We start from the raw sequence: 72089 nt of genomic DNA on the forward strand, positions 1-72089 counted from the left end.
ACCGCAGGGTGAAAATTTCTTTCAACTTGGTATTCTATACCCAGCCAAAATATTACATACTTCAGAGGTAGAATTATTATATTTGCAGACATGCAGTGCCTCAAAAATATATCTGCAGCTTCACTCTTTCAGAAAATTACAGGAGGGCATGCTACAACAAAATGAGGGATGAAAACAAGAAAAACAAACAAACGTGGATACAGGAAAAGGAGATGTAACACAGATTCCCAGACAATGGTAAAGGTGAGTCCTAAGACAGCTCTGCACAAGACTGAAAAATACCAAATCCAGGTGGAGCAAGAGCTTGAGGGTTTCAGAAAATATATTTCTAAGAAAAACAATGGAAACTAATTGAACATTTTACATTTTCCACAGAACTGACAAATCACAAAGAATTATGAGGTTGGTACAGAGAAAGCTATGCAAAGGAAACAATACAATTATTAAATGGTTGTGAAAACAGAATTAGTACAAGAAACAAAACATAAATGTAATGCACATGTGATTCAGCTATGAATTATTGTTATAGAGCCATTACAATATAAACATTGAATATTGTATTAAAATGGCAATATTATTAAATTACAAAGAGAAAGAAAGGAAATGTATGTGGAGAGAGGTGTAGGGCTAGGGATGAAAGAGAAAGAAACAACCGTCTTTTATATTAAGAAGTCAATGAGTATATAAAGTTAAAGTCAAGAACATTGGTATAAATTTGTTATTTAAAAATATGGAAGGGATAAAAGAAGAAGCACTGAAATTATTAAAATAGTTTCCTTATGGAAATAAAAATCAGAAAATGGGGTGGGAATAGCAGGAGCCTTCTGGTTAATCTCGTATGCCTGTTAAAACAATTTGATATTTTTTGAAATATGCTTTTATAAGTGTGAAATTTAAAATGCAAAAAATAAAATAATTTTATGAGTGTGTTTGTTATCATGCTGCTTTCTGAATATGTGTCATTTTAAAAGCCATTCTGCTAATTTCCTTTTTTTACAAAGTGCATTTAATTAAATGAACTCACAAGAGAAAACTTGACTCCAATAAGATACTTATGTGAATGGATAAAGACAAAAACCAAGTCCAAAGTTGATTTATATCAATTTGTCAGGAAATTCCTTCAAGAGGTGAGGTTGTCATTCTGTTGCTATTCTGTTGTAACTAATAAAACACTTTGCCTTAGGATATGCTTGTTTCATATCCTGTATTTTATTTCCCTCCAGATGTCTTCTAAGCTGGATACATCATGTATGTAAATGTTTTGATATGTCATTCCTTACAGGACGTGTGCATGAATCTCAGAAGAATGGTGTATGAGTTCCCGAGGGCTGCTGTAACAAACGACCCCAAACTTGGTGGCTTAAAACAGAAATTTATTATCTCACAGTTGTGGAGGCCAGAAGTCCCAAATCAAGGTGTCGTCAGTGCTGAGCTTCTTCTCAGAACTCAACACGTGAAAAATTGGTAGAAGAGGAACAGGGGGAGAGTATCACTTGTTATTCACTTCAATGGCATGTCCTATGTGGACAAGCACAAAGCTGAGCTTGGGATTTTAATGCCTTGGGAAAAGGAAGAGGAAAAATTCAGGAAAATGTAACATTACAGAGAAAAATTTCATAAGCCATCCAGTGGTTCTTGTCTTTTTTTAGCTTCGCTATTAACCTCTTCCAATTTTACGCCAGCTGAAAATTTGATTGGCTTATTGTCTATTTCAAAACTATGTTTTAAAGAAAAAATCCCTGGCTTCTTGTCATTTTAAAGAGTTGACTTGTTGTTCTCAGTGACTTCATTTTCTAGATAATTGAGAGTGAATTCTTTTAAGTCTCAATAGAAATCTTCCTGGTGAGCGTTAGACATTTTTCACACATTAAAAAGAATGCCTTTAACATAATATGACAACTTCCTTTTATTTATCCCATCATCCCTCCTATTTTAAAATTTATGTCATTTATTTGTTCCATATTTATTAGGTCATCAAGGAACCTGTACAAAATTTTTTAAATAACAGCAGCCGACTCACAGTTTTTAATCCATATACACCACCCCCCTTCAATGATTCAGGTAGGGTTCTATTAGTACTTTCTTCACATTATTTTTATTTCCTTCATCAATAGATTTCTTTAAAGATTAGTCGTGGAGTGGCTGGTTAACTCAGTTGATTAGAACGTGGTGCTAATAACAGCAAGGTTGCTGGTTCGATCTCCACATGGGGCACTGTGAGCTGCTCCCTCCTTAGTGAATGAATGAATGAATGAATGAATTCTAGTGTCCAATTAGAAACAAATTAGTCTAGATGCCGTTGTCTCACCTGTCATGACATTTGATTTTAACTGCACACTTGTTTAAACACTGTTTAGAACATTTCAGTAGAATTATAGCAAGCTCCTAGATGCTGACCGTACGTGAGACAGACTTGGGTCGATAAAAGTTAAGTGTTATTATTATTTTTAAAAAATCATTATAACTGTTCAATAATGCCTTTTGCAGTGGACATGGGCCTCTGTCACTTCTTTCCTCTCCTCTTCATGAATCTCTCTACGGAATGGTCTCTTTCATTCGTAAGGTTCTATTTATACATTATTGACTCCAAAATCCCATGGCTTATTCTCAGCCTTTAGCTGATAGTTCCATGCGTTAACTGGCATCCATTATATGTTTAAACTTTCTTGTTCTTTAGCTTCCGTGACATTTTGCTCCCTCTCTGACTCCTTTGCTAGCCCTTCCTTCATCTCCTGGCCCTGAATATAGACTCTCTCAACGCTTATACTCTTGAACTTCTTTTCTCACTCAACATTCGACTTTTACCTATAATCTCCATTCCCGTGACTCTCAAATTGAGATCTCAGCTTCTAGATTTTCCCCTAGAATCAAGACCTGCATTCTAATCTGCCTGCCTATAGTCTCCATGCTGTTATTTTTCTCACCCTAAACTTACTAACCACATTATTTCCCCCTCAAATCTAGTTCTTTCTTTAACTAGGGTTTCTTCGTGGCAATAGTGTTTTTCCAGTCATGCAGATTGAAGCTGAAAAGTGATTTTTAAGATCACATTTCTAGATAAATTCTAGCTAGAACGTCCGCTATGGTCTAGGAAAGTCCTCTTCTTTGAATATACAACTATTTATATGCTCCCCATATTTGTCAGTAAGAAGGAAACGGAGCTATAGTTTCTAAGTCAGGTGAGAAAAAAAAAATCAACCCTGGAGACCATAGTCTTCATGAGAAAGGAGAGCATAGTATGACTACAATATACAAGTTATTTTTTAAAATTTATTTTTATCTGTTACTCTCAACATTCAGTGAGTTACCAAGCCATATACATTTGTCTTCTTCAGTGCTCAAAGGGAATGGACACACAGACTGACCTCTAAAGATGTTCAGCACAATGTTATTTATATTAATAATATTAGAAATTTTACATTCCCAACAATAGAACGTTGATTAAGTAGTGTTTTATATATACAATATGTCACGAATAATCTCCAGCACTTTAAATTTTGATGTAATCGTCTTTTTATTAATATAGAAAGCTATTTATATGCATTGTTGAGTTTAAAAAAAAGAAAGAAAGAAAGAGGTTGGCAGGAACAGGAATAGGATATCCCCAGGAAAAATACTAAAGACTATTATTTGCTTCAAATTGTTACCAGGGGATTTGTATATATAAATGTAATGAATGTATTTTCGTGTGCCAAGGAATGCTTGAAAAAAATATCAAAGAAGTGAAATAGATTTAGAATAGTCTAAAAAGCTTAAAAAACATTTATTTTTCAAAGAATCATAGAATTCAGACAGTATATTAAATATCAAGTCCAAACTCACTTTATGTGCCTTGTGGCGATTTGCTCTCTGTCATATATCTGGTTATGACAGATGTGGAATTTGAGGCCTCTAACACCATTCTACTAATTCCCACTATTTTCCTGTTACTGACAACATAACAAATGCATCCATTTTGGATGTTTTAAGCATGTGTGAAAATTAATGCATCCTCAAAACTTGAGAATATTCACCTTTATGGAAGCCAAATAACATTTTAAAGCAGGAATTTTTAAAAATAATTTGTATTCAAATTTCTTTTTGTCCCTTTTTTTAATGAATAACTATTAGAGTTCTCCTGAGAAACAGAACTAACAGGATAGAGCTATATCTGTATCATTAATAGCTATATGTTATGTATCTATATAACCAGATCTAGATCTCCATCTAGAGAGAGAAAGATTTAATGTAATGATTTGGCTCACATGGTTATGGAGGCTAAAAGGCTCACGATCTACCATCTGCAAGCTGGAGAACCAGGAAAGGTAGTGGTAGAGTTTCAGTCCAAGGCCAAAGGCCTGAGAATAATGGAAGGCCATAGTGTAAGTCCCATTCCAAGGTCAAAAGCTCAAAAACTAGGGTAGATGATACAGTAAGCTTTAGTCCAAGTGCCAGAGAAAACCAAAGTCTTAATTCCAAGGTCAGGCAGAGAGCGAATTCTTCCTGCTTCACCTTTTTGTTCTATTTAGACCCTCAGAGGATTGGGTGAAGCCCACCCGCACTGGGGAGGTCCATCTGCTATACTCAGTCCACTAATTCAAATGCTCATCTTGTCTGGAAACAGCCTCACAGACATGCCCAGAAATAATGCTTAGCCAGATATCTGGAACCTGGTGATTCAGTCAAGTTGATATTTAAAATTAACCATCACAATGACTTTAAACCAACTGCTTAACTTGTATGACCCTTGGGTGCTTTGTCTGCAGAATGGGGAGACTACTCTCTATTCCACAATGCTATTTTTATGGCTTAAATAAGATCAACTTAAATTAAGAGACTAACCCTATTCTTGGACAGAATGACTATTCAATCAGTGCCAGTTCCTTTCCCTCCTTCTGCTTGTATTACTTATGACAAGATCAGTTAAATCATACTATAAGTCTGTTGTTATGAGTTGAACTGTGTCTCCCAGCCAAAAACGTTCATATGTTGAAGCCCTAATCTTCTGTATCTCATACTATAGTCATTTTTAAAGATAAGGTTGTTACAGAGCTAATCAAGTTAAAATGATATCATTAGAGTGAGCCCTAATCCATTATGAATGGCTTGCTTTTCAAAAGAGGGAAAAATGGACATAGGGACAGACATGCAGACAGACACACACACACACACACACACACACACACACACACACACACAGCTCCATGTGGAGATTGGAGTTGTCACAAGCAAAGGAATTTCCAGAAGCTATGAGAGGGGCCTAGAAAAATGCTTTAATACCGTCAGAAGAAACATGGCCTGGTCAGCACCTTGAGCTCAGAGCTCTAGCCTCCAGAACTGTGAGATGAAAATTTTTTGTTGTTTAAGCCACTCACTTTGCGGCCCTTTGCTACAGACGTCCTAGGAAAGAAATGCGCCTGCATTTCTTAGATTAGCCATTACTTATAATGGCATCTCTTAGGGATAATTCTTCATCCGTCCTCACCAAGATCTGTAACGTCCTTCTTTTCCAATTTTAAGGAAAGTAGTTCCACACCTTTTTTGGCCCAACTCTTAGTTACATGCCTCTTCAAGAGTAGAGAAGGTCAGGCATCCCCCTGCTATTTGTGATTCTGGTCCCAGTTTTCAATATCTTACTAAGCCTGAGCTATTCATACAGGTCATAGGTTAACAGAACAGATAAGTACTCAGATAACGAGATGGTTGGGTGCGTAGGTGGATGGATGGATGGATGGATGGATGGATGGATGGACAGATAGATCTCTATTTCTATCACTGTACATGTATCTATATCTGTAGCTATATTATCTATATCTATTCTGCTTTTTAATAAACATAATACCACAAGCTTTTTTCCCATTTTATCAAAAACTTTCTCCATCATTTTAATAAAATTGTCGTGTCATACTCTCTCATATGTTTGTATTTACTAAGATTTGCCAGCCATTAATGTACTGTTAGGCAGTTCATGTCCCCTACCCCTTTTTGCCACATCTTTTCAAATAAACTTTTATCCACATTTCAGAGTTTTTCAGTAAGGTAGTGTACCAGAAAGCCAATTACTAGGCCAAAGGCTATAAACATTTTTAATATTCTTGATACTTATTGCTAAATTGTTTTGCAGTAAAGCTGGTCTTCTTTCGTCGTTTGGGGTTTAATCACAAGACAATTCTTTGTAGCAAGAGAAGGAAATAAGGTCACGGAGAGCATTGAGAGTTTTACTGTTCAACCACCACAAAGAGGTAATGAATATTTCTTATGAAAAAGCTCAAAGCCATGCAGAGTGCTTCCCTAACATGTAGGTAATTGAAGAAATCTCTGGCTCAATCTTTCTGGAACCCTAGCACTTAAATGCAATTTAGGAAATTAAATTGTCAGCTCATGAACTGAGCAGAAGGCATCTCTCTCGTCTCTTCTGTGGAATGTTTCTGCTGACCTGACCTGAGTGTTTAGTTCAGAGATCATTTTCAATAAACTGTTGTCACTTGAAAATAAACAGTCTGGACAATGTATGGTCCATTTGGAATATTATGAAAATAAACAACCTAGGGTGTACTTCCTTCTTGACTTTGCAGCCCTTTTAGGAATGTGTGCTACAGAGACCACTTTCTTCCTCAGAGCCGAGGGTTTTATTTAAAATAAAGCAGTTTATTTGGCACTCCTAGGCAACCTTTTTTTGAAGAACCTCAGCAATGGGTGGCTTTGGAGTCCCACTTCGAAGGAAGCAGTTCATTCTCCTGGTGTTCTTTCTTTTGCAAATTCAGAGTTTGTGTCTGGACATGGATAGCCGTCCAACCTCTGAAGTCTGTGCCACACACACGATTTCACCAGGACCCAAAGGTGAGGAAAAGTAAAGTTTTCATCTGTAATTAAGTAAGCTCTTTTCCTTCATCTCTCAACCCCATTCGAGCTCTCAATGACTTTCTCTTCTCCCCTCCCTAGTTCCTCCCACTTTCTGTCTGTTTTGGAAAATCAATGACCTGTTACTTATTTTTAAATCTCCCTTGATGTTAGGTAAGAGAACTTTAGGAGGGGGCGGAATCCTAGGGGCAGGGATGTGATGGAACTGACCGTGTGCAGGGGGAAATTTCCTCTTCCGTGCTGCTCTGGGGGAAGACATACAAACAAGACACTGGTCTCCAGGAATCCTTTCCTTTAAACATCTTGGGCTGTTTCAATCCCAACTTCTTCCTCATACTGATTTTAGTAAAGTTAGTTACTAGGCAAAATCTCAGTAAATATTAATCTTCTGTGTATCTCATCAACAAATGAGCTCCTGAGTTCCAATGCAGAGGAAAATTTTTGTCAAGGATAGGAGGTAATAGACAAATCAACATGTCTTTATTTCAAAGTGGAGTCTTCAGGGCCAAGTGCCTTCAGCTGAAGGATGATAGAATATTGCAATTTTTTTTTTTCCAAGTACACCCAAGGTCTAAATGTGCTTCCAGCAACTGGTTGATAGCAAAAGCTTCTGTTTTCCTGGTTTCAGCTCTGACCCTTTTGTTCTGAAAGTGGTCACTGCAGAGTAAATTGGTGCTCCCTCATTAGTAATTCATGCTATGTTTCTTCGGGCTATAGGGTGAAAGAATTGCAGCTGCTTAAATTTTTAAGTAGAAAAGGGGTCTTTCAAAAAAAACAAATACATCGTCCAGCTTGTCAGTTATTTAAATGTGTATTGCTTAAAGTGCATTTTTCTTAATCAGTGAATTAATTTCCTCCTAAGATTGCAAGCCAAGTTTTAACCTTTGATACCAGAAAATAAATGCAAGGAGAAGAATGAGACCTCGGGGCCTCCAAATAATTTCTTGGGTGACTAAATGAATAATATGAGGGCAAATGTTGAGAAAAGAAAGTTTCGATTAGAAGTAAAGTATTTACTTAAAACCATTACTGGACTTTCCGTAGTATAAGAAACTGTGTATTATTCCTAGGGTGTCATGGAGAATGCTGAAAATTAAAATTTTCCTTGTTCCTGCAAATGGGGGAATCCATTTGAGAATAGCACCATTAAACAATTTTTCCTGAGGAGAAACTGTGATTTTCAACTGGAAGAATGGACAAAGTGTTGTTAAAATAGTGTCCAAAATATAATGCATCCCAATTCAACAATTATATTTATTCCAATTCAGCCAGGGTGTATTGAATACCTACTAAGTGCCAAGCATTCTTTTAGGCACAACAGATGCATTAAATAATGTGTCGTGAGCAATGGAGAGAGAAATTATTTAAAAGGGAAAACAGAAAGCAATTAATATTTGTTGGATACCAGCAGAGTGTCCACTGTGAGTCTTCCTACCCTCATTTCACCACTTAACCACAAAACTCCTCCCTTCTCATTTGAAACCTTGTTAAGATTTCAAACAATGGAAATCCCTTTAACTCTCTTCCTGAGCTTGTGTAGAAATTGTAAAATGATTACAAGCCAGGAATGTGACAGAGTAAGGAAGTGAGAGACTAGGGAAGGGGTCCTCTAGGACCCTGGGCTCCAGAACAAAGTCTGTTGTAAATCTGGCATGATTTCTTCTGCCCCCAGAGCCTGGGAACTTTGCATCAAACCGTTTCTAAGTTCCCTTCTTATTAAAGAGATTCCATGATTTTGCAATGGAATGACTACCTACTAAGCCCCAAGCATCATGTGAGAGGCTCAAGTTTTCAAGCTAAGGAAGAACTCAGCCTAGAACTCGTATCTATATTTCAAGCTGGGTATTAGATTGCAAACTCTTGGGGTCAGGGCACAGTTAACTCTTTTTTTTCCTTTGCAAATTGCCTGTATGTGCGCATGGAACATCATGAGTATATGCATCACGGCCCTTCCTCTGCTCTAGGGCCTGTTCTAGATGTTGGACGTACAATGAGAAACAAGACCTAGTTTTGTTTTTATCTTCGATCGAGATATAAACTGCCACCTGTCTTACCTAATTCCTTCATGAACAAAGCAACAGCCTCTTCCCACCCCTGAACAAGGCAGATTTGTGTATTGAGTTCTACAAAATGAAAAAAAAAAATAGTAACTTGATGGCCAGTTCAACATTTTAAAGGAATGTTGCTTCTGTTCAATATATTTTTTCTAAGATCTAGTCTGCACTTTTCTCCATGACTAACCATCGCAATAGCATATTTACCAGCACTCTGATCGGATGAGAAACAGACAATACAAGAAGTTTTCTCTAAATTCATTTAGGAGACTGGGAACTAAATTGATTTTTTGGAGTTGCAGGTGGAAAACCAGTAATGCTAACCTTTCATATAATATATCGTCCAACATAGAGATGCTGTATTTCACTGCATTATTTCCCAAGCATGACTTTAATGGAAAAACACTGGATTCAATCTGTTTGATCTTCAATATGTAATCACATCTATTTATGTTTCAGTTTCTTTATTTGTAAAATAGGCCTTCATCATAGACTTGTTTTGAGAATAATATGATAATCAATATAAGCTTGAAGCTGTGTAGATATCACAAATAGGTACTTAAATTCTACTTGTGTTTCCTTCCTTTCCTTAAGTCTCTATTCAGTAACAATTTCAAGAATAAGCATTGTTCCAGTTATCAAAACTTCTTTGTTGAAAGCCATCTTTATTTTTCTTTCTATGCTTTAAACTTATTATTCTATGTTGCTTAGTAGGAAAATGTTTGTGTTTTTTTGTGTGTGAGTTTTTTTCCCCTACTTTGGTGGTTTCTTTATACAATTGATGTAAAATTCTGACCTCTAGTGGCTTTACCTGAAAACAACAATGACAAGAAATTTTAAGAAATGTTAAAAAGAATTCTAAAACCAGTAAGAAATATTTAGATGAAGCTTTACAATTTCCAAGGACCTTTGAAGTACACTGTCTTATTTAATTTCACAGTTGCCCTATGTGGTACCAATTACTTTAAACGTAAAGATAAGGAAACAGTATCAGAGAGGCCAAATGGAACGCCCAAGGTCTTTCACGTAGATACAGTACGGTCATGCACCATGAACTTCACCTCTGGCCTCCTGGCTCTGGTTCCAGTGTCATTCCATGACATCCACTCATTTCTATTAGAATCAAGTTTAAAACACAGTCCACTGACCCCTTTCTGATAAGAGGTGGATAAGGCAATGTCTGAGAACATGGAGTTCTTACAACCTCTCAGCTCAACATTGTCCTGGATACGAAAACAGACTGAAAGTGGTGACATGCCTCCTCTTTGATAATTAACTTCACTACTTTATTAGTTTGTTTGGAAATTAACGATATTTCACCCTATTGCTTATTTTGGCTTTTTCACTAGCTTTTGTTGTTGTTGTTTTAAATTTATTGGGGTGACATTGGTTAGTAAAATTATATACGTTTCAAGTGTACATCTCTACAACATATCATCTATATATTATATTGTGTGTTCACCACCCAGAGTCAGTTCTCCTTCTATCACTATATGTTTGACCCCCTGTACCCTTATCTACCACTCTCCCTCCTTACCCTTTGGTAACCACTAATCTGTTGTCTTTCAATGAGGGGTGTGTGTGTGTGTGTGTGTGTGTGTGTGTGTGTGTGTGTACGTGTGTACTAAAAGGTCCTTTACAATCCATCTTTCTTCTCCCTACTTCTCCCACGTCATTTCAAACCTCTTTTCCATTTGTAGTTTGGGCATCCTTGCTTTGTCTCTCATTCTTGAGCCAAGACCTTTGCACTTGGTGATCCTTATGTCTGGCCCAATCTTACCCCAGATCTTCCCAAGGATATTTCCTGCTCATTCAGGTTTTAGCTCAAATGCCATTTGCACAGTGAGTCCCTGCCTGACTACCCCTCACTCTGTCATAGTTCCCAAGACGTTTTATTATTTTCACAGACTTATTACTAAATGAAACTCTCTTGTGTATTTATATATTTATAGTCATCCTAGAATGCAAGTTTCATGAAAGCAGGGTCCCTGTTCTTCTTGCTGAGTGTGTTTTCCTACTGCCTGGAAGAATTCCTGACACATAGTAGGTACTCAATAAGCATTTTTGATTAAATAAATGAATCCAAATTTTTCAAGTTCCCCCATATTTTAGCTTGTTGCCCTGACCTATTAATATAGTTCCTCGGAAATACACTGCACATAGGTCCTACATTTCCCCCCAAAAAAGGACTGCTACTTTTACATGTATGCACATGCTTACAAGGGGGACTGATCTTGGGGTCACACTGTCATTGCACCAGGTCAAAGAACTTCCCCACCACTGGCCACTGATTTTCTGCAAGTACCGTGTTTCCCCGAAAATAAAACCTAGCCGGACAATCAGCTCTAATGTGTCATTTGGAGCAAATATTAATATGAGACCCGGTCTTATTTCACTATAAGACCTTAATAAGACCGGGTCTTATGTAATAACATAATATAAAATAATATAATATAATGTAATATAATATAATATAGTATAATATAATGTAATACCAGGTCTATAATATAATATAATATGGGTCTTATATTTATTTTTGCTCCAAAAGACGCATTTGAGCTGATTGTCTGGCTGTGTCTTATTTTTGGGGAAACATGGTACAAGCATGCCACAACTTCCCCAGTGCTGTGTCTCAGCCTCGCCTGGCCACTCACTCCACACTACTTCACTCAGTAAGGAAAGCTTTCCATTGCTTCTGAGGACACTGCAACTCCTGCAAGTAACCATCGTGACTCGTCCTCACAAGTGGCCTGTGATGAATTCATAGGGCCAGGAAAGTGTCTCTTCCCTTCAGCATGACTCTAAGGACAATTTCCATCGTGGTAGTCGGGGCAGTAAGACTAACACACATTGAGTAGTTGTCATTCCCTGGGCACTGTGTGAGTGCATTAGGGTTGCTTTTAAATTTAATCATGTCAATAGACTTGGAGAAAGAAAACATTATAATTATCACTTGACAGATTTAGAAACTGAGGTTCAGAACTTGTAAGGCACTAGCCTAAGGCCACACAGTTGGGAGGTGACAGGTGGGAACTCAATGCAGTTCTAGTTGGCGCCATGCTCTAATCAGCCAGAGGGGCCCCTAAGTGGTGTTGGCTGTACCACAGTATCTTATGGGGCTACATGAAATAGCTACTTCAGGTTTTGCTTGAAGCACAGATTGATGCCTGTGGAGCTCATGCATGGGTGGTCCAGGTGACACATAGGAGTGCCAGACGACATGAGGTGCACATGGCTTTGCCATGAGGGAAGCCTAATAGGGCAACCGTCTATCTTCTGGAATAATTGCTTTCTCAGCAAACACTTTAGCTCCCAGGAAATGGACTTCTAACTGGCCACGCACCATGTTATTGAACGTGGCTCTGGATCCCAGCAACTGACACAACGTGATTTATTTCCCAGGAGTCTTCAGAGCCTCCAGACAGGGCTTCTTGTGACGTCCCCCAGCAGATAGCCAGATATGCCCAGATACCTGGATCACTTTCACACGCATATTGGGAGTCTCACTTCCTGTAAAGTAACTCGCAGAGATCATTTGGTTTAACCCCAATTGTTTCCATGTTTGCGAAAACTAAAGCCCAGAGAGGTGAAATGACTTGTTCTATGTCACACAGCTGCTAATTGGTGGCAGGGGTAGAACTGGGGCTCATATTCCAGCTTCCCAAGCCAGTCATTGTACCATTCAGCCATATTATATTATTGTCCTCACGTTTTATCATTCTCATTAAGCATGGAATGATCCTTCCTTCAGTGTTACAAATTAACATTAGAAAAGTTCTGTGAGGTCAATGTATAAACATGGTACAGAATTGTTTTAACTCGGTCACCTTGATATAAATTAAGCTGCTGATTTCCTTCTAATGACTTTATCAGAGAGGTCAAGAAAGTCGGTAGTTTCCCCAAACCTATATTTTAATTGTATTAATTAACTGGATTCTTTCATTATGAGTTTTAAGACATATTTTATTCATAAGGACCGACCAAAATTTTAAGCGGCTTATCTTTTTTAACTTCATAATTCAGTGTGTGAGTGTTCCAACCTATTTTCACCCCCTCCTTTTCCCTTTGGGTAGATGCCAAGAAAACATTTCAAGGTTATGTCAGGAGGGGAAGAATAGAACTCCAGTCAGTCAAAGTGTGGGCAAGGATGAGGCAGGAAGCACTGAATGGTAATGACAAAAACAAACAGACAAAAATTAGTTTGTTTTATTTTAGTAAGGGTGCGTCCTTTACCCGTGCCACGTCTCTCTCCAGCGCTCTTACATAGTAACTTGGCTATCCATCAGTCGCCACTAGGGACCATACTACTAATATGTACTTGCATGTTGGTAAAAGATCATGGGCTTTGCGTACAGAATGTACAGTGTTGAATTTGTGCACTGCCACCTGCTACCATGTCATCTTAAGCTTCAGCGTCCTCATTTTTTAAATGGCAGTAATGATACTGCCCAATGCAAATGCTTATTTTGAAAATTAAAGAATGTTTAACGTATTGCTTAGCTAGCATTGTTTCTTTCATTAGCTTTCATCACTGTTACTCGTCCCCATGAGCTTCCTTGCTCCCCACCTCCCGAAAGAAAGGCTTATAGATTATAAAGTTGGCTCAACAAATAGAAACAGACCATGGAAATGCTACCAGCTCTGCTCCTTGGTGCAATGTCCTGCCTATTTTCAGTCCCACTGCAAAGTCAACTTTTATTCATCCGCAGCTCACAAACTGGAGACCACCCATTCTCTTCCCCATTGTTGCCTTCTTTCTGTAGTTCTCCAGATGACGGACGCTTCTCCTCAGGAAAATGGGAACAATAACTCATAAATACCCAGAGGGATATAATAGAATTAAAAGAGTTAAGGCACAAAACCAAGCCTCAGTTTTCTCATCAGTAATATGGGGTGACAATAGTGTGACTACTCCCTAGGGTTGTGATGAGGAGAAATGAATTAAGCCGCATAGAGCACCTAGCACTGTCTTTTCAAGGACTCTAAATATTCGCAAACCACATACATTAGCGAAACCCAAGGGGGAATGAGAAGTCTTTCCTGTTTTTTGTTCTTTTTCCTTCCTTTAAGGACTATTGCCCCTTAGCGACTGTATGTGCCCCAGGCAGGGTGTTCTGTGTGCCTTGGCTCGTTGACAGTTTGGGTAGACCAGACACAACTTATCTGCCTCTCATTCTTCTTATTTGTGTTTATGTAATTCAGCTTCTGGAAACTTTCTCCATTCTGCTAGTAATGGTTTCATTTGACCTCTCCACATCTTATCAGGATATTCCCACCCATAACCAGGCCGTGTGGTTTTTGCACCACACATTTGATTTGCAATACACTATAATTTCACAAAATTCTTTAAATTCTATTTTATAGCTTTCTCTGCTCTTTTGTAAAAGAGTTGTAAATATACACAGTAACAATCTGACACTCTGAAACTCAACGGAAGTAGCATCTAAATAATTTCATCGTTTTCAAATTATTTATTGTGATTGTTCTTGATTTGAGAACTCAGGAAGTATCATTTCAGGTCTCTTGTGGCCACTTGACAATAGTTGTACCTGTTAAATTCTACAAATATGAGTCTTCAGAATTTATAAAGCGTTTATCCATTATTTTGCTTTGGTTCCACTGACATACTATAGGAATTATTACCCCTATTTAAAGAGAAACTAAAGCACACTACTCTTGCATGAGATCTGACTGCACAGCTCTGAGCAAGTATTCTAAAGAGAGATCCTCTGCCCAGACGGCCTCCCTAACTATAAAAGAAGTAACCCTAATTGGCTTAGTTAATGAGATGAGCTAAGATCCCTTAAATGAGACGACGTCATCTCAGGCAAAATCGGCCCTGTCTGAATAAGATATGTCAGACATACTGATGCCAAATTCCTTGAAGAGGTAACTCTTATTTTTCGCTGCACTTCAAGAACTTCTAGATTCTGAGGGTCATCGATGTGGCATCCCCCAGGGATGAGTACATATGCAAGACATTATAGTACTGGGTGCAGTCAGCAAAGGTTTATGTGATCACGTTGTTCTGCCTGGCCTGAGATGACCAGTATCTAGAAAACTATTTTGACGTTCAGAGCCAAAAGCTGACCGAAGTATCATTTCTCTCTCATAAGACCACATGCTGAGTGACCAAATGACAGGACACCCAAAAAGGAGGAGACCTGTATGTCCACATGAGAAGGTGGGAGATGCAGTAAGGCAGCAAGTGTGACAATGTGCTCCAGAGCAAAATAAAAGTACCCAAAGAGCCCGGGAGACTTTGCTATCCCACAGAGGAAGGTCTCTGGAACTGATGATATCAAAATGATTCACCAGTGTCACCCTAGCCCTTGAAGAGCAAGGCTAGACGATGCCACCAACGATCTTGGGGCAAAGCCAGTACTAGACCATAGACACAGGCCAGATCCACGGAAACAAAGCTCACAGAGAGTGTTCAATGCAAGGGATGTGACCGGCTTCCCTAGATTGGAGTACGTCTTCAGTGATATTTCAGTTTTCAAAGTAAAATGGGCTCAAAGTTTTGATTAACTTGCATATATGTATATATATATATATATATATATGGTCTTCTCATGATCAAGAGAACCAATGCCATGTTGTTATTATTCTAATGGGGCCTGACCATACTAATACGGACTTTCTCTTGCTCCCTCTTCCTGATTCTATAATATTTTAAGTTTGAACAGATAGATGAGTGGATGCAAAACTAAAATTTCCAGCACTTACAGCTGCCAAGGTGGTCCTGCACCTTCCTGTCAGGCTTTATTAGTGGGAACTGAATTTCCCAAAGGGTATCATACCACTGCCTGTTCTGTCAGATCTATCTTCCTGTCTTACATTTTGGAATTAGAAGTATGGGAGGGGTGGGAGGTGAGGGCACAGGACTCTGCAATGTCAAGAACCATCATTCATGCAACAAAGTTATTGAGCAGTTTTGTGATCAGTAGAGACTGAGTCTTGGAGCAGGGGTGTCCCGTGAAAGAGGAGCTAAGTGTTATCCTACCTTTTTTTAGGTAAATAGGATCGATCTTTTAATCAGGTAAGAGCACAGAATGATTTTCCCTATTCTACTAGCTCCAATGGCTTCAAAGTAAGTAGAAACTCCATACACTCTGTTAATCTCTTTTTCATTGTACCTTGGGATTTCTTTTTGCTTTTCTTTTTCTCTTTTTGCTTTTCGGTTTTCATAGCTGTTTTGTAGAAGCTGTGAGATTCTATCAGGTCTGACCAGCCAAATGACAGTTTAAACAGAGGAGCCAATGGACGTTTTGGGGGAGAAGGATATAATTAGATTTGTTTTTCTGTCAGATAAATCTCTTGGCAGAGTTGAAGGTAGACTAAAGGATGTGAGAAGCTCCTGGTGGGACTTGAATTAAAAACAAGAGATGAATTTGGGCTGTTGGGATAGGGAGGGGCGTTGTGGAAGAGAAACATTTCAGAAGCAGACCTGTGTTTGAGCTGCATAGGGGCATTCAGATGGAAAAGTCTGGTGGGCAGTTGGAAGTAGGGATCATAAATATTCCTTAGGCATTTCTTTTCCACGAAAGCCACTCACACGACTCACAGTTTTTAGATGTGCCATTTGGTGACAGTCGTCCGGGAGGACACTGCCTTCTCACAGTGTTGGGGTGTCCATGGGTCGGACTGCTGGGGCGTGTAATTGCAGTGATTACTTACACTTCATAACAACACGACTCTTTTCTTTAAATTTGTTTTTACCGCACTTCATCCTGAAAGGAATTTGACACAGAATATTGTGTTACACCTATAGACTATTATAAACATTTCAATGCCAGAAGCACAAGTCTCGGGAAGCAAAACTATGCATCAGCCAGAAGTTGCCAGGTCTGCACTAAAAGAGGCATTGCCTCCCCGTGGCTTCTGCTCTTTATCGCTCCACTTCCAAGTGACGAGAAACTCTAGGTGGCCTATTGGTGTCGTCATGTGGTATTTCTAGAGTGTTCACTGCCTTCCGGTCACCCCTCGTCCCTTCATCTGCATTATCACCTGTGTTCCTCTCAACAACTCCGGGAGGGAGAGATTTCACCATGCTGCTTTTCTGATGAGGAAACCGAGGCTTAAAGGATTTAAGTGGCGTACGAAGGTGTCCCAGCCAGTGAGTGATGGAGCCAGGACTTGGACTAAGCACTTGGATCCCAGATCCCGTGCTCCTAAGCGCTGCATTGTTTTGCAGAAGCGTGCCACTCCGTCCTGATGGATGGATGTTTTCCTTGCATTTGTTTCCACTGATTTGGCTACGAATGATAGGTGACGGCAGAAGAAAACCTGCCCAACAAACCTTACTGTTGTATTTTTCATTAAGTACAATGTTAGTTGTTTTCTCTTCTTCTTCTTCCTTGTTGCTCAGACATGCAGTGACTGCAAAAGACTTGCAGGTCCCAAGTGGTAATTCTTTTTAAACCAAATAAACCTGAAGACAGAGAGTAGGTGCTTTGTAACTCAAATGGGAAAGATTGTAGGATGCTTGAAATCCTCCCTTTATTTTACTTATTTATTTATTTACTTTTTTGCTAGTTTATTCAGGGACAAGCTGAAGGGCAAATGAAGTTCGTGGGTTCATGAAGTTAATCCCAATCTATCTCCTTACAGATTGATGGGGCACAGATAAGGGATTGGTTGGCATCACAGTCATACACATTAACGACCTGGCTTGGGCCATAGTAAGCACCTGATAAATCTTAGCTGTTATCATTATTGACAGTGATATTATTGTTGGGTAAATGAATCACAGTGGAGCTCCTTACAGATTGTATTTCCTTGCATTTGTTTAGCGCATTGGTATTGAAAAAGCACTTTCATTTTATTTTCTTATTTGATATGTTATCTCGTCATTGGAGGGCAGAGCAGTATACATGAATAAAAGCCAAGGCTTTTCACCCCTATGCCATTGATCTTTCCAAAGGCTTGTTAGCCTCCTATAAAACACACAGCAATTTCCCTTTAGTAACACTCACGGCATTTTTAAGACCTTACTTGGTGCCTCCCTCCCACCAAGCTTCTAGGCTTAGATCATGTCTTGTCTGAGCTAGTGCTGTGTCTCTAGCACCTATTACAAGACTTAATAGCTAGTAGAAACTCAATAAATATTTGTTGAGGGAATGAATGAGTGAGCAAATTGTGGGGTTTTGAACAGCTCTCGAGAATCAACTGTAAAATATCTGCCCTTATCACAAGGAACTTACACTCCAACTGGTTGACATGAATACAAAAATTACATACCAATACATTTTGAAATAATACTTCAAGGTATCCATTAGAAAAGCAGTAACAAGGAACCATATGATGAATTCCCAAGTAAATAATTCTGTCCAAAAGTTCAGAGAATTTAGAATTTGACTTGAGACAAGATTCGTGGGTAGGATGTAGAAGGGGGAAAAAAGGACATAGTTCTTTTATATTATTTATGATTTATTTTTTAATTTCAAGAGTATTTCATGCTTGTTGTAACACATAGCATATGTAAATATGTACAAAATATATACAGAGACAAAGCTAATGATCTCACTTTTTACTATGACCTTCCTTTTCTGGACCCACTTCTCCCATGTAACCATCATTAATAGCTTGCTATTAATACTTATTTCTATATTTATTCTGCTTATTTATTCCTTGTTCTAAATGGGATCATATGCAGATGATTCTCCAAGAGACATTCTACATAGTATAACATGGAACTCACTTCTTATCCAAAAGTCTCTCTCTAACTCATCTCATTATTTTTAGTAGCTGCATAATGTTCCTTGTTGTATTTTCATCAGTCCCATGATGACAAACTTTCAGATTGTTTATGGCTTTTGTTTTTGCCACTACAAACATTCTCATATATACATTTGTTCTTACAGTTATTCCTGTATAATAGATTCCCTAAAATAGAATGTGTGGATTTTTTATTTTAATCATATTGACAGATTATTTTCCAGAAATATGGTAGCAATTTACATTGATAAAACCAGTGATTGAATGTTTTTTGTATGTATACGTCATCGTTGGATGCAATTAGTCTTTTAAAATTATTTCTAAATCTGATGGCAAACTATGACATAAACATTTACATATATACATATTTTTCTGATTAATAGTGAGCCTCTGGGCATTTTTTATCTATCATTTATTGTTTATATTTGTATATCATCTTTTACTTACTTTATTGTCTTTTTTGCAAAGCAATTTGCAAAAGCTCTTTGCATATTAAGAATATTAATAATTTTTATGTCTTAGCATTTGTTTTTTTCCCTTGTCTATCATATATTTGTAAACTTTATACAAAGGGTGCTAAAACAATGTATACACATTTTAAGAAAGGAAAAAACTGTGTTCAAATTGTAATACTCAATATATACCAAAACAAAAGATGAATACAAGTCACGTTTGACTTCTGCAATTATAAGAGGTGCTCAAAGTGGTTACTGTCAGTGTAATTTTAGTACAGTTTTTTCCTTTCTTAAAACGTGTACATATATTTTTTGGCACCCTCTGTATATTTACATGGCATCTTGTATCATATAAATTTTTTTTTTTAATTCCTCATATCGTCACATATATCTATCTTTTCTTTTATGACTTCTGTTTTGGATTTTTTTCCCCTCTGAGGAGATGAATTTCAAAAGGACAGAAGAGCATACACCTTTTAATGGAGGCATGAATTGAAAAGACATTTTAATGAACAATGAATAAACAAGTTGGATAGGACTAGAAGGTTATGCAGGTCAGTGTCAGAAAATAATGCCAGAAAATTCCATGGAAGCCAATCTGCGAAGGTCCAAATACTGGACTAATTAGTTTTGACTTGGTCTGTAAACATAGAAGAACTGCTGAAATGTTTCAAATGGGGCAGATTTATATGAAAATATGATTTTATAAAGATGAGTTTGCAAGATGGTATGGAAAAGTGAAGTTCAGATCCAAGGAAACCAATATTTCAGCAGTTGTTTATTGAACAAATACTATTGTAGGCACTTGGAATCACCAGTGGATAAAATACCATGAAGACCACTATGGATCACGTGCAAGGGGCAGGGTTTGGAGTATGAGGACTAGAAAAGGTAAAGGAAAGGAAGTGTGGATAGGAGGAAAAAGAAAAGATGGATGTGAGGAATAAATAAGAATGAAGATGGGAATGAGGAAGGATGAACAGCCAAAACCAATTTGGATATTGACGCTGGGAGATTAGAGCATGACAGTGATTTTGATAAACACAGGCAAATTAGAAGAGGAAATAAAAAATATGGGGTGGAGGGAGCAGTGGAGACAGAGCTTTGTGTGTGTGCTTGAGCTCCCTTCCTAGATTATAAGCCATCACCACAGATGTCCCAGCAGTCTGAAGTCAATTCATTAATCAGCCATTATTGAGAATGACATTTCAATCAATTACTAATTTATTTGACTATATTGTCATTAATCTCACCTTTATTCATCTTGTCTTTAAGAATGCCATTCCTTTTATTTTGAAAACCTCTATTGAGAAAGCACCTACTGCATCTCACACCCTGTGCCAAGTGCTAGGGATGCAGAGAAAATAACATGTCATCCCTGACCTGCCCCATCATCTATGACTCCATGGGGTGGATGCTGTGAAGTGTGAGGGGAGTTCCCTTCAGAGAATGAGATCAATCCTGACTGTTGAAGAGGGAGATGGACATGGGGACATGAAAGTCTGTACTCAGAAGACTCCTGGGTAGAGAAGGTGACACAGAGCTGGACCTATAGGGTGCATGGAATTCGACAGAAGATTAAAATCCACAGGAACTTTTATTGGGGAGACCACCTTAGCCTGCTCTAATAGAATGGCAGATTTGTATTTTAGCTTGTTTTCTACTTACCTTGAGATATAAGTTTATTGTGGTGGGCCCAATGCAAGGGACCCCATTTACTTCTTCCTGAGAAAGAACAGGAAGAGTTATAGGTGTAGGCAGGTAAAGGGAAGGGTTTCCTTCTTTATGCTCACGTAATAACTACTCTTCCAACATTTAGCACAGTAACTATGTGCTTACATGCCCATGTGCTCCAGAGGTTTGGATCCCCTCGTAGCCAGGCCCTTATTCTCCTGATCAGTGTCTTATAGTTATATTTGTAAGGAAGCTTACGTTTGCCAGTGAAAAAAAAAAAAACTCAAACCAAACTTAAAGTGGGTAATCAAACAAACAAACCAAGGAGGGAAGGGGAGTTTACAGACTCACTTAACAGAGAGGGAATCAAGCTGAGCTGTATCCAGGCTCGAGTGATGTGTTCAGGCGTCCGTCTTCACACCTGGGTTCTGCGTGCCTCTGTAATGACGGCATGTTAAAGACAGTTCACCCTTTATGGCGATTCAGTTACTTCAATAACAGTCTATCCTTTCTGCCACTCCTGCAGAAAGAGCAAGTCTCCATTTTTAAAGGTTACAACTGCTTGAGTTACTGAGGAGACTTACCTGCCAGTTGAGACTCATGAGCTTTTACTGCTGAACCAATTACATGTGGTTCAACCCACATGGACTGAGAATGAGCAAGTATGGTTTCCTATGGAAAACTGTGGTACTGTTATCAGAAGCACAGGTAGAGGGTACCAGGTAGGCGACAGCAATAGATGCCCACCATCTACTCACTATTTAGTGGATCAGTGAGGGCACGCTTGATGCAAGAGGCTGTTGTGTGAATGTTGCCATCCATAATATCATTTAATCTTCAATTAACTCCATGAGAAAAGTATAAGTATCTCAATTTTCAGGATAGAAAATTGAAGAAGAGAGAGTAATTATTTTAGTTTAAGATTTAAAAGCTGTTAAGTAGAGATTTAAGATTTGACCCTAGGGCTCTGTGGCTATGAATTTGTTTGCTAGGGCTGGCATAACAAAATACCACAAATGGGTGGCTTTAACAACAAAAATGTATTGTCTTACAGTCTTGGAGCCTGGAAGTTCAAGGTCAAATAGTCAGTAGATTTGGTCTCTTAGCTAAGACCTCTCTCCTTGGCTTGCAGAGGGCTGTCTTCTCACTGTGTCTTCACGTGGCCTTTTCAGGGATGTGTGCACACATCCCTTGTGTTCCTTTGTATGTCTAAATTTACTCTTCTCATAAGGACCCCAGCCAGATTGAATTAGGACTGCCCTAACAACGACAGTTTACCTTAATCATCTCTTTATAAGCCTTGTCTCCAAATACAGTCACATTCTGAAGTACAGGGCGTTAGGGCTTCGCCATGTGAGTTTTGGAAGGGAGGGCACAATTCAACCCATAAAAGACTACAAGACTCCTGTTTTACCCATTGCTCCAAGCTTCAGGAAACTTGAACGAGTGTCCTGTCACTCATTCAAGCCGAATAGACGTATGGTCCTGAAGGCTGAGTCCCTTAGCAAATTGCAGCTTGGTTCAGAGCTGCTCTGTTCCACATAAGATTGTCCCTGGGACAGCTTTTCTCCTTAAAGGCATGCAGTTTCCAACGGACTAAGATGAACTTGGTTCTTTGATAACCATATTCCTACTGTAGGATTGGCATTTACAGTATCTGTGAATGTGCAAATATTTTTTCTGTTTATGAGAAGTGTATTGTTGACTGTTCTTAAGCAAGGTTGGCCAAGGTCTGGATCTTCCTTGTCCTAGATAAGCTGCCTCTCCCTGCCATTTCCATCACAAAGCCATTAAAATGAATTAAAGTACCATGTGTCTCAGAGTAAGGAGAGAACCCTCATTTGGGAGACTTTAGAATAGGTAGATACTCTAGTTATTTCCAGTTATAGTTAAAACAGAGACATTGAGAGGTTAACTATCACACCTGAGTTCACAAAGCTGGAAAGTGGTATGAGTAGGACTGGTCCTCTGCATCCGTAAGAGTGAATGAAGTCCATGGGCTTCCTCAGTGTACCGTCTCAGATTTTCAGCAACTACTGTCTTCGGTGAATGACCAATGGAAATTTGCCTTATTCCAACCACTGTGACCATGGCAGTTTCTTGATGCATAGTGGTCCTTTCCGAAGAGAAAGTGGAATTATTTGTCATGATTTGTTTTCAAAGAGCCTAGGTGTACTGCTCTGAATGTCTGCTTTTCTTTCCTGGTGCTCTCCTCTTTTTTATTAGATTATATACGGTACCGCAGTAGGGGCTCAAGATAAGAGAGATCACAGAATTCTGTGAAGGTGACTTTAGCAAACCCTACAGCCCATTAAAAAGTAAGATTGCCACCATGCTATTATATTTACAGGGGACTGTTATTGTCTTTTAGAGACACTTGCTGAAATATTTAAGGAAGATTTGTCATGCTGCCTATAATTTACTTTTTAAAACAGATCAGTAAAAATAAACACGAAGCAAGGACAACCTGTTAATTGTTAAATTTCAGTAACGGGTGTATACGTATTCCATCTATCTTTGTGTGAGAATTTTCATAGTAAACAGTAAAAACAGAAACAAAAAACACAAAGTAGAAAAGTAAGTAATGATTATAGGATCAAGATCGAGGTACTGAATACAAAGGAAGGTTCAAAAGAGAAGTCATTTCTGGTAATAACGATTATGACAGTGATCATGTTATTGAATCCTCCCTTCTGTTCTCAGTAAAACAAGAACAGACGAGTTTCTCAAGCCAAGCACTGTGCTGAGCACTTTTCCTGTATTGTCTCCTTCACACCAGCCCTATGCAGCACTGATGATTTTCAATCTGTGTATGAAGAAAACCAAGAGTCAGAGAAATGAAATGACTTGCTCGGAGCTCTCTTCCCCAATGCAGTGCCCTCCTTTCTCCTTCAGGAGAGCTATGAGGAAGCCACTGAGTCGACAGAATTCAGGACGAATGGGGAGACAGGGGAAGGCACACAAAGGGACAGGTAAACTGGGTGAATGGAGAGAAGGCAAATAGCAGCAGGTCCCAGGGAGGCCTGGATATCTGAGTGAAATGTGGAGGTTGTGGTTGGGGAAGAAAAAGCACCGGGAGGTGATCCAACTGTATGACCTTGCTAGTGTATCTGGCATGTATGAGAGGTCCAGGGTGTGATTTACATGGCTATTGGAATTTCCAATAGGATGCAATTGGCATATACGGAAAAGAGGTGTAAGTAGGGAAAGATATACTGGAAGCAGGAGTCTGGCCTCATAAATAAGGATACCGCCCAGCTATCCCACTCCGTTCTAAAGCTGATCAGAAGGATTGCTGACCACTTCCCCACAGTCTGTAAGACGATTTTGGCAGTGGGAAAAGCAAATTTTCTTTAGTGTTTCCAAAACCAATTTACTAATTTTTTAACAATTGCTTTCTTTGAGCAGGAGGTACTGACCTAGGTTCAGCTATTTCATCTCAAACTAGAGTTTAATTTTAAAAGAGTTTTTGCTTGTTGGGGAAAAAAGAGAAATCCTGCCTAAGAAAAATTGGTCAACTGTGTGCTGTACTGGAATTCAGTTGGAGAGCTGATCACAGCAAGCTGGTGGCCTGGGGTGCCGAAACAAACCATTGCTGTAAAATTGAAATGAATTCATCTCAGCTGATAGCTTTTTATTTAATTTTAAAATGTAAGTGGCTATTTTGAAAAGAAAGAAAGGAAGTCTAAATTGCCCTACTAATCCCATGAAATACTGTCAAGAGGATAAAAGCAGACGACTGTGAGCCATGTGGGGGATCCTTCCCAAAGCTTGCTTTTATACCTCTCTTCTGTTTTCATTAAAGCAAGTCCCAAAGATCAAATGAACCCTGGACCCAAGCTGATGGCAAGGGCACACGTTGTTTACTTCATCTCTGCCAGCAGCCCGCTCAGCACTAGGCTGGGATGCAGGCACGCAGGTCAGAAGAAGAAGAAGAATCCTATTTTCACCCACCCAGGTCTCCATCAGGAGCCACCAGGGAACATCAGATGATTAAGTCACTCATCTGACCGCCTCCAGTGAGATACTTGCTTGCAAACGAGTGGGAAAACTCATAGGAAGGGGGAGAAGGAATAATGTACCAATAATTCACAGGCATGTGGCTGGATGATTCACACGGTGCTTAACACACATGCCTGCCTTTGAACTTGCCTTCTGGTGAGCAGGCCATACCTTTTCGGCCCCATTGTACACAGTAGGAATCCCAAACCCAGAAATGTTAAGAGCCAGATTTGTTCCCAATCATACAGCTTGTTCAGAACGTGGGCTTTGAAGGCGAGTGCCCCAGTTTGAATCCTGGCTTTATTACTTAGGAACTATGTGACCCTGGGAAATCACTTAACCTCTCTTTGACCCCATTTTCTCATCTGTAAAATGGAGCTAAGAATAGTATCCATCTCAATGGTTGTCGTGGGGATCAAACGATAGGATGTGTGTCAAGTCTTAGGAACACTTTGGCCTATAGTACTCAATCAATGCTATCATTACGTTTGTAAAATGTCTTATGGCTCACAAAACACGCGTGTATCCAGTTCAACTATATTTATTAAGTACCGGAGCCAAACACTGCTAAATTCTGGGGATGCTGGAATAAATCACTTATGACCTCAGCCATCCCAAGGACGCAAGGATAGCACAGATAAACACTCACTCAGTATAAAGTGGTATTTTAAACAACGATGGTAATTGGAAGGAGAATTTAGCCTGGCCAGAGAGTGTTAGAGAGGGCTTCTTGAAGGAAAATATTTTTCTTTATTAAAACCCTCTGAAAAAACGGTATTATTTTGTCCAGTCTACAAATGCGTGAAACAAGGCTCAAAAAAGATCAAGGACTTCCCAAAGCCCCTCAGCTGGTAAGTGTTGAAACTGCCTCAAGGATACATCCCCTGTGAATTAAGTCATAGCGATAATAAGCTGTGTTTTTTTTTTTTTCTTCCCCACTATTTTTCTTGTTTAACAGGTAACAAAAACTATCATTCTTTGTGCATCTCCTTTTTTGCCCTGAAAAATGTGGCACAGTGCCAAGTTCTCTACAATCCACAGTCAACAGAAGTCTGAGCTGGAAGGGACAACATTTAGCTGTAGGGTTCTGCAGGGGCAGAGACATGCATGTTGTTGAATATTAGTTCTGCCACACACAAGCTCTATGACAACAGGCAAGCAACTGAACCTCATTGATTCTCAGTTTTCCCACATTAAAAATAATGGAGCAGTATTTTTCACCTCCTAGAATTGCTGTGATGATTACATTAGCACAGTACTTGGCACACATAATTGCTCGATAAACAGTCACTATTAACTTTAGCTAGAGAAATGCCACCTAGTCTACCCACTTCACCCCTTTTGTCTGATGACACAAATCATCTGCGCAGTCTACTTTGAAAGCCTTTCTCAGGAGATTCTAGAACTTCACATGTGAAATGTTCTAATGCTTGACCAATCCCACAACCCAGAAATCCAACCCTTCCATACACTGCTGATGCTTTCCTTTATAATATTAACATTCTGCTCTCTGGAATGGAGAGAGAGAGAGAGAGAGAGAGAGAGAGAGAGAGAGAGAGAGAGAGAGAGAGAGAGAGAGAGATCAGTTGTGCTTTTTCTGGATACATAAATGAACATCTCAACTTTCTCTCTCCCAAACTATCTAATCCCAAGAACTTAATTTTTGTCTTGAGAAGTCCTTTATTTACTTGTTTCCTTTCGTGGGGAGGAACAGGACTCCCCATGTCCTGAGGTTGCTTTGGTGATAAAGCAGGTAGCTGGTCATAATATTGTGCGGGTTGTTTTCTTTATTTTCAAAGCATGTTCACATGCTTACTTGTTGATCCTAAAACAACTGAGGGAGGTAGAAAAGGCAGGCATTATCACCAGGTAAAAGATGAGGCAACTTCAGGGAAACGGAGGAAATAAAAATAGTCACCATTGCTAATAACTGATTAGGTCCCAGGTCTTTGATGGACGTTATGTTATGTGAACTTCTTAAGAGCCCTCTCTAATAGGTGTTATCAGTTTATTTTGTAGGAGAGGAAAATGAGACTCAGAAAGGGAATTTGCATATCCAACTTTCTCCAGATAGTAAGTGGTAGAGCTGAATCTCAAGTCCAGGTCTGTCTTACTCCAAAGCCAATAAGTTCAATCACGAACTTTTAAAGATTTGCTCAACCCATCAGTAGTTACCGTGACATTAAAATCAGAGCTCCTGATTTACAATCCAGGGCACCTTTCCTTAAACCACTCATTGAGTCCTTCTTAATTGCATGAGGGGCTAGAGGAGACCCCCCCTTTCACAAAGACAGTCGCTCTCACACAGAACTGCTTTACGGCTGTCCGATTGCTAGCTAGTCCTCTGTTCATAGTTTCCTGGTACCTGCCTATAATTTGGGGGTTCCCAAGCATGCAGTCAGAGAGTAATAAATTTATATAACTATTATATATATAATTTTAAAATAATATAACATGATTTTATATATAATCGATACTATTTTATATTATGTATTTATATTAAAATAATAAAACATATATTTATAATATATGATTTATATATAAACAATATATTCATATTAACCATTACATGCATGTCTATATATAGTACATTTATATACTACATGTATATCGATGTATATACATGTAAATGCTTCCAGAATTGGCCAGATTATCCAGCAAGAATATAAATTTGTCAGTCCAAACAAACTTCTCAGGGATTCACCAGCAGGGTATTTCTTTAAACACAAAGTTGAATGTGGAGAAACATGAAAGAGAAAAGATACTGGGAGTTTGTCTTCTTCCCCTGCATGTCCCATCCATGTGGACCCATATACAGACTCACATGGATGTAAGGCAAGCTGAGCCGAAGGATGGATTCAAACCATGTTCACCTTATCCTGGGGAGTATGTGCTTACTTTACTATTTGAGCTGCTTCACTCTTTTATTTTCCATTTCACAAGGAGATGGTGGTGAAAAAGGAGAGCCAGGAGAGGAAGGAAAGCTTGGCAAAGTGGGACGCATGGGGCCGAAAGGTAGGTAAATGGATATGGAATTGACAGTATAATGTTAGAATGGCTCTTCTCTCCCTGCTGGACTTGCCCTAGAAATGAGCTGCTTTCATAACACTCTCCGCTCTAAAGATGTATGAAATGTATTTCAGATATGAATTCACTCGCCACCAGAGAGTTCTTATGAGATCATGTCAACAAGACTCAAGACACATTCCTCAAGTTTCATCCTTTGGGGTGGCTTGAGCGGGACACCCTGGGAGCTCCAGGAATATCTAAGAGACTGAATATCTAGGTCCCTGGGAATATCTAAGAAACTGAATTTTAGAAACGCAGCTGTGTTCCTAGTGGTGTGTCCCTTCAGAAGACACTGCTGGGCAACTCTTTTTGGCTGGCCTAGAGCTTAAGGAGGAACAGAAAGCATTGTGTGGTCCTTTGACTTACCTTTCTTCAAGGTCTGGTGGGGTATGGGAAGAGTAGGGGCAAATAAGATGAGAATAACACAAACGCTATTAAGGAATATTGTTACTCACAAAACCAAAAGTCCCACCGATACATAGCTTCTGGATTGAGATGTGTACGCGTGTCTCTTCCAAGGACGAGAAGTATTCCCTGCCAACTGTTACAAGGTGGTGGCCCTGGACCACGGATTTTAAAATCTTCAGTAATTTAAAGAGAGAAAAATACTCATCTTTGAGACCTCAATTTGAGAAATGCGATTTAAAATTTTTTTATATTATAAATATGTACATACGATAGTCGACAAATCTGTAAAATCAATTGCAAAATTATCACAAAAATAGAGCTTTATAACTGGCAAATGTTTTTTAGATATTCATGGAAAAAAACAATTAATAAAAATTTTGGAGCAACTTAGTGATTCCTGATGATATTTTTTTGGATGAGAACTCAGTGAGACAATATTTGATGGTGCTTTGATCGCTAGGTTTTATAACAGTACATTCCCTCCCCCTTTTTAAAGTGGCTAAGATAGTCAAATATGGTTTTAACATAGAGAAGAAATGGAATCCTGAAATGAAGCTGAAATGGAACAGAATTAGAATAAAATGCAAGAATTCTTCCATTCAGCCCCTTCTCTGGTCTTTAGATTAAACACAGTCCTTTTAGATATTTTGCATCGGTAAGCATTTTAATATCATCAGGTTCAGGACTGTCATACTCACCCACATTTTAATTTTAATGCATCCATTAAAATGCTATTAAAATAGATAATATAGCACAAGATGTAGATTACATACCACGGATAGAAGAATGCACTTTTTGGTATTTCCTTCAAGTGGATATTATATATTAGCCACATCTTTAAGGGGAAGATAAAATGTTAGGATATAAAGATGATATGCTTTCCTTTTCAGGAATTAAGGGAGAACTGGGTGATATAGGAGACCAAGGCAGCATTGGCAAGACCGGGCCCTTTGGCAAGAAAGGTAAGCCACCTTTTGCTATTCTCCAACAGCAATGTAAAGCAAGTTGCGCATACCTTTGATATATTTGAAAGGTCTGTGTTGTAAAAATGAGTACTTTTCTTTCTTTTAAAACATGAGTATTATCTTTCTATCTTGACTGTTTCGTTCCTATGTAAGCAATATGTCATAACGCCTTGAGCAAAATTAAATAGAAATATAGGGACAGAGTCAAATCTGAAGTTCTCATAGTCTATATTGCACTCTGTCCTGGAATCTACTGGTTGTAATTCTTGATCCAATTAAAATGGGTGTCATCAACATCAAGTCAGTTCAGCAGTAGAAAACAACTGTTCATAAAACTCAAGGTAGCAGAGGACAGACAGTATAATGTTCTTTCTTAATTTGAGTGGAATAATAGTTACCTGTTTGGGATCTATTAACAGGACGGGAACTTGAAATAGACATACGCACATCCTTTTGTTTTCAGTCATATCCTGATCCTGTACATAATTACTGCTTCGTTATTATAAAATAAAGGTAGTTGCCTTTTTATTACCTAAGCACTCTCTCCCTATCCTCTCATAAAGCCCTACAATGGTAATCGGTTCTAATTGCTTCTGATACTCAGTGGTTTCCACAGGCATTGTTCCACTGGGTTTGAAGATACAAAGCTGAACGAGAATCAAATTTCTATGCAAGAAACTCACAGACTATTTAGGAAGGTAGGACTTTCTCAGAAAGAATTATGATACTGAATAACTAAATGATTGCTATAGCAACCCTGTGGACGAGTAGACAAGCTTGGTAAGAAGAACTGACCTAGATCTCGAAGGATAGTAGCATGGTTATGGAATTGGGGAAAAGACGTGTGAGGGAGATGCAAGAGATACGTGGGCAAAGGTACAGACCAGGGGTAACTCAGCGCCATCGGTAGCAGGATTCTGCAGGCTTGTAGTACCCACTGGCCTTCCATAGGTGCTTGAGCCACTGCATAATTAAACATGTGCCTAATAGTGACCAGCAGTGTTTTCCTGTAAGCAGGCTGACAGATGCGGTCCGACCTGAGGCCGTGGCCCCTCTCCTCGCATCCTGTAGCTCAGTACTTCTGCTCTCCAGCTCCCTACTCTTTTTCAACTTATTCCTTTGAGAAATTTCCTTTGGCCTGCCTAGGAGGGCAGAGACAGAAGGCAGTGCCACTGCAAAGAAACTGCTATGCTAATTTTTGATCTGGTAGCTTATGGTCTATTCACCTGTGGTTGAAACCATCGTAGCTGAGGAAGAGCTCATGTATTCTCAGAGTACATGGGTCCTGATTTACCACGAAGCTAATGAAGCTTTGGCTTCAGAGACCCACACTTGTGTGGGTCCCTTCCAAGACCGAGAAGAAGGAGACTTAGCAATAGGAGCACGTGTCTTGGCAAAATTTGGAAAGTAAGGCATTTTAACCTCAACTGGTTAAAATAGTGCCTCTCCACATTTTAAAAAAACTATTGCCATCCCAAGAAGTCTTTTTAGACATATTGGCCCCCTAACACATTTTTAGATATATTTTTCCTAATTGCCCCCCACCCATGAAATTCTAATACCACCCATGGGCTAGATATACTTGTTATGTATTGTGTGTATGTTTATGATTTATATATTAAAAAGAGTAAGATTTTTTCCCTTCTCAAGAACTGACTTTTGCGTCCTTGAAGTGATAACTTTCCTCACAGAGAATGCACAGGTCAAGACTACTGTCTCCTTCTGTTTCACTTTCTCTTAATCTTACTTCTTGTATCAGGTGGTTTTTGGAGTGGACACAAGTATTTGGGGAAACAGATAAAAAGAACTTGAGTGGGGGGAGTATTTCATTTGCACTTAATGGAATATGTTTATGCAGCATGCAGTTACTTCCATGTACACTTAACAATTCCAATGTGGGAATAGCTTCAAAAAATACTCCTACCATTTACCGTCCAGATCTATCCCAAGTAATAACGAAAAAGTGCAGGGGCAGAGGTCAGCTCTTCATAAGATTGTGTCCTGAGCCATCCAGCATAAGAAATGTGTGGATTGTGGAAAAGAAGCAAGGTTTGAAATGTACAGAGCCAGAGCTGGTCTGTAGAAAATTTTTCCAAATCTAACAGCTCATCTATGAAAAAAACTTTACAGAAGTATTCTTAAATTTGACGGTATTTTTAATTTACCTTCATCATCAACAACAAGTGGTAAGGAAGAAAGAAACATCTTACAATATTAATAATAAAAGCAAAATTCAGATTTCTGCTACAGGCCATGAGAGATTCTCCTTCACTAATCCTGCTAAGAATGAATAGCTGAGTCAGAAAAAAAACAAAAAAAACAAAACACAAAAACATGTTTGCAGTCATAGAGGGATGCCAAATTGAATAGGACTTTAAGGTCCATAAACTGGAGAAGGGGACCACTCTCAGGTAAGTTATACATCCTGTACTTACTACTTTTCCTCTCAAGTCATTCACCAATTCATAAGAAAGGAAGCACTAAGAGACTGAAGCAGAGATTGAAGCAGAAAGTTGCTCAACCTGAATATTCAACACCTGCCGAAAAAGACTGGCCTTCGAAAATGCCACTCTTTCCTTATTTCAAAAATAAAAAATTTCAGTTAGAACTTCAGAAATTCTGAAACACACTTAATGAAACATATACGCATTCATGTTAAAAAAAAAATCCCAGTAAACTAGAAATAGAGCGAAACACATTTAATATGAAAAGGAAAATGAACCACAACAAAAGACTCTCTAAAAACCATAATAATGAAATACTGACCATTTCTCTCCTGAGATTGGGAAGGAGGTGAGTGCAGCCCTCATCACCAGTTCTAATCAACGTTATAGAATTTCTAGCCAGAGCAAAAAAGCAAGAACAAGAGATAAAACTCATAACAATTGGAAATGAGAAAATAAGAGTCATTATTTGCAGATGACATGATCGCATGCCCAGAAAATACAAAAGACTCTACAGATTAGCCGTTTGTAGTGCTAAATTTGTTAGACAGCTTAATTTACAAAAATAAATTTTGTTTCTACATACCAGAAACAAGTTTTAAATGCAATAAAAAATATGCCATTTGTTATAGCACCAAAATTATAAAATATCTAGGACTATAGCCAAAAAAATAAAAATAAATAAATAAAATGCGTAAGCCCTCTACAACAAATACTACATGATGAGAGAAATTAAGGAATATTTAAGGAAATAGAGGTAAAACTACATTCATGATTGGAAGACTCAAAATTGTTAAGGTGTCAATTTTCCCTAAATGGAACTATGGATGCAATGCTGTCTCAGTCAACATCCCAGAAGCAGTTCCCTTGAAATGTAATAAGCCAATTCAAAATTTACGTGGAAATGAAAAGGACCGATAAAACCTAAGACAATCTTGAAAAAGAAAAACAAAGCTGGAAGACTTAAATCACTGAATGTAAACATTTATTATAAAATTACAACTATGAAGATAGTGTTGATTTAGTACAGAGATAAACAGATCAATGGAAATGATTACAGCATGCAGAAACAGACTCCCAAACTTGATTTATGCAAAGTTGACATTACTTTGCAATGGAAAATGATGAGCCTATCAATAAATAGTGCTAAGCCAATTGGATATTCATGAACACAGTCATATATATGCACCCCATAATTAAAATGGTATGCTGTTTAGCGAATTTTGTCATGTATTTGTCTACTTTGAAAATGTAGTGATTTGTTTTTATTTCTTTTCTTATAATAAGTATTTATTTTAACAAACACTTTTCCATTTGCAACTTGGTATTATTTTTCTTAAAGAGGGCTCCTCAAATTGTATAAGCTTCAGATAAAGTTCATCATGGATGTGCTCTTGACCATCAGCTTCATTGAACAATTGATGAAAGGGATGGAAAAGTAGCCAAAAAGTGGGATGTTGGACTTTAAGATTTCTGAGATGCAGCCATGGTAGATGAAGTATTGCCCTGGAATAGGCAGAAGTGAACAGGGAGAATAAGTCACTGCCCGAAACACATCCAAAACTTTAAAACTTCGTTTTTCAATGAGTTATCCTAAATGTTACGTTTTCAATGTGTCAAATCTAGATGTGTCAAATCTAGATGAGGCTCCAACTAGGCGAATTGGAAGCAACGATCTTGAACCAAGTCTTAATCCTTCCGTAGGGTGGGAGGGTGGTAGACACAGAGACAGGGAAGGGTCAAGAGACCTAGTACCGTGTTTCCCCGAAAATAAGACCTAGCCGGACAATCAGCTCTAATGCGTTTTTTGGAGCAAAAATTAATATAATACCCAGTCTTATTTTACTACAATATAAGACCTGGTAATATAATGTAATATAATATAATAATATAATATAATATAATATAATATAATATAATATAATATAATATAATATAATATAATATAACATGGGTCTTATATTAACTTTTGCTCCAAAAGACGCAGTAGAGCTGATTGTCCAGCTAGGTCTATTTTGAGGGAAATATGGTATGACTTTCTCAGCCTCAGAGAGGATGAACTTCCACAAATATTGGAAAAGTAAGTGTGGCAACGATAAAGTAAACTAACCTTAACTTCTTCAGGACAATTCCTCATTCACACTCACGTACATATATACCTACTGCCTACCTCTATTACTTTATTCATTGTCATGGCTTATTAGCTTGTCTGTTTCACGCTACAGACTATGAACTTCTAAAGGGAACAAGTCAATAAAAGATTTTGAGTCTGTTTGTTTAAATAAATATAAGCTGTATGTGGGTATCCTACTTTTTATCATTTTATCCCAATGCCTATTGTATAATAGAAACTTTCTAAACGTTTGTTGCATTGAGGATGGAAAAAATGAATCGTAAGTATATTCTTTCCTATGATGTAGCCCTCTTTTCTACTGTTTATTTCTTTAAGCACCACTTTCCCTGATCATCAATTTCTACCATTGACTAAGATTTCTTTCTCCTCCAGAGATATGCCATCAAAATTTATGAGCATGTCCTGGAATTTCAAAAAAATGGAGGTTCAGTGATCTGGCTCACCTGGATTAATTTCATTTTTAATCTGTACTCTGAAATTTATTGTCCTCATTTTGTCAATGGCCCTTCTAAATTTTCCAGTGACTCAGATTAATCTCAACTTTCTGGACTGACCTTAATGCTGTCACTTGCATGGACAAGGTAGATTTCTGGATGTCAAGATTTCATTTTACAAGTAAGGAAGAATAATTTAGTATAGGTAAATTCAATCTCATAGCACAATAAATGTTTTTACTTAAGTCAGTAATCCTTTTACAGTGAAAGCATCATGTTTTTTTGTTTATTTGTTTGTTTACATGCAACCTCTAATTCCTCAACCTTAAGACAGTTATTACAAACATGTTCCTACTCGTGGGCCAAGATAAGCGTTTGTGTATAGCTTTAAACCAGAATTTGTTTGGAGGAAATAGACATTATAAGCTCACATTCTCCATCACCTGGCTCAGTACTTGGTATGTTTTCCTTTGTCATAACTTGATTTAGGAGGCGGAAGCTAAGATTGGTTGCTCATCCTCTATGAGTTAAGTATACAGATAATTCCACGACAACATAACATTATCTACTCTATCCTCCTATGATCTTAGGATTTTAGGAGCTATTATTTCTGTTTTAAAAGTGAAGACATGGAGACTTAAAGAAATTAAGTAACCGTCTGTGTTTAGCTAGTAAGTAACAGAGCCAGGATTCAAGTCCTGGCTTTTCAGATTTCCATGGTCTTTCGCTCTACCACACCGCTTGGACTTTTTTCCATCTGTAAAAAAGGGAAAAATATTCGTCTCAGCATACTGGGAAGTGGTAACAGGCCTTACATCGTCTCAGGTTTTAAAAAAAACAACAACAACAACAGCTAATTGTCAATTCAAGAATCTGTTTCCCATGCTATTAAGATCCAGCTAAAGGCTGTATCTCTTCCATGAAATCTCTTACTCAGATCCACAACCATCGTTGCCTTTTCCAAATACCTACCCGGCATTTTCTTTATTTCACTCTGTTAATACATGATTGTGTCACATCTCCTTGACCCCTTATGTGTGCTTTGTTTTCCTCAAAAATCCATCATTTTCCCAAAGCACATATTCCATTTATGCTTCTTTTATATCCATCCTTGGACTTAGCCCAGAACTAGGATCATAGCAAAATTAGAATCAATTTTCAGACGAGCTCATGTTGAATTGAAAGGATTTACATATAAAGAAATAACTGTTTTGAAATAATTAAAATACTAAACTATATTCATATGATCTTTTAAGTCCGTTTAGGGTTTAGTGGTGATAAGGACTGGTATTCCTTTCAACATCAATAACAGTTTTCAATAAAATTTTTTTCTTCATCAAATCATTGGTTATCTCCTTTGGGAAGCACCATGAATTGGGGCATCAGAATGATTGGTTTTCAGTATCAAGAGTGCCACTGAATTTCTGGATGTCCTTGAGCAACTTATTTTGCCTCTCGGATTCTCAATTTCTTTGATGATAGAATAAAGAATGACTGTACCTAGCCCCTTGGATTTAATACTATGATACTATGATACTATGTTAATATCTTTAAAGTATCCAGAACAGTACTTGGCAAATGATTAGCATGAAGAAAAAAAATCTATATTCCCTTTTTCACTAATGTATTCTCAAAATCTATTCTTATCTTTTTTCCATTTATATATAAGGGATGAGGAATTTGCAGGACACAACTTAGGTGTGAGTAGATCAATCGTCCTTATCAGGGTGGTCAGTGTATTTCCATGCTTTTTTTCCCAACTGTACCTCTGCTGTACATAATCTCTTACCTTGCTGCTATTGTCACCTGCTAAAGTTTTCATAACCAAGCTCGAACGTTACCTCCACAGGAAAGCCTTCCTTCATCCTTCCCTCTAAAGCACTATCTCTTCTAGCTCCCTCCCAGAGTACATTATCTCTGTTCAAGGTTTTTCTTACAATATTTATAGCATTCTATTGTCATAGTTTTCACCATTGCCTCATTTCATCCAAGTATAAGACCTGAGATGTCCCCTAGCATACTTAAACTGCACTCTGGCTTTCAAAGACCCTCTCCTTCTGTTTGGGGAGCTCGTGAATGTCTAACCTTACCTGGGTCCATTTGGAAAAGCTCAGCAAATCCTTGGGACCTGAGCAGGCACGCCCTTCTGGATGATCAACAGTCAATACGTACGGGACTCTTAATAAAAAGCTCTCAGCAAAACTGTCCAATGTCACAGTTACTAGTGACATGTGATTTTGGAGTCCTTGAAATATGGCTAGTCCAAACGGAGATGGTCTGTCAGTGTCAAATATATATCAAATTCTGGAGACCTAATACCAGAAAAGGAATGGAAAATATCCCATTAATATTTTTTATATTGATTAGTTGTTGAAATGACAATATGGTAGATATATTGGGTTAAATAAAATATACTTTGAAAACTTTCTTAAAAAACACTCAGCAGACAGTGATGAAGAGACTAGCTAATGGGCAGGCACCACAGGACACCCTATGGGCTTTGGAGAGGCTCCCAGTTTATTCCCTGTTGGTGGTAAAGGATGGGGTTAGGTAGAACGTCAATGCTGACTCTGTTCCCCCCCACACTGCCCCCCTCAGGTCATGTACCCAATTCATGGCCACACCAAACTCCTACTGGGTAAGCCACATACGCTTTTCTAGCCCAAGTAAACTTCAGCCTGTATTTATCCTTCCTGAGTTCTTTCTTTTTCTGTTTGCAGATCACCAGTGAAGCATCAACTATTCTACTTCTTCTTTGATTCTCAAGAACTTCAGCCAAACATTTTCTCTTATAAATCAGAATGGACTTCAAGAGTTTATTTTGAAGTTTTTTAAAAAAATCAACATTTCTTTTTCTCTCTCTTTTAATAATTCTAATTCTCTGAGAGTTATTATGCTTCTCACTGAATGAGAAAATGGTCACATACAAAGAAGCAGAAGGGAAAATTATCAAGGTTGATATTTCAGTACAATATATCTGACACGACTTTATATTAGAGATTTTTGCAAACATCACATCTCTTCTAAAAATGAGTCAATGCTTTCAAGTCAGAAGTTTTATCCTGTCTCTTTTGATAACCTCTCAAAGTACCAATCCTTTTGTCTTGCATAGAGGAAGTAAATAGTAAATATTTGTTGAATTAAATTGAAAATGCACAATACATATTTTTGAAAATCTAAGGAAAAAGCCACATGAAAAAATGTGGGTGCATAATAAATACACAAGCACTGCAACATTGATAAGTTGATCCATACTCATATGTACAAAATAATGGTACTTTTAAAATTAAAAAAAAAAAAGCATACTGAGAATTGTATTAGCCTTGCTCAGAAGGCCACATTATAAACACGTTATTAAGGTAAGCGACACAAATTAAAATGTTTCTTCCTACTGAAATTTTACATTCGATCTAAATCATTTATGACTTGTTTGAGTTGTGCAGCCAACTCAAAATCAAATTATTTATGTAAAACCATGGCATATTAGTTAGAGATATTGCAAATGAAATTTAAAAACTGTGTCCTCTGATTTTAGGTGTCTAAGATATCGTCTGTCTGAAATGATTCCCCATTTTATGTAATTGTTCTTTTTGTGGCTATTATTTTTATTCAGGAGACAAAGGGGAAAAGGGTTTGCCCGGGATTCCTGGAGGAAAAGGCAAAGCAGGTATGGTTGCTAATTGTTCTCCTTAATTTCTGGCATGATTCTAAAGGTATTCATCTTAAAAATTGATCTTTTTTTTTTTTTTAATGAAAAAGCAAGAACGTTTTCGATGTGCTTAAATTTATTTTTCTCAGAGTAGAGGGAAGGGAAGTTTCCTCAGGATTTGCTGGTGACTTTCCAAGCTCTGGGGAAGGGGATGATGGCACATTCCATCTCCGTCATACTTTCTGTGAGGAAGTAAACCCAGCCCTCACTCTCTTCAACCAGGAGGAAAATCCACCGCAACAGGACTGTGTCAGCACGCCTTACATTCCACCGGCATCTCAACCTAATACTGGCCAGTCCTTGGCCAGAAGCAAACTGGCCGGTTCCAGAAAGTCCCCATGGTTACAGAAGATTCCTTCAGGGACCAGGGAGAGTCTCCCCAAGTACCGAAAGAGAGTTTTATCTCCAGTGCTGTATGCAAAGAAAGAAAATTGTTTTGGGGGGCTTCAGTTGTTTCTATCTACAGGGATACAGTGAAGACTAATTCAAAGAACTGTTTTAAATTCCTTATATGTAAATGAGAATATAGAGACATAAAGCCACATTTTTCTCCCTTTGGCTAGTAAACTCCTTTTACTTTTCAACTACCTAAGGAAAAAAACAAACAGAAAATGTTTACACGAAGCATCCATTAAGTAGAAAGAACAGAATCATTTGAATTTCACATCATTTTCCTTACAGTTCCGTCTCTGTCACAGTATCAGTCGGTAGTCGAAAAGGTAAAGGAACAAAAGGGAATGAATGGCAGGGATTAAAATCATAGTTAACCCATAAATGGAATAACTGGCTCTTGAGATTGTGAGTTGGATCTATGAACAAGATTTAAACTTAGTCTTTCGACATTCAAGTACACTCCAAACGAATCATCACAATTAACATTTGATTTCATCATGAAAGGTTTGTCCTGTCCTGGGAAAGTTGTGTGAGCCAGTGACCAGTGCACTAACAGAAGAGAAGACTGGCTAGGAACACGTCTTAAGAAAGCTGTAAAGGTTTTAGTCTGAGACCGGGGCAATCACGCCCTGCACTCAACAAAAATGCCAAATGGTCCTCCATACCATTGCAGTGGTTTGTCACATTTACTCTTCTTTTTAAAAATATGGCTTAGCACTGTTTTAAGTCATTTAAAATATTTTAAAAGACATTCTCTGAATTCCTACCGACAATGTAAATTGGAAACTTTGTTTTAAATAAAAAATTACAAATAGAGCCACTCACAGGGAAACACAGCCAGACTAGAATAATATAGAAAGTATTGGGAAGAGAGCAAGGGCTTCTTTCTGCGTGTGTTTTCAACCTGAATTCACAGCTTTTGTCATTGAAAAGGTACTGTCTGTGATTGTGGGAGATACCGAAAAGTTGTTGGGCAATTGGATATTAGTGTTGCTCGCCTCAAGACATCTATGAAGTTCGTCAAGAATGGTGAATATATTCTCTTTTGCTTTGTGCTATTTATGTATCCATTTAGTGTCCTTCAACATTCCAATTCTAATATTCCTAGCCGGAAATACCTCCTCACAAAGGGTAGGGCAAAGAATTATGGGACAGTGTCACCTGTGTAAAAGTCTCTCAAAACGCTAATTATCCACTCCGACTCCAGGACACTTCAGGTCCATTGCATGCATTCATACATATTGCACTCACTGTGTGTAGAAAAAGTTACACTCTGAAGAGAGGGGAATGAATGGTGAAAAGGGCAGAGTTTGGCAAGTCCTGCTTTAAGAATAAAAAGGGACAGAAAGAGTCAGAGTGAGCAGCTCAAAAAATAGAAGTAATAAATGAAAACTATAGCTACTTTCTTGAGTACTGGGAATAATAATAATAATTATGATGTATGTGCTGTGATCAAACCGAAGCTTAGCGAGATTGCCTTATGCATAGATACAGAGCTAGTGCACTGTGTGGAACAGGTATTTGAATTACAGGTGTCACTAATTCCTGCACCCTCAGTCCCTATCAATAGGGACATTATGTGTTTCTCTCAATTTTGCAACTTTCGATTTGTGTTATCCCTTGTCTATCTCCCCATTACCGTCAACAATAAAGTGCTTGAAGTGGGGCTTACGTGTTCCCTTCTGAGACAGTATGAATGAGGGAACTGCTGTAGTTACTGTTACAATTGGTTCCATTTTGTTATACTTTTATTTATCACAATGCAGCTCTATGTTTGTTGTATGTTATTGGAAGCTCACAGATGCCATCTTGTGTTCATCTTCATCTTGTACTACTAGAAGCCCAGGAAATGCTTGATATTAACTCAGTGCCCTAATTATAGTTCTGGTTATAACCTGCACACAAGATGCTATCTCTGGCATGACTTGGACTCGCAAGGATTAAACCAGACCCCAGAGCTTCAACACAGAGCAATAATTCTTAACATTTGAGTGGTCACATATTTCCTGGTGAATTTTAATTTATGAACCCTAAAAAGTATAATATATGTAGACACCCAGAAGCCTACAACATGTGTACCATATTATGAGCTCACAATTATTCTGAGTCCCCAGTGCTATCTTGAAGTGTACTTGGTCGACTTCATGTACCTGGAGTGAAGTATAGACAATCTCAATTGACATACATGTTCACAGCCCAGGCACCAAGTGAGAAAACTTCTGAATTATTCCCCTATCAGTTCAATAAGCTTTTATCATCCCTTGCAATGTTAAACCCATCAAGGATACAGAGTGACAAAGACATGGTCATTGTCCCCAAGATGCTCGCCATTTAGTAGAAGAGCTATACAATTAGATGAGGATGTGTTGAGTGCTGTGAAGTGAAAGAAGCCGTGGAAACATAGGGGACAAGAGTCTCTGATGTCTGTTCAGCGTTGGAAAGCCTCCTATAGGAGAAAACTCTCCCACTGAGATCTAAAGGATGAATAGGAGTTTGCCAGGTAGAGAAGCAGTGGCAAGCATTTCGAGGCAAATGTATGATGTGGAAAAGAGAAGGCCATGTTCATGGGGTTGGAAGTACGACAAAAGTATAAGCTAGGATGGGAAAAATAGTCTGAGATGAGCTGGGTGGCAGTTCATATTTATAACAAGTCTTTGTCAAAATAACTCTCTGCTTCAAAGTTGTATGGGAAGTTAAAGAGGAATGGCAGGGAGGACAAATGGTAGGAATTTGTTCTCCATTTGATAACTAGAAAATATCAAAGCAGTGCTTACCTCCTAATAGGGCCTTGTGAAAATATTACTGAATATGGAATACATGAATTTAAATCTGGCCAAAAAATAGAAGTAATAAAATAGACTTGCCTTTTCTCTTTTTGAGACACATAATCATACTCTTCTTTCCCTCTCTGCAAAGTCATAGCAGGAATTAGGGAAACTGAAGAGAAATTCTACTACATCGTGCAGGAGGAAAAGAACTACAGGGACTCCCTGACCCACTGTCGGATCCGGGGTGGAATGCTCGCCATGCCAAAGGACGAAGCCGCCAACACGCTCATCGCCGACTATGTCGCCAAGAGTGGCTTCTTCCGGGTCTTCATCGGGGTGAATGACCTTGAGAGGGAGGGGCAGTATGTGTTCACGGACAACACCCCACTGCAGAACTACAGCAACTGGAAGGAGGGAGAGCCCAGCGACCCCTATGGCCACGAGGACTGTGTGGAAATGCTGAGTTCAGGCCGATGGAATGACACAGAGTGCCATCTTACCATGTACTTTGTCTGTGAGTTTGTCAAGAAGAAAAAGTAACTCCCCTCATACTACACATTTGTAATTCCCTGTGACTACCGTTGCAGTTCTTTTTATCCATCCTTTTCTTCCTAGCTACACTAAATTTGTTCTGACTCAGGGCAAGTAGGAAATGCTAAACTGAGGTTTGGAATCTCCATCGCCATGCTCGCCTGTGTCGATTTTGAACGTTTTCATGCATGGTACATTACTAAGCCAATAGCTCACCAAGTTACAGGGGTCCTGAGAGAGAGTTTGAGTCACTGGTTGTGTGGGAGGTGGTTGTCTGTGTCTCAAATAAAATGTTCTCCTGGCATTTGCTCTGCCTCCTCTCCCTGGAGCCCTAACTCACTCTCCATCCAGCCCAGTGGGTAATTGGACGGTTGGTTGGTGATGATTAGGATAACTGGCCTCAGCCAAAGTCAGACACACAGGACGGCCTTCTGTTAGAAACGTCATGATATTACCTGTCTTTGAATCCAAGATCCCCAGTTCTTTGACCAGTCACCCACGATAGCCATAGCCACACTTGCAAGGTCCTCTCGTTCTCACATACAGACACTTCAACCCCAGCCTCTCCAAGAGGAACTTCTAGCCCGTTGACCTATTCCAGACCATATGGAATTACATAGATTCCTCTTGTGTTTCTAACCTATAATCTTCACTGAAGAACAAGTGGTTACCTTGGCCCCCTTTCTGTAGGCCCACACCTTAATCTCAGGCCCCCAGATATTTAGCTGTGTGGTTTGTGGAGAAGGGAACTTTAGAAATTAAAAAGAAAAAGACAGGGTTTGTTCCGAAACAATATTACTTACAATTCTCCTGCTAAATGGCCCCCTGCTATTCCTATGGCTCCATTTTCCCTTATCTTAGGCTCGCCCACATCAACTTTCCTCCCTTAGGCATGGGGAATGAGGGACGGGGTTTATGAAACCTTCAGAAAATTCTAGAAGCTTCAAGGTGCTACCAACGTATCACACTCATGGTTACATTTCCAGGGAGACACTTCACTCTCCCTACTCTCCATAACTGACTGTTGTAAGAACCCCATACCAGAGATGCCCTTTCTAGCACTCTGACATCACAGGAATGTGTCAGGAGTGGAGTTTAGAACATGCCTAGGACTCATATTTACCAAGCTGGTGAAATTCTACTTTGAACTGCAGCTCACATCTCTAAGCAGCTTCCATTTGGAATTTAAAAATAAACAGTTCAACAAAACTCTAGATTATCCCATTTTAAACTGCTGTTCCAGTTATAGTTTGTGACAGATGATTAGACTGCTTAAAATGCTGGCAAAATGGTTAATAAACTTAGAGAAACAGATCAACAACATATGTTCACCTTAAGCCATCTGTTCATGATTTCACCCATGACTAACTGGTTAGGAGATAGGATTTAATTAGGTATTTCTGTGGGTTTAATGAGGGTCACAAACTCAAGTACTACATGGGCCATCCAGATGACATAAATAAATGAAGCGGAACAGGTGGGGATCCTAGTACACTGAAAACAGCTTGCCCATCTAAAGGAACCAGCTGCTCCTCAGTGGCTGCTAATTTTGCCATCCAGGACCCAATGTCAATACATGTTCTGATATGTCAAGAAAAATCAGAAAGCTGGAACTTCCAAAGATATCTTTATATTTTTAAATGTTGGCATCTAATCAATTTTTAACCCAAATTTTAAGTCATGCAGAACAGTCTGCTAGCCAAAATCATAACCTTTCCATTTCTCACCTCTTGGGGAAAGTTCTGAAGGTTCTAACCATACTGAATGACATGAAGATGCAATGACATCAAAGTAAAAATCTCCCATTAATACCTCATTCAGTCAGCTCAATACAGGAATTTGTTCATTGTTTGCCATTTATCAAGTTAAATAATCTATGTAGCTACTTATTCAGACTTCTGAGCCTGCGGCACATGCTATTTTGAAGGCAAGGCAGTTGATTAAAAATTACAAAGAGGACACCAGTTCAAAACTAGTATCTTTGGGTAGAATGCCAGCCAGGAGCATGAGGAACAAGAATCTAGAAACACTTGAAGGATAAGAAAAGAGGAGAGAAGGAATGGACAATAAACATTGTCTATGGTCTCTACTGAGATCCATATTGTGATTTGTTCTGAGACCCCAATGTACGAATATTATTGTGTGGATTATACGTGTTATTATTATTTCTATTATGATCATTATAGTAATATTTTTCTCCATGACTCATCTTTGCTGCCAGTGCTTCCAAGAGTAGATGACAGAGCTTCCAAGAATAGGGTTCATCCTACAACCTTGCTCGGAAGAAATTTTGAAGGCACCACACACTTAATTAGATTATGAAACTTATTTGTGCTTTCCAAAAGAAATACCTTCACATATCATTTTCTCATGTGATCTTGATAAACTCTGTGAAGTGTGAATGGCAGATATTTTTACCACCATTTTCTCGATGATAATCTTGAGGCCCAAGGAAGCTAAACAATTTACTAAAATCAAGCCATTTGAGAGAAAAGCAGGACGCCAGCCCGCCAGCCTGCTGATCGAAACTGCCAAGCCAGTATTCTCTCCAATCTCTGTTTATTGCTCTTATATTGAATGGAAGTTCATCCACAATTCCCTCGTTATAGCAGAGGCCCAAATAATGTCTCTTGATTACTTTCCAAAGGTAAAGATTAGGATCAATTAACAGAGTTGCTGAGGATTCAGAAACTTGCCTTACAAATATGGTGTTCACTGGTTTTATTTTTGCATCCACGAATGTCTGTACATGACATTAGTGTTGAAGAGATGACTTAGTACAATATCACTACAATTTTGGACATAACTACAGATACAGGGAGAGCAAAGCAGGTATATGAAAATCAAAATTTGCCCCAAGTACAAATGATCGCATGATTATTTGTCCCATAAAAGAATTCACTAGAGAATTCCCTTAAATAATTAGCATTTAAAATCAATTTTAGTCTCAAAATTTTATACTCAATTTTTCAGAAACATATCTGGACACTTCCCAAGGATGACATAAAGGTTTCAGGGGAAGAAAATGTAATGATTTATTCACAATCTCACAACAAGTGAGATTTGATACAAGTGCCGTATCAAAGCAATGTATTCTATAACCAGGCAAGAGGAAATACGTTATGTCCGGAATCATTGCTCAAAGACTCTAGAAAGGCGTACAGCTTGTGTTGACAGAGATATAACCCGCATTAATTACACTTTGGACCACTCGCCCACAAAAATGGCTGGCATTGGAAAAATGTGTTTTGTCCTGCTTAGGTCTGGGATACCCAAATATGAGCTGCTTTGCTTATGAGCCAATTAATTTTCAGCTCTCTGGATTGCGTGCCTTGAGAAAATAAGACATCTGTGGAATAGAAAACGTTAACTGAAAGTAGTACCCACTGCACCATCAACAAATTGAAACAAAATGTTTACAGGTATTATCTCTGGTGAGAGAATCATGATTGGAGGCCATACAGGGTAACACAGGCGAGTGTATCGCTTTGAAATTAAAAATCTAGACCTCGTGTCATGGCTACCTTGAATTTCAATGCCAACTGTGCCACTCACTGCCCTATTAGGGAAATATTTTCCATACTCTAAACCTTGGTTTCCTAATTTGTATAGTTCCTCCTCACAGAGTGCTATGACAATTAAAGAAGATAGTATACAATGAGGCCAGATATGTTATATGGATACAGTAAAAACAGCCATTACTACCAGCTACATGTTGAAAAGATACAAACCATATTTTAAGACGTGTGAAAAATTACTTAAGGAAAAAATATATGTAAGAATAGAAAGATCAGAAATAAACCCTCATCTGTAACGTTATTTAATCTATGATAAAGGAGGCAAGAATATACAATGGGGTAAAGGCAGTCTATTCAATAAATGGTGCTGGGAAAACTGGGTAGATACGTGCCAAGAATGAAACTAGACTACTTTCTTACACCATACACAAGAAAAAAAGAGAGAAAAAAAAAGAGTAAACTCAAAATGGGTTAAATACTTAAACGTAAGACTTGCAACTGTAAAACTAGAAGAAAAGATAGGCAGTAAACTCTCTGACATTGTTCTTAGTAATATTTTTTCCTGATATATCTCCTCAGGCAAGGGAAACGAAAGAAAACTAAACAAATGGGACTACATCAAACTAAAAAGTTTTTGCACAACAAAGGAAGCCATCAATAAAATGGAAAGACAACCTACTCAATGGGAGAAGATACTCGCCGGCGATACATTTGATAAGGGGTTAATATCCAAAATTTATAAAGAACTCATGCAACTCAACACCAAAAAAATATTTTAAAAAATCCAATAAAAAAACAGGCAGAGGACCTGAATAGGCATTTCTCCAAAGAGGACATACAGATGGCCAATAGACTTCAAAAGATGCTCAACATCACTAATCATCAGAGAAATGCAAATTAAAACCACAATGACATATCACCTCACACCTGTCAGGATGGCTATAATCAATCAATCAATAAACTACAAGTGTTGGCAAGAACGCAGAGAAAAGGGAACCCTCATGCACTGTTCGGGGGATTGCAACTTGGTGCAGCCACTACGGAAAACAGTCCGGAAGTTCTTCAAAAAATTAAAAATTTATTTTTATGACCCAGCAATTCCACTTCTGCGTATTTATCTGAAGAAATCCAAAATACTAATTCAAAAAGATACATGTGCCGCTATATTTACTGCAGCGCTATTTACAATAGCCAAGATATGGAATCAATCCAAGTACCCCTCAATAGATGACTAGGTAAAGAAGTTGGGGTACATATATGCATGGGAATATTACTCGACCTTAAAAAAAGAATGAAATTTTACCATTTGCCACAACATGGATGGACCTACGGGTATTACACTAAGTGGAATAAGTCAGACAGAGAAAGACAAATGCCATATGATTTCACTTACATGTGGAATCTAAAAACCAAATGAGTGAACAAACAAAACAGAAACAGACTCAGAGATACAGAAAACAAATGGTTGCTAGGTTGGTGAGGAGTTGGGGGCTGGGTGAAAACGGTGAAGGGATTAAGAAGTACAAATTGGTAGTTACAAAATAGTCACAGGGATGTAAAGTACAGCATAGGGAATATAGTCAGTAATGTTGTAATACCTACGTACGGTATCAGGTGAGTACTAGACTAATCGGAAGGATCACTGGGTAAATTATATAAATGTTTAACCACTATGCTATACACCTGAAACTAAAATAAAATAATATTCAGTGTCAACTGTAACTGAAAAAATAATTAAAAATATGTATGTATACAGCATATATACTATATATAGATACACTTACATGTTTACGCTATATATATGTGTGTGTGCATCTGTGTGTGTGTATGTGGAAAGGTAACTTTAAATCCTCATTTCTAGATAAAATTTTCATCTTCAGGGCAGTTAATAAGTCTGGTAAAAGTTGTGCTGCTGATATGAATTAGAGCTGAGATTCATAACTGGATATGATTGATTCTGAAACCATCTATACTTTTTCTAAAATGCAGTTCACCTGAACCTGTGTTTATCACATAAAAAGTAACTATTTTTTAAAACTTAATAAAATCATTGACTTGTATTATCATGAGATCATGAGGCTTTGTAAGTCCAGCTAAGTTCCTTAAAAGCTGAGAGGGGGAACAAGTCATGTCCTTTTGAATGGAGATTAAAGGAAAGGAGTCATTTGCCACAAATACCGTATATATAATCCTTTTTATGAATGTTGGATTTTCTTTTATTGCACTCATACAGATGGTCATGCTGTCCATCACTGAATGTTGTTGGTAATTTTCTAACCTCTCTAGAACATTTTTCCTTATAGTAAGTTTCTTTCTAATTTCCACCCATTGTCTGAGCGGTCTGGCCCTGCGACAAGCTGGGGCAGGCTCTTAACGAAAGTGCAGATGATCAGGGAACACTGTCCTCTCCGCAAGACTCGTTACTAAGGTGGCTATCCAGTTTTATACACTTCTCTAAACCGAGGTGGTATGTCCCACCTCCATTGAATTCAAAGTTTGAATTGGTACAATCACGAGAGGCACAGATGTAGAATAGGAATAGTATTGAAAGTCTTGTGGGGCATCTCAATCGTTAATAATGTTTTTATTAGGAGGGTACATGGCGAAAAGGGTTCAGCCCCCAGGGGAGGAGACTGTTAAGAGGTAGATGGTTTGGTAAAGCCCCACTGAGAGGTCTCAGGGCAGGTGTCCAGCTCCTGGGGGAGAATGAAGTCAAAAGCGGAGTCCATGTACGTGAAGCCTTCAACTGGTTTAGGTGGACTGTAGAGTCCATTAACTCATTAATGCATCAAATATACTTAGGAAGCATTTAATATGTGTGAAGTGGCAGCATGATCAGAGCTGGAGACCCACTGGAAAAGAAGACAGATCAGGTTTCCAGCTTTGTGGGCAGATCTCCTCCCAGACGGACTGACATCAAGCCTCCCACACGGAGGCCCAAGATTTAATCCATTGTCAGGGATGGAATCCATAAACCTATTCTATTTTTATACCTCCTTCCTCTTCAACAGAACAATAAGCTGGACAACGGTTTTTTTTTTTTTTTTTTGTAAAAATAACACATCACCCTTCCTTGAAGAGCAACACTGATTCATCTCTTTAAATACATTTCCACATCCATTTGGGCTGACTCATTGCGATGTGAACAAAAAGTTCTCATCATGTGTATTCTTACCCACGCCACTTCCTCCCAAGATAGAATATATGCTTGTGGTTGTCCCTGAGTGAGCACTGAAACCTGGTAAATGTTCCCTTACCTTCATTTTTCCTGGTGACCTACACCTGATAGTCAGTGAAACCCAGATTTGCCATAGATTGTCACTTTCATAATAAGATAAGGACAGGTAGGAGGAAGGAGAGGGAAATGAGACAGATATTTTATCAATTATTAAAATGTGAGTACAGTAACCTCACATTAATCACCCTGCTGGCATCTGCAGTGGGGAGATAATGCAAATTAATGCGGGTCCATATAATTTTAAAGCTATATCACCCTTTGACATATGCATTTTTCACTTCAGAACCCTTAAACGGACTAATTTATCAATAGTTAAGCCTTACTGTGTAAACCTGGTTGATGGGCCTTTGGATGAGGGCATGGAGATAAGGACAGGCTACAATCCAGCCCTCAATACAGTGATGGAATGTCAGTTCCAGGGCAGAGTTCTCATAAGCTCTGTCATGATGTGTAAAAAGCCCAGAAAGGCACAGAAGCATTTTCCAAGTCTTGAGAAAATAAAGAAAGGGAAGACAGAATTGCAAAACATTCCATTTAAACCCAAAAAGTTTAGGTGAATATTTTTACTACGACGTACGGTTGACATAAGAAGGAGTTGTGGGAGACTCTTCTCTAATACAATGTCACGTGGATATTTCCTGAATCAAGTTGGAGAAGGTGATTCTGGGGAAAGCTTACCAGGAGAACCAGATGTGTTTCAGAAGTGGGTGAATTTTGGAAATGTTGATGTTTTAAAATGTTTTTCCCCATATCCCTTGTTTTTTATGATCTTATCTTTGATTTTGCTGACCTTGATACTTTTCAGGGACTCAACCTCCAGGATGGATGGGAGATTTTTATATTGATCCTTAAAAGCACCAACGTTCTCTCTTCCACAGAATAGGGACATTGTTCTTGCCCTAAAGGACCTTAGAACTTAAAGAATAGAGTGGACAAAGGGAGCGATTTCCAATTTTGGTGTCTACATTTGAGAAAGAAGAGATCTGTTGACATATCCAAAAATACATTTTGAGACACTGGAATCAAGTGTCAAAAAGCACACTTTTTTAAGAAGCTTGAAAGTATTTCTTCTGGGTTTCCTGACACTAAACACCCTTGCATAGAGAGAGCTCATGAAAAGAGTAGGGCTTGGGATAAATACAGAGGGCGCCAAAAAAATGTATACATATTTTAAGAAAGGAAAAAGCTGTATGAAAATTCTGCTGATGTTAACCATTTTGAGCACCTCTTGTAATTGCAAAATTCAAATGTGACTTGTATTCATCTTTTGTTATCGGTATATATTGAGTATTACAATTTTAATACAGTTTTTTCTTTTCTAAAGTGTGTATACATTTTTGTGGTACCTTCTGTATATATGTTTGCGTCTCCACCTTTGAAAGTGCAAAAGAAATACTACCTAAGTTCTTCTTTCCTCAGATAATCTATTTTATTGATGATGGGATTGGGCGTTATTCTGCTGCTTCTCTTTTAAAACATTCTTACATTTTCAAAAATTCAGTAACTCAATATGCTCTAACATCCTGACCTTGCTGAGTCATGCTTTTATGAATTATCAAGATAACATTTGCAGGGTGAAATGATACATGAGCAAAGGATGTGTTCCTCTGATCACCACAAACTAACCCTCAGTTTCATGTGGACAGAAATTACATGACATCTGGGTACTGGTCTTCAGACTCCTTATACTGGAAATCTTTACTGTCAAATTGTCAGCAATTACTCCCAAAGAATTTGCATGCTTGAGGTTCTGAAATAGCTTTGCATTTAAGATAATCCTTATGTCCTATTATTTCCTGGGAATTTCTAACCATAGTCGAAAAATAATCTCACCCTTTGCAGAAGTATAATTACCATGTATCTATTGGGATTATAGGTCTTTATTTCCTTCACTCTTATCATGGTTTTTCCCATTGACACCCAGTGAGGAAGGGTAGAAGGCAATTTTGTTTTGTGCAAAGATCACTGGATGGAAACCCACTCTCATTTAGGTTTATGTGCTCAATGGCCACAAGAAATATCAGGTTAAACCTTTGATCTAGTGGATCTTCTTCCCATCAAGTTCAATAAAGTCCACCTCAAGTCACCAAAACCAGAAAACAGATGCCCTAACCGGTGTCCCAGCTCCTGGAAATATTTGTCCTGGAAGAAAGCCATTTTTACAGGTATACTGTCTATCTTTGGTCTCAAGCACTTCTCATCATGCTCCTACTGGAAGACCTTGGATGAAACTGCAGCTTCTGGTAAAGGATAATGTGGACAAACTCTGTTAAGTGGCAGACAGCAGAAGTACCTGGGGCATCCACTGGACTTTAGAGGACGCCAAGCATTAAATCTTTGGGACTTCATGATATTTGATCATATTCTATATCCCAGTTCTTCTAGGGCTTACCTCAGAAAATCTCATGTTTAATCAATACATTTTCCTTAAAGATGCTTGGTGACAATTGGGGTTTTTGCCACTTGGCCCCATCACCTGTGTAATCAGCCTCTTTGATTTACTGATGCACTTGGGGACATTTGGGTCTCTGCTTTCTGTTTCTGCTTTTACTTTCTCAGTGTCCTTCTCTCTGCTAAACTTTCTGTCTCCAACCTTTCTAGGACAATAAAGAGAAGTTAGTCTCTAATCTACCTCCTTTTGACTCCACGTCAGTCTAAATTCCTCTTTTTTTTCCTCATTAATGGATGTGCCCATTAACTCTTTTATTCTTTTACCATGATGTATCATGCTTATCATTAGCCCACTCTGACATAAGAGGAGTGCTGTATTATTCTTGTTTCCTTTCCTCCCACATAAATTATTGGATCATTTTCACCACCCAGCTCATGATGGTAAACATCTTACACTACATCAAAGAAATCAGAGCTGAATTCAAGGACTGAAAAAATACAACTCATTGATACTTTATTAATTAACAAGAGTGATATCTACCAAGTGATACATCTGAGCAAGTTTCCTTTTCATTTCTTATTAGGATTCAGTCCGAACAGTGGTAATACTCAGTGTGCCATGTGAGGTGACTAATACGTTATGCCTGAAAAGTCCTGAGTAGCCAAGTTTCCTTCTCTTCCAAAGGCCTTGTCAGAAACCACTTAGGCTACTTACATGAGACATTTATGCTGCAACTCAGCAAGCCATATCATATGTGTCTAAAGACCAGGTTCTAGGACTTGAATTCTTCTGTGCTGTCAACAGAAGAATTCTTCTGTGCTGGCAATTTCACTTCATTTGAGTCTGTGTCATAAGACATTGACACTTCCCATTTATGATTATTTAGACTTTTCACGAGCAGTCCTGGCTTTAGAGGACCGTAAAAATCATGGGCGTAGAGATAGGGTTTAAAGATACAGAAATGGGTGAGCTTGCTTTGGGGAAGAATGTTCTGTGAAGACAGCAGAGATCCCAGGTCTGAGATCTGAGTTATTCTAATATTTAAAGTTTGGAAAGAAGGAAAGGGGTGGGTTTCTCAAGGTACATTGATAAAGATTGGTAAGAGAAGTAGTAATAGAATTGGAAATGTTTCAAGAAGAAGGGAGCAGTCAACTTTATTGAATGTCTCTGAGAGTTCAATTAAAAACAACAATTAAAAAGTATCTATTCGATTTGTCAACATAAGTCACAAAGGAAATTAGCAAAAGAAGTCTCAATAGCATTAAGGAGACACGAGACAAGGTAGAGCTGGGTTGATGGGAAAATGGGCTGCACAAGAAGTAGAGATGGCAATAGATAGATAATATTTTCAGGAAGCTTGCCTGTAAAGGAGAGTTGAAGCAATAAGATCAAGAATCGAAGGTGGGACATTGTCAATCAAAATAATAGTAAGAACTGATATAACTTGAGTGCTATGCTAAGCATTTTATATGTGGTTTTAGTTGAATCCACAATCAACTCTATGTGGCATATACTATCAACATCGCCTTTTTACCTATGAGTAAACTGAGGCACAGAGATTAAGAAACACCCCTTAGGTCATCATGCTGGGCTTTCAATGCAGGCAGCCCAGTCCAGTGCTTGCATTGTTAACCACTGCAGTATTCTGTCGCTCTCTATGATGATGGGCATGTTTGAATGATGGGTCCAGATCTTCTGCTGTGGCTTTGCTACTCGTGTTCTCTGTGAATCCTCACAACTCGCCTTTGCTGCGTTTGTCAGCTGGGTGTCCAACACACATGCTGATGGATGGATGAAAAAGAGGAAAAACTGTACAAAAACATGACTGTTTCAGAACACCTCCAGCGGTCATGAATAGGTTTGAAACTTAGGCACATTTCATCCATTTCTCGAAAGGAACAAAAAGATATTTCAAGAATTCTAAAACTATCCCCTCCCCTCCTTTTTTCCCCTGTCCCTGAGAAGTAAAGGGGAAATATAGCTTCCCATAAAGGAAGTGATTTTAGGAGAGCTAGTGTTCCAGAGGGTTCTGTTTGAAACACTTGAAGTCAACATAATGACGTTTTTGAAAAGAACCTCGAGAAGCAACTGCTCCGACCAAGAGAAGGAAAGATGACGTGATGAAGTCCCCTGGGCTGGAGTGTTATGAACCTGGGATGGAGTGTAATTGGAAGATGGAGTGTACGGGTCCCCCTTTTAAAGGGTACACTGAGTGCTGCTTGAGGGAAGCATGGCCTGTGGGTCCCATCTGACAACAATGTCAAATCCTTTGTTTGGAATTCAGGAAGCATTCGGGTGTCTCTGCTGTAAAATAGTATTCTAGACTAGAAAAACTACTCCCCAGCAATTTTAAATGAGTCCTACCTTCCGCTTTTATTTCTGTGAGGTATGTAACAGTGTTAGGTGTTTATATTTAATTTTAAGAATGAAATAACACTTACTCCATGATGACAATAATTTTCTAACTTTGACAGCCATATGGTCACAGAAGCCTTACCTCCAATACTACCTCTACTCTTATAGTCCTATAGAATAAAGCCACAAATTTATAACATATCATACTATAAGAAACCTAGATTATCTGATGAATGAATACACGCTGTTTGTAATATGGCTTCTGCCTACATGTTCAGCCCCTTTATTTGCCACCCATTTCCAGGTACACACCTCCATATCTACACATGTACTAGAAGTGTCTACAACAGGCTCTTCTCTCTGATTTGTGTATGTTTTCATTGTGAATTGTTCCCTGTTACCTGTTTAGCAAACTTTCACTCATCCAGTAAAACACAGCTCGCAAAGGCCCTCAGAGGTTTCTTTCACTGCTCTCTCTCAGCGCAACTCTACATGTTCCTATCATGGCATTTTCTGTTGAAAGACAGGGATTATGCCATATTCATCTTTGTAGCACCAACCCAAGGGCAAAGTGTCCCAGATATACCGGCAATAAGTAACCAGCACATGTTCGCTCAGTAACTACCTCATAAATGGTGAATCCAGGAGTTCAATTCCAGGTCTCCTGGTGTTCCCTAGTCCTACTGTGAAGGCAACAGTCTACAAACTTGGAGTGTTTTAGTTAGGGTCTTTACAGGAAAGAAATGGCCCATGTAAATGAGGTAACAGAAAAGTCCAAAAGGGAAACTTTTTACGAAGGTGTAGGCAGAGTTAAGAGAAACCATCAAGGGATGATGAAACACATGTAGGGTGGCAACAGCAGGGCTTAGAGGGCCACTGTAAGGGTGGGTGACCAGACCTGGAGAGAGCTACATGTGAGAGCTTCCTGATGGGACCTATGGCCTTAGAAGTAAGAATACCTGCTTCCAGGTAGGGAGGGAAACCAAGAGATGCTTAGTTGACTGGTGTCTCTCACCGCTCTCTGTTCTCTCGCAAGTACTAATACTTCCCGTTGGCCAGTGCCAACTGGAAACCAGAGAGTAAAGAATCTAGTCATAGGCTGTAAAATTCAGCTTCCTGAGGTTCTGAACGTGGTGGAACCAGATAGAGATGGAATTGAAAGACAAACAAAAATATCCAGCACAGAAAGTGGAGTCCAACTCTCTTCCTCATCAAGCACAGGTGGATGCTGGCATATTAGGGCTTCTAGGAACCAGGATAAGATAAGAAAGTTGGAAGAGCTTTGAAATTAGAAAGGCAGCAAGCAGTGGACAGCCAGGATGGATACGTGCAATCCTTTTGAAGCATCAGAGTAAGGAGGCAGGCAGAATGGTGGAAACCAGATGTGAGACAATGGAACTTGAACCCACGGAGGAACAGGAGAGTTTTTAAAAAATAGAAGGCGGAGTCAGAGAAATTCTCTACAACAATAGAGTTGGTTGTAGGGACTTTTTACAAAATATCTATAGACTTATTCCTAGACCAAAAAGGAGCTGCCAAGTCTTCAAAGTTGGTTTTGGCAGCTACAAAGAGAACTAAGATCTGATTCCAGAGGCTAAGGGGAGTTGGGGGTGGTGGTAGATGAGGGTAAAGGTGATCAAATATATGGTGATGGAAGGAGAACTGAGTCTGGGTGGTGAACACACAATGTGATATACAGATGGTGTATTACAGAATTGTAAACTGAAATCTATGTAACTTTACTAACAATTGTCAGGCCAATAAACTTTAATTGAAGAAAAAAATTAAAAAATATGATTCCTATCTCTAGGAGTTTTCTAAATTTCTAAAGCAAAAGGGACCAGATGTAATTCAAGAGTGCAGTCCACTCCTTGGCGTATCCTGGCATCTCAGTTCTTTGAGGACTCCCCTGTGATATGTGTGAAATAAAATTTTATAATTAATATAGTAATTACTAATATCACACATTAATTGATGTTATTAATAATTATACATTAAATGTTCTATATAATTTTATATTATAATTATGATATTAATTATATTTTTATGTTCTCCAAAAACATCACCAGTAAGTTGGGCTTTTGTAAGTCTATTTATATTCTAATCAAACCTCAACACATATGGCATAAATCAAAATTTTAGTCGCAATCAGGTCAGTCAAGAAAAAGGTCATTTGCACAAGTAATGGTTACTATAGACAAGCATCTCCCCATCCCGCTGCATTACCAGGTCTGGGCTTGTAGCTCTCCTATCGTACTGCTTCAGCCTATAACCTTTTAGGGTCAAGAAAAGGAAACTCAACTCAGACAAACAAGCAGGGAAGGAAAGAGGGAATCAGGGCTACAGCTGGATTTGGGCTCCTCTGAATCCAGGGCCTAAAAGGGCTCTGTCTTCTTTGGTTCTCTTTGCCTTTGTTTGGCTACTTTCTACAGACTCTCATTCATTGATAGGAAATGTGGTCACCTATAAGCCCAGATCCTCCTTCTACTTTACCAACTCCAGAGAAAATACAGTGTGCCCTGATGGCTGTGACAGAACGTCCTTTTGTTGTCCCCAAGCAGCTCAGTCTTGGTTTTGTGCCCACCATTGTGGAGGGAGAATGGGTGAGATGGAGGGGTTGAGTAATGATTCCGTAACTCATGGAATCTCTGCGTGTGTGTGTGTGTGTGTGTGTGTGTGTGTGTCTCTGTGTCCCTCTCTTTCTCTTTCTTTCCATCCATCCAAAAATAGATACATCTTTGTATGTAGTAATAGTGTTTTGAATTATGTTTTCAATTATGATTTAAATTGAATTGAAGGGCTGAATGGGAGGAAAAGAAAGAAATAAAAAGGAATAAAGGGCATAGTGTGCCATCACCGCCTCTTCATTCTGTCCAGGAGACATCATACATCACAATTACTTGGAACATTCGTCCTTAGAAATCCTAGGCCTGAATTGCGTTCTATCCAGTGGCTGGAGACTAGTGAAATTTTAGATATAAATATCAGGAGATGGCAATACCCATCTTGGTAAGGATGCCAAGATGTAAAATGCCTCCCACACCCCTTCTTTCCTTCTCTTCCCTCTCATCTCCCAGTTTTTCAGTTAACTTAGACTCGTACACTTGTTCCTACCAAGTGATTCAGCCCAGGGTAGCTGAAGTATGTCAATGCCGCAAAAACAAATATGTTGGCAATTTCATAGCTTATCTAAAAAATGCATCTAAATGTCACAATCTAATCCACAATATAATGTGTTTATTTTAATAGAAAACAATGTGTCTATTGGGCATTTCAGTAAAAGTGGTAGCAGAGAAATACAGGCATTGTGTCTCTTTTCCACCGTACCTCCTGGGTGTAATGCTCTGAATAACTCAATCCAATAAGCAGGGCTGCGATTACTGATACCAAACATATCAAGACCATGGGGACATAACTGCAGGCTGGAAATCAATCCTGTGGTGCCAGTATAAACTGCATAGTAACAGAAATTTCAGTTTTGAGCGTTTTGACAATTGTTAGAGACTTTCTGAATGAGGAACTAGCAATCATGGTTTCCCAAGAAAGAACTGCCATGAGGTGTTTTACATTGTTATAATGTCCATGGCCATCTTATTATTTGTTTGTTTGTTTGTCAAGGTGACATTCTGTGGTGGAAAAGGCATTTTTTATGATTTAAAGTAACCTCTTGCTGTTACATTTACATATTATTCCTGGCACATTGACAAGACCACCAGCCATTTTCATTGCTCTCCTTGGCCACTTCTGATGCGGGTGTTAGATACCATGACTTCCTTTCAGGTTGACTAGCCTTTGACGCCTGACTCTTTCACTCAAATTTTGGGACCTAAGAATTGTTTTAGGTCTCAGACAGGAAATAAATTTTGTTACACCAGAGTTGAGGTTCCTTTAACAATGCAATCCCTTCGAACGTCAGGAGGCTTCTGATCTTCTTGCTGTCAGTCCCATGTGCCAGCCACCACACAAAAAGTTCTTTGATAGGAAGAATTCTCAAACCTGTTGTATTCCCCTGCCTCCTCACTCGGTGTCTGCCCCACCCCCTCTCTCAAGCCAGCAAGCGTTCCTTTGGAGCTCTCTCAAACTGTAGGTGAGAAATCTACATTCTTGTCTGGTCTTCACTCCAGAGCATTCTGTTCAACCAAGAAGTTTTATTAGACCTTTTTTAAAAATGTCTTCCAATATCTCATCTTTAACTATTTGACATCTTTTAACATAGCAAGACCCCAATTTCTGGACTCTGTTTTCTTTCAATTCTACTTATGTGCTGCCAGTTCTTTTCTGATTTTTTTTTTTTAATAACCTTGGCAAAGGCTGCCAATAATAGCCAATAGACACTGGTGCTCTTATCCCATTTATATATTTCCCCTAAAACTGCAAATTAAAGGCAATTATTCTGTCTATTTCTCATTCTTATAAAATGGATTGGGCCACCTCTCCATCTCATAGTGGTCCCATGGGAAACCCTTGGCTTTCCAGGTTGCCACAGAAGACAAAGAGGGAGCTGGAAGACAACGCAGGATGATTTGAAACGCCAAGGCTAGAAAGAGGGTTACTTCTTCATTGCCTACATTCCTTTGGCCAGAACTCAGTCATCGGGCCCTACCTTGCTGCAGAACAATCTAGGAAATGTAGCCTTTCTGTGTGATGTGGGAGAGGAAAGGTAGTAAACACATAACATTGTCTCTCCATAGGTACTACAAGCTAGTGGTTAAATGTATGGGTTCTTATTTCACCATGTATTGGTCATGGTGCATTAAGCAAGTTACTTAACTTCTGTGTACTCCAGGTTTCTTCTCTGTAAAACGGGTTAATGTAAGAGTAACTACATCAGAAGCTCATGGATATATATAAGTACAATATAAAGTTATGTAAGTGTTACATAGCAAACTGTTGAAATGTCACTGCAGAACACACCAGGATAATTTGCAAATGTGCCATTTTATAGAAAGTCTAATTGACTAGGAAGTCAGATAATTTTAAATCCTAACCCACATGGTTCTACAGCCAGAATAATGCATACTTTCATATCTCATTTTGTGTCCTTTTATTTTAGCTCATTTCAATTTCACATGGTTGTTTTTAGATTGTTTGCTAAGCCAATGGGATGAGACATGAGTGAAAGTTCTTCAGATGGGGCTAATCTGGTTCTCACTCAAGGAATATTATTCCTAAAGGCTAGAGAGGACGTATCTGATTAATGACTGTCAAACTTACCAGGAAGTGAGGCTGCATGAGCAAATATTGCCTTTTATTCATAAAGTAATTTATTCGCTTACCAAAACATAATAAGCATTTAGTATGTCCCTTGCACCGCATTAAACAAAAAAGCTATATATAATTGATTTGCCCTGTGGCGGTGGAAGCAGATTGTATGCCTATCAAGTAGAACTTCTTTTTATAAAGAAGAAATTGGAATTTGAAAAGATACCATAGGTGCTCTACTTTCCCCAAGCAGAATAGGAAATGACAGAGTCAAGATTTGCATCTGGTGCTGTCTTGTGCCAGCACCCACACTCTTTTTACTCCTCCAGTATGTTCGTGCTGAGAAGAAATAGCTGGTACACAGAAAATGGATAAGTCAAGGCAAGTTCTAAAAAGGGACTGTGAACAAAAATGTGGGCAGAGTAGGGGGAAAACGCACTGGATCTGGTAACGACTCAGTCCTGTTAAAGCCCATACTCCCGAAAGGAAAAGACAAGTTGTGGTTATCAGAAGCCAGAGTGAGAAGACTACAAACCAGAAAAAAGAATTTTGGTCCAGGGGATGCATCCCGTCCAAGGTGACCCCACAGGGAAGGAACTGGGGCAGTAAATACTCAATTAGTACTCCCTTTGAACTCCTGCCAGTTATTCTCACTGGCTGAAACTGGTAGAAGCTGGAGAGCAAGGCAACCCACTGATGAATTACAGTTTAGCCCTCCCGAAGAACAGAAGAAGGTGGGAAAAGGAGAAAGAAGAGTACATTTGAGGCGGCATCAGAGATATCCAAGGTAGAACATGGAGGAGAATCCTTCTGAGGTGGCAAGCAAGACAACCGTCATGGCCACTTTATAAATGGTGCACTCACCTAATCATACAGCATTTAAAAAAACTATATTAGTCGAGATTTTACAGTGGATTTAACTTGATTTTCACAGAAACCATTCTCTTTTACTACAAATGTTATCTCAGTTTATTAATATTTAATTATTTTATTATAGTAATAAATAAACTGGTCAAAACAGGTTTGGGAACCAACACAGTTGACTTTCAGTAAGCACCCATATCAACAGGGAATAGCTGAAGCATGCAGGCATGCTTCAGATGCCCACTGTGCAAGAATTCAATGGCTAGTGGAAAGGGACATCGTGACTTAACGAGGGATGAAGTACATCAGTGAAACCAGCAAATCAGATTTAAAGCGGGGAGAAGAGAGCTTCTAGTGAAGTTCTATGCTGACCATCTGGCCATTTTGCTTGGTCTCTTAAACGGGGAAACATTGGTCTGACTAGAATTGTTCGAAGTCATTTTTGCTAATCTTCTCTTCCTTATAGTTTCAACAGTCTTCAGTTTCTTATTGAAGCTGTCATCAGTGGTTAACAGCTGTGGGGACCTCATGTCTGAAAATTTCACAGGTCAGCATCTCATCCACTGCGTGCTTGGTTCATTTTAACAGACCAGTTTTGCAGGCAACATAAATGATTAATGAATCCTGTGTGGTGAACTAGCAGTTTGTTTGGTGTTTCTGACCCAAGTGCTTTAAAACTCATTACTGGTACCTATTGAAGCTTTTCTAATGGATTTAAAATAGATTTCACTACTGTTAAAATGATTCTGCTCTTATGTAATCTTGATTTTCATGTTCCTTGTTTATGTGTTGTTACTTGTAATTGTTAGGCACTAAAAACTTACTTTTTTTTTTTTAGTCAATCTACATTCAGGGTGAAAATTTACCATGTTCCATTTAGAAAATAAAGACATTTATTATAAAGTTACATGTATAAATGATGGGCATTGAACACAATATAGCACTTTTTAATGTAGAATTTATGTGTTTAATATTACAGATAAAGCTATGTTTGTACTAAAATAGTGCCCTGAAACACTCCCTATTATGGATATTGGTCATTTGCTCAACAATTTTTTCTATGCAGTTGTGAGGAAGCTGGCAAACCTGTCTCTCTCCATGGGTGGGGCCATGCTCTAGGCTGGCCAATCAAATCTTTCCCCCAACCACTGTGATTGGTTTGAGAATGGGCATGTGACTGAAGCACAAGGCCAATCACTTTTTTTTAAGGTTTACTATACGGATGATGGAAGCAATTTTGTATCCTTCTTTCTCTAGGATAGCAAACAAAGGTGATGGAAACTGGAGCTGTCACAAACATCTTTCCTTTTCACGTGGAGGAATCCATCGTATTAGGACAGAATGGGAATAATCCATAAAGATAATCACCTAATTTAGCACATGGAGAAAAAAATATTTTATTACCAATACTTCGTCTGGTGGGTAGTATAAAATACAGAATCTCCTTGATTCCCTATATGACTCGTTTATGGTAATTTAGACTTCAGTCTTTAAGGATTAGAATGCCAGGGCATCCCACCAAAACTGTCTTCAGTAGGGGAGGAAAACTGGGGTTAACAGAAGAAAGAGGAATGAATGAGAATGACCTGGAAGAAAACACAAAAGAAGAGGGAAAAAAGAAAATTTAAAGCCATAAATTAGAAGCCTCCAAATATGGACTGAAAAACAAATTGTAATCAAACTTGGTGGTTGCTTAAAGCATTAAAATAGGTAAAAGACAGACAGTAGGTAATATTTTTTTAAGACTTACAAAGTCTTATGTGTTTATCTTTCAGGATTTCAAAAGGACTGATGGTCTCAACAACCAATACATGTTATAGTTATTCAAAGAAATTGGATGAATTAACAAAAAAGCCTCAAATGAGGACATGGAATTGCACACTGCAAATGAAAGATCGTATGATTTAATCATACTCTTCACAATGGGTTAACTTTGAAATTACAATATTTATGGTAAGAACTTCTATGGACTTTGTCACTAAAGATGACAAAGTATGGCAAACTTAAAGTGATACACCACTACACAGTACAGGCAAATCTTTCTGTTTATTGACACTTAGAACAGTGTATTTGTTTACCGACACCACCTTGCCAGGCAGAAGCAATTAAAGGAATAAGATTCAGAAAGAAAGAAATGCATAGGATTAGACCCCGGGAAAAGTGAGTGACAGTCTTATTTACACTGTCATTAGGGAATAAACTATTTCAGAAAAGTCTGTCCAGATAGAACTTTCCCTATTCAGTGATCCAATTCTTAAACAATGTTAACTATTTTGGAGGAAAACTTTATACACTGAATTACTATAACTGCATTCTTTCTTCAAAAGAACGGGTAATATAAAAAGGAAAAAAAATTTTGATAGCTGAAGTAGTTATTATTAATGTGAATTATGTTATATTGTATTATGAAATAAGAATGATTTGAGGACTTATATAAAGTGTTTGGAGCTTTTCATTAATCCAGAAGTCTATGCTTCCAGAATTTTGGTGTCTGAGTTTTATTACTATATATTTATTTATTTATTTAATTTACTTATTTATGTAGCTTTCTTTCCATTGAGTTGCCACTTACCTCTTCCTATTATTATTTGAATGCCTTTCTCAATGGTTTGTCATTACATCTTGGTGCCTTTGTTTGTTGCGAAGAGGAATTGTGTGTAAGCTGGAGTTAAAGGGTGAAAGTTAAAGCCACCCTGTGGTAAAGTTCATTGCTTTCATGTGCCAGCTACTTTAGAGTCTCAGCAAATCTAATTCTCTTTCTGTCTCTTCTCTCTCTCCTGCTCGCTTGTTTTGTCCTTACTCGTTTTTGTTCATTTCTCTGCGCCTTGCATACAAAGGCAGCCTCATGTTTGATGTTGAAATACATGCTAGTGTGTGTACACACTGTACATACCCAGAGGATAAGGCATATAGAATGAAGAAGGAAAGGGGTTGTTAATTTATTATTTCATAATAGAAAATTACAACTACATTTACATACGTGAAGATGTGGCAAAGAGATTCAGAGTAATAAAGAAATCAAGACAGACTTCAATACAGAAATTATGGATTGATGGCAGTAATAAAATTTGCATTCTAAAATTGCAACTATAAAATAATTTCAACCTAAGCATTGAACAAGATTTGAAGAAAGATTCGACCCACACTATATCCTATAGTACTTCCAAATTATATGAACTAAGAGCTTTCAGCCATGAAAATGTTGTGTCTTCTAGGAAGCAAATTGCTAACATGATTTATGATATTTAGAGAATGATCTTTAGAGATTAATCATGAAAGGTTTGAAGCCAGGGACCAATTTTGTTCATCTTTGTCTCTCATCCACGCCTAGTCTAGCATTGCACATAGTAGATGCCGAAAAGGGCTTATTGAAAGAATGATTGACAACCTTGCCAAAACTCAAAATGCAGAGCTGGCTGCCTGGCTATATGAGTAATACATTTATCTATATATCTATGCCTATGTTCATAGACATGTAGATAAATAGATATATGATAAATATATTGGGAAAAACCCCTCATTGGTTATTCAATCAATTATAAATAAAATCACTTCATTCCTTACAAAGATATTTATTGTCTTTAAGTTACATTGATCAATAAGACAGTCTCTGCTTTGTAGATTATTGTAGTTCCTTTGAAGAATGCAATATACATTATGACATCTACGGCTTGTTTATTTCTACAATATTTGGCAGCATAACTATTTTAGATGTCAATAAAACTAAAATTCATAAAATGTCATGTTTCTCACATTTATTACATACTTTCATTCAGAATAATTGATGCAGTTTGTAAACTCTAAGGTACACAATTTTACTTTCCCCCAATTATTTTCTTTTTTAGAAGAACAAAACTTTAGTAAAAGACATAAAATATGGCTTGCTAAAGGTTATAAAGTCAATTTGTGGCAAATTTAAAATTAAAAAACTGTATTTCAGGATTTTACATTCAGAATTAAACTTCTATTCTGCTTGCTAAATTCATTTATTCATTCATTACCTCTCCCGAGTATTATTTAGTGATGAGGAATTTATGCCTAAATTTCTTTTATTAATTTTGTACATTCTGATTTTGTGAATAACTTGGTTCAAAAGCTTTGTTCTTTTATTGCAAGATATTAAATGTCTGATTGCCAGGATAAGTCCACTGCTCAAAAGATTTTGGTTTTAATATAACTTAGGGAAGAAGTGCAAAACTATACTTGTGTAAGATATATAGTCTGAGAAATTATTAAAATGAATTAAGTAACTCACATTTTGCATTGCCTGGAAACTAATAAATCAATAGATGACAGTTTTACCTTCCCAATGTACCTTACATTTTCCCAAACATAGAATGAATCAAACTTGTAATCTCTTGTTCAATATTTATATTCACTGCTAGACTCTAAATCCCACAAATGCAGGGATGTATTAGCAACCATTTGCTGCTCGATGTCCAATGTTAGAAAAAAGTATCTGACACATTTATCCCAATAAATATCAGTTGAATGGAACAAAATTGAACAGGTGAGGCAGTATGAAAGTCCTTTTAATCATGTATGAGAACTATAATGAGAAATTTTAGCATGCAAAAGAGATTAAAACCACATCAAAGAAAATTAACTAAAATCCTAGATATATTTTAAGAGTCTCATGCTCTACCAACTGAGCTAACCAGGTGATTATTTAAAATCCTAGATACATTTTATATTTGTGTTATGTATGTATATATACAGATATTGACATATATAAATATGTATGTTTGTGTCTATTTTGAAGGCATCTCCAGATTGTCAGAGTTTGTAATGTAATAATAATAACAATAGCAATAATAAATAATATAAACATTTGAGTCCTTATCATGTGCCAGGAACTATGTTCTTTACATGTAATAATTTATTTAATTCTCACAACTGTCTTAGTAGGTAAGCACAATTTTATTCCTATTTCACAAAGAAGGAAACAGCTTAATTCTATGTGTACTACAAAATAAATGGAAAGCGATTTCACCTTTACAGTTTGATCAGCTTTTCAGCTTTTCATATGGTTACAGGAAAGAGAGAGAGAGAGAGAGAGAGAGAGAGAGAGAGAGAGAGAGAAGAGAGGGAGGAAAGAAGGGAGGAAGGAAAGGAAGGAAGGAAGGAGAGAGAGGAAGAAAGAGAGAGAGGAAGAACAGAGAAATTAAGTAATTAAACTAATTAATGAATTAAGTCCTGACCAGGACTTGTTAAATACATATCAGTATTTACAATAAAGTATACAATTTTTATACTCAGAAATTCGGTTATGCAATCTTTTGCAGGAGAAGGCAGTGTAATTGGGTGTGGCTCTGCAGTATATACACTGCAGTACATTCCATCGATCACTGATTCTTTTCAAACTTAGGCTTGTTGTTTTTTATTGTATAGAGTGGACAGAAATGACTTAGTAACTAGAAAATGGCAAATTGTACTAAATTATTCCACGATTTCAGATATGCTAAAGAATTCCACAGAATCAAGCTAAATTTGGGAATAACAGGTGGAAATAAAAGAGCCTATCACAGGGAAAGCAAGGTGGTTATCCATTGTCCTTTATGAAGGGAAAACTCAGTTTCTCTTGATGTTAAATGGGAATCAAATCCTGAAGGTGACAAACATAGAATCCAAGCACATTTAGCCAATGGTGCAAGTCTGTCAGCAAGAGCTTTGTATGCCGCCTTGAGGAGAGAGCGACATTTAGGTAGTAAATGTAATTTATACATATATGTTTAAATGTATGTTGATTTACTATATCATAAATGTATATTCATGCAAAGTATAATTTACTGATCATGTCACATCAGCCAGGTACCACGTGGAGCACTTTTCATTACTCATCTCGTTGAAGCCTCCAAACTGCCCTTTGATGGTAAGTGTTATTATTTCCTCACCGGGTAGATGAGGGGGTGGAAATTAATAACCGCTCCCAGGTTACACATAGTAAGTGGTAGGCCTTCCTTCACCTGAACAGAGGCAGGCTGACTAGTGCCCATGCTGTTTGACGGCTCTGTAACCTCTCCCGAAGGTAAGTTGCGTTGGATAAGGGCACACCGGCAGCTGGCCTGAATGCAATTACTGTAAAAGCTGAGGTTGGAAGGAGGGAAATAAGGCAGAAGGTTATTCCTGGCATTGGTCAGACTTGAGCTAGCAAGAGGCCCAGCTGAGGCTGTGTGTGACCATGGCGCTGAAGATGAAGAGGCAGACACAAAGCCATTCAAGAGACTGAATGGCAGCACTTAGCCTCCCCTAGCCGTACAGCGGGGGTCAAGGCGGGAAGGAGCGGACTCCTAGGTTCCTGGCTGAGTGATGAGTGTGTGCCCTAAAAATGCATAAAGATGTAAGGAGGTGGTTTGTTGATTATTTCCAGTAGGAAAATGTTGACTGGGAGGTAACTGGCATTTAGTTGGAGATACACAGAGGCCGGTAAATATTCCGGAGTGAAACTCAGAGAGATTAGCCCAATAGAAGAAGGTAAGAGGAGCTGTGAACTTGGGAGTGAGGCGGGTATTGGATGTGATTAACATCACTCAAGAGTGTACATAGAGTAGAAAAAAAGGTAGACAACCTAGAGAGGAACCCTAGAAATAGCCCGCATTTAAAGAACTCTGCCATATGGATGAGTCTGGAGATTATTAATATTACGCTAAGTGAAATAAATCAGACAGAAAAAAATAGAGAACCATATGATTTCAATGATATGTGGTATATAAAACTGAAAACAACAAAGGCACAAGACAAACAAATGAAGAAACAAAAACTCATAAAGACAATAAATAAATAAATAAATAAAAATAAATAAACAAATAAAGAGCTATGCCATGCTTTCCAAGATCAAGGTTTTATTTCTACAAGACATTCTTTACTATTTTGTCTTAATTATAAAACAACTCTTATATTAATAAATTATGTTTGGATTCCAATAAGCATAACTTGGATAAAATAATAAATAAATACAATAAGATAATAAATTAAACAATCATAAGTAATAAATACAAAAAGTAATAAAGTAAAATAATATAAATATAAAATAAAAATAAATAAATATAACTAAGCATAATACAATAAATAAAATAAAAATATCTTATAAATAAAAATAATATAAATAAATAAATCTTATGTAATAAATACTACCAATAAATAACATACCAATTAAATAAGTAAATATAAAGTAGGATATTAAAAAGTACAGATACTCTTATCATAGACCTGACATTTGTGTGATGGCATTAAGTGACTTTATTATAAAATATGAATTGTGGAAAATATCGAAAGTGTAGAGAAATAAAAATGTCAATGATTTTACCACTTGAATAAATCCTGTTCATAACTCAATTTATTTACTTTTAGTAATTTGTCTGTGGAAAACATAAAATAATTATTTAAAATAAAATTAGAATACTACTGTATATTTAGTGTGTGTTATGTTTATTTGCTAATTAAGATAAAATAAGTATACATGAAAAGTCACACATTTTACAAATGCAGTTCAATGAGTTGTATCAAACACCCTCATCAAAATATAGAATAGCTCCATTACTCCAGAAAGTTTCCTCGTATCTCTTTCCAATCAATACCCCCAACCCATGGAAACCTCCAGTTTGATTTCTATGGCCATAGTTAGTTTTGCTTATTCTAGAACTTTATGTAAATGGAAGCGCACAAAATGTGCTCTTTTTTGGTCTTGCTTCTTTTGATCAGCATCACGTTTTGGAAATTCATCTATGTATTTACATGTAACAGTAGTTTATTGCTTAATAGTTCTCCAATATGTGTATCCTTTCACCTACTGATAAATATTTGAGGTGTTTTCAGTTTGGGGCTATTATAATAAAAACCTTTTGTGATCATATTTTTACATATTTTGCGGACGTATTTTTTACTATTTTTGCCTTTCCGAACTATAAGATAAATTTATGTTGCTTCATGCCACTGAATTTAATTTATTGTAGCAGCAACAGAAAACTAATACATTTTCTTTTATTACGTTCACAATCGGCTTATTCTAATAGCCTATAGGCAGACATCAAAACCTCTCTAAATTCATTTTAAATTGCCACAGAAATTCATATTAATTTAACTATAATTCCCAAATACAAGATACCTTAAGTCAGACAGCTCTTCTAAAAGTAGAGTTCTTAAAGGAAGATGTATACTCGTTGGGAAGTGGGCATGAAAAATTAGCAGCAAGCGTATTGTTGCTTTAAGATAAACACTTATTCTTGGTATGAAGATTTCCAATAACCTGAGAATGTCTGCCATTTGAAACTCGTTCAATTTTAGAAAAATTAGGACATAATGGACATGGTGAGAAAACTGGCTCGTTATTCCACTGCTCTTCAGACAAGTAGAAGCAGCAGCAGCAGAATCTTCCCCTCCACCGACAATAAACACCACGCCTGTTTCCTTGGCTTCCCTCACCTTACTCTCTTGCGCAACGTGTTACTACATTCCTAATCTTAAACAATGTGAAGGGCCACCCACTAATATTTCTGCATTGCTCTTTTTCCCAGTCGCACTACAACTTGACCTTTGTTTATCAGTGGAATTTGCACCTTTTTCACTGAATCAATTGCATAGCCAAACTAGAATATGTAGGCTGAAAGCAGGAGTTTTCTGATCTGTGGTCTCAAATGACAACATAAGCAGTAAGGGACATGGCATTGATCCAACACTTCCTTATATATTATGTATTTTTACTTCCTTGTGTCAAGAAACAGGTAATGCTTTACTAAGAATGTAGACTAACTGGTTTGATTAGTTTTATGTCTTTTTTTTTTTAATTGAATGAAAGGGAACTATTCTAGTTTCATTAAAAACTACATGGAATGCTTCAATTAAACATTGAAAAATACATTAAAGAATAGAGATTTCATTGAACAAGGAGAAAAGGAGGGGGAAGGGAGGCTGAAAATTGGTTTTGTTATAACAGCACAGCAAACTCCAGCCCTGATTAAGAAAATACTTTTATTACAAGCTATCACATCCTGGTTCATAAAACTCTCTGCGTCTGTCTTGGAACTAAAAACTTCTCATACTTTTTTCTCCCTAAGATAAATTTTATGAAGCATGGAGTATAGCAATTTTCTAGTTCCGTGTATATCTGAGAGTCAGGGGCCTGGAAAAAGGAAAGACAGCTCTTACATTATGGTATCAGTCTCCCTTTTAATTTTCTTGACAAATCACCATCCTGTTAAACCAGTATGTATAAAGTGCCTATTGCAGGCATTATTTTGAGATGCCACGCGTATACAGAGCATAGGACACAGCCCAGCTTGAAACATGCCTTAAAAGGACAAGTAAAATTGATTAGATATTTTTAAAGATCTATTGTTTTAAAAATCTCAAAACCAACAGATAACTAAGTGCTCGGGATGCAATTCACAGCATGGGACTATAGTTAACAAGACTGTATTGTACCTTTGAAAGTAGCTAAGAGCAAATTTTAAAAGTTAGTTCATACCACACAAAAAGTTGGAATTGTGTGAGGTGATGGATGGGTTAATTAACGTTATTGCAGGAATCATTTTGCAATACGTACAGATATCAAATCAGCATGTTGTACATCTTAAACTTACACCATGTTATATGTCCATTAAATATCAATAAAGCCAGAAATAAATAAATAAATCATCCACAGAATTGATTTTGAATGACTTGAGGGAGGGGACTCACACATTTTAAAAATACACATGTGTAAAGACAACACTTCCTCGTACTCAAGGGCCATAATTGACCAGACTCCTTAAAGGGTGAACAACTCCTACAGGTTTGCCCAAGGAAGTCCCAACCCTAAGACTGAAATCTCATATGCTAAAACCTCCCTCAGTCCCAGGCAAGCTGGGAGAGCCTACTTGTACATGACCAGATTCATATAAGTTCAATTTTAAAAGACCTCATTGGTTTTCTCATGTATGCCCAGCACTCTGTAGAGGGTAGGTAGTATATGAACTCATTACTGCGCAGACCAAGAGTTTGATCTTTTGACAAAGTAACACATACAGTTAAAGAGCTTGTTTTAGCTTTATTTAATCTCTTTATTTGAAAAAGCAACAAGAAAATCCACCACCATATACGACTCATATAATAAAGCAATTCACACCTTCAAATCATCTAGTTCTGTTACAAACAATCCCTCCAGCAACCATTTCGGTCTGTAAGCACCACATGCTAGCCTAATCACACTAGAAATGTCAGCTGAACACACACAATTTATAATTGCTGCGGGAACAATAACCTTGAATTATCTCACTTTGGGGCCTTGTGTCTATATTTTCAAATGACAGTGCTGAATATATGAATCTGTTTCTCTACTGATTTAGATGAAATGTTTCAGGACCTAAGGGAAAGGTACTATACCATTTGCTTTTTCAAAAACACTGCTGTTAAAGTAATTTGGCACCTAACACAAACACAGTGACTCAATTCAAGTGTGGTATATGTTAATTAAGATAAAAACTGGTGTGCTATCCATTTGATTTTCGAAACTGCACCATTTTATTGATTGATTTTATTGACTGAATGAGGTCTTCATTTCAATTTGGCCACTCGGGATTTCATATTCATATTTTTTCTACCTGTATATATTTTTTAAATTCACGGTTTTGAAAAGTTAACAGATCATGACATTATTTAACACACTTAATTTAATCTTGATAAAATCATAGTTAGCCAAAATAGAATCCCCAAATCTTTGAAAACTCAATTATGATTATTAAAAGGATGCCTAAAACATACCATCAGGATCACTGAATGTATCTGTTTCAAAGCTTTACTGTACTTGACACAAAATCCTAATTTCTAACCCTGGCTTATAATACCCTGAATAATCAGGCTTTGCCTATCATTGGAGGCTTATTTCCTGCCGCTCTTTTGACACACTGCTTGCTTTATTTCCACGGATTCTGCTTCAGTCTGTTCAGGCTGTGATAACAAAAACACCACGAGCTGAGTAGCATATAAACAACAGAAATGCATTTCTCACCGTCTGGACGCTGGGAAGTCTAAGATCAAGGCACCAGCAAATTCGGTGTCTGATGAATGCCCACTTCCTGGTTCGTTGACAGCCGTCTTTCTTCTGTGTCCTTACCTGGCAGAAGAGACAAGGGAGCTCTCTGGGGACTTTTATAAGCGTACTCATCCCATTCATGACGGCTCCATCCTCATGACCCAGTCACTTCACAAAGGTCCTCTTTCCAAGCACCATCACGCTGAGGTTAGGATTCAACATATGAACTGGGATGGGGGCGGGGGAGCGGGACACAAACATTCAATCCATAGCGAAGTTGAGAAAGCTCTGCCCAGATTTAACATCTTCATACAGACATTCTCTCTCTCACCAAAGGTTTTCCCTCTTCGTACATTGTTTAAATGTCACCTTCTCAGAGAGGCCTTCTCTGACCCCTCTACCCAGCATGGGGCAGTGACTTTCCTTCTGGCATTCATTATGACTTGTAGTCATTGGCTTATTTGCCTCTCTATTGTGTTTGGTGTCTTCCTACCACAAAAATGTAAGTTGCATGAAGCCAGGGGCTGGCTATCTTGTTTACTTTCTACATCTATTAGCTAGAGTAATGTCTATAACAAAATGAGTGTTAAATTAACGTCTGTCACAGAGTAGGTACTTAGGCACTTTTTGTTAATGAAAGTTAAGCGCTCTATGTCTTATTTAATCCTTAGGGAGAGACAGGTATGATTAATAACACCATTGTGCAGATGAGAAGACTAAAACTTCAATTTTCTAGCTGTGCAACTTGCTTGTGGTCACACAGGTAGAATGTGGTGCCATCCCAATTGATCACTCTTCTCTAGAGCCCAGGCTATTATTGGCCCTGAGACCGCAGAAATTGCAGGCTCTGGGGTGTGGAGGAAGGCCCTTCTCCTGCCTAAATGAATGATAAAATTGTGATTTTTTTTCCTAATTTTACCGTTCTTTCTACATGTCTTAGCTGGAATGCTCTTTAGGCTGCATACGTTGCGTATACTTCTTATTGTAAGTAACTGAAATCACTAAATAACGTAGATTCTAGAACTCAGGAATTTTGAATAGATTTAACAAAATCTATTCTGAAAGTAACAGAGAAGAAAACAAAATGGGTATGTCTTCCTGTTTTCCTTCCCTGCTATTATTGGTCAGTATTCTTCCTTTTATCTAAGCAACAGAGCTATTCCCTTACAAGCTTAGTAACAAGAGAGATCATGTATTTTGGGTTAAAACAAATTATACTTATTAGAAATATCCCTACAGAGATATTATATTGAAATACATTTTCTTGTTTAATTCTTGGGAGTGATGGACTTATGGTGATTTTAGCAATCATTGGTAGAATCACTATAAGATAAAACTTTAAGAACACAAAACGTGATTCACTCACTCACCCACAGAACCTTCTACTGTCTCCTTCATACTCTTTCTGGATGGTCTAGAAACCGAAATCTGGGGACAATATTATCAAGGAAGAAATAAGGAAAGGGGTGTCTTTCCCACCTAAAGCCTATTACTGTATCCACAAATTAACTGGAAAAAGAAACAGCAATAACAATGAACATAAAGACAGTCCATCAGAAATCTGAATGAATTGATCAGCCTCAAACCATGAATCAGGGAGAGTCAGTGAAAACCAGAGACTACTCAGGAGGGCAGTAGTAGGAAGAGAGATATGTAGGGAAACCCTAGATTTTGATTACGGAATTTTTATCATGGGGACCTGATTCAACCATAGGTCTAATATAATGGGAGATGTCCCCAACAGGAATTTATTTGTGTAAGGGACAACTGCTAGGAGACAAGATATCCCAATGGAAGAGAGTTGAGCCTCATGAGAAGCAGAGAGTGCTATTTGGTTATCTCTAGGGAGGAAGATTTCTCAGCATGTAACGCAGAGTGAATTTGCCCACTGTAGACTACAGAACATCTAATG

At 38.0% G+C, this 72089-nt stretch overlaps 1 protein-coding gene across 1 annotated transcript; it reads left to right on the top strand.

The window, feature by feature from the left end:
* Window positions 1–6550: 6550 nt before the first annotated feature.
* On the top strand, window positions 6551–41904 carry COLEC10 (collectin subfamily member 10). The gene is made up of 6 exons (XM_033126115.1): window positions 6551–6819; window positions 27689–27760; window positions 29113–29184; window positions 37813–37866; window positions 39235–39330; window positions 41218–41904. Exons 1-6 carry the CDS (start codon window positions 6672–6674, stop codon window positions 41607–41609), a joined length of 834 nt encoding a protein of 277 aa, XP_032982006.1. The 5' UTR covers window positions 6551–6671; the 3' UTR covers window positions 41610–41904.
* The last annotated feature ends 30185 nt before the right edge of the window (window positions 41905–72089 follow it).

This window comes from Rhinolophus ferrumequinum, chromosome 14 (genome assembly GCF_004115265.2).
Source record: "Rhinolophus ferrumequinum isolate MPI-CBG mRhiFer1 chromosome 14, mRhiFer1_v1.p, whole genome shotgun sequence".
Lineage (NCBI taxonomy): Eukaryota > Metazoa > Chordata > Mammalia > Chiroptera > Rhinolophidae > Rhinolophus > Rhinolophus ferrumequinum.

What these genes read in the sequence shown, in the direction of transcription:
- COLEC10 (XM_033126115.1), top strand. Translation starts at nt 6,672, where the DNA reads ATGGGTGGCTTTGGAGTCCCACTTCGAAGGAAGCAGTTCATTCTCCTG. An exon ending in CGGGCCCTTTGGCAAGAAAG is followed by an intron (nt 29,185 to 37,812) that starts GTAAGCCACCTT and finishes ATTTTTATTCAG; the next exon opens with GAGACAAAGGGGAAAAGGGT. An exon ending in TGGAGGAAAAGGCAAAGCAG is followed by an intron (nt 37,867 to 39,234) that starts GTATGGTTGCTA and finishes GTCATTGAAAAG; the next exon opens with GTACTGTCTGTGATTGTGGG.